Source organism: Chenopodium album, chromosome 14, assembly GCF_948465745.1.
Source record: "Chenopodium album chromosome 14, dcCheAlbu1.1, whole genome shotgun sequence".
NCBI classification, from domain to species: domain Eukaryota; kingdom Viridiplantae; phylum Streptophyta; class Magnoliopsida; order Caryophyllales; family Amaranthaceae; genus Chenopodium; species Chenopodium album.
Window position 1 is genome coordinate 15,401,295 of NC_137847.1, and position 72,089 is coordinate 15,473,383.

The window sequence follows — 72,089 nt, forward strand, 5'->3', positions numbered from 1 at the left end:
TTCTTTTTGTGTGATTTTTCTAGCAAGGATCAAGGTAAGTTTAGGTGGCTAGATACCTTTGAAAGTGATTGGTTTGAATAACATGTTTTACATGATTTGATTAGTGATTATATTAAATTGATTTGAATTATGATTTTGAAATAAATTATGTTTGAAGATATTGATTTTAATAAAAGTATTTTGAATGATTGATTTTTAAATCATGTTTTGAATGGTTTGAATTACTTATCGTGTTTAAATAAAGATTTTAAAAAGTTTGTTGAATTAAATAAAAGGTTTTTCAAAGAAGAGTCATTGATTTTGAAAAGTTATTAATATGAGATTTTATTCTCAAGTATTTATTTAAAAGGTTTTGATTTTGAAAGTATGTGGAATTATTAAAAAGGATTTTGAATTATATTGGAACTATTGGATATTAAAAGGATTTATTGAACCATTGAATTATTATTATTAATGCTTTATAAGCATGTTGGTAATCCCACTATGAGGATTTGGTTTATTGATAAGGCCTTGGACTTTGTATGATCGAGTCTTTCCTCAAGAATAGCCTTGTAATATAAGGAGACTAGTTTGGGGGTGTGCACATTTGGGTGAGGAATTGGATTAAAAGAAATTGGTTCTTAATAAAGGAATTGGTTTTATTAACTATTATTTTGAATATTGAATCATTGGAATCGGTTTTGGAATAATGAGTTTTGAAATTATTGGATTAATTATCGGAATTGATTTTTAAAGCATGTTTGCAAATAAATTGAGTTTACATTATCTTGCACTTATCGTACTTAGCATATTTTACTAATCCGTATTTCCTATTTTTTTTGGTTCGCCCTGTTTACCGTAACGGTAAGCAGTGTTGACTATTTTCAGGTGGAGTCATGAATGAGCATATGGGAGTCCAGGGATTTGCTTCACCTAGTTTAGGAATGTTGGTCTTGTCTTTATTTTGGGTACTCATATTAATGTTACTATTTTTATAAGTATTAATAAAAAGAAGAGTATTGAAGTTTTCCGCTGCAAAGTATTGGTTTTGTTTAGTAAGTTTGAGTAGCCTTGCGTAATCACGCGGCGGTAATACGCCCAAGTCTATCTCTACGGTATAACTATACGTATTATACTGGTATTTCCGTAAAGGGAGATTTGGGGGTGTTACAGATTTGGGGGTGTTACACTAAGAAACCGGGATTTTTAACTAAGACTGGTATTGAAATGTCTTGCTCTATTTGTAAATCCAAACAACATAATAAGAGGAGATGCCCACATAAGGATACTGCAAATATCACAACTGAACCACCCTAGAAAAAGGCTAGGGGGAGGCCTAGGAAAGAGGGCAACCCAGTCCAAACCACTTTGGCTGCAATTGAGAGTGCACCTACTGCACACCAGGATATCTCTGCAAAACCCACACTGCTAGGGGGAGGAGGAAGAACAATTAGGGTTGGAAAAGGTGCAAGAGGAGGGCAACATTCTGCAGGTGTTTCAGCTTCATCACAACCTACACCTGTAGCAACTAGACAAGAAAAGGGAAGAGGTGGTAGGGGAAGAGGAAGAGGAAGAGCCAACTCACAAGGGCCAAGGGGAGTTAGAGTTCTCTTTGGTGAAGATGGGTCTATACTTAACAATGTAAGTAGATAACCCAACTACATGCACTATTAATTCACAACTGTCATCATTTCTCTAATCAAATCTACATATTTTGAACAAGTGAGGGGCAGATCTACAAGGGAGTTAGCAGGGACAACAACCACTATGACCACCAGAAGTAGAGCATTGAGCCAACAAAGCTTGCATTACATCATTGGTGGTCAATCAAGTCAGTAGACAACCCTACACAACCCAACTCAGTAGAACTTTAGCACTTTGTGCATGTATAAAACAATTATCTTGTTAAGTTGTTTATGAATCTAGTATGATATTTTGGATTTGGCTACATAGTAGAACTCCAACAGATTACTTGTAATGTAGCTTGATATTTTGGATTTGGCTACATAGTAGAACTCCAGCAGATTACTTGTAATGTAGCTTGATATTTTGGATTTGGCTAGAAGTATTTTGTTCAAACAATTATTCTAAGTTATCAATGTTGCAATGCACTGAATTTAAATCAATTGACACATGTAATTAAGAAAGAAGAATTTTATTTCCATTGCATACAACATCACAGGTTACAAACTAAACCAACAAGTTCTAATTCCTAAACACTGCTATCACTACTTAATCCTAACATACTTGGATTACAACATCACACCACTACATTAATTTCCAAGTTCCAACCTTACTTCATCATGAAAACCACAATGCCAAAAAAAACCCATGAGAAAAACAAGGCCAATGTCAAATTAGATTCATTCCTTGAAGATCTCATGAGCTCAATTCTTAGTTGGCTAATTTCTGCTTTCATCTCTTGCACCTCATCAACAAAGTGTCCCTTCTTTCCTTGCAATCTCTTCACTTTGTCTTCTAGCATACTCTTTTGCATATTCAATTATGCAATTGTTGTTTCCCTTTAAAAAATCTGAAATCTCAAGTCGTTACCATTGTTGCAATTAACCCACTTCATAAAATTGCATTCAGTGTCCTGCACATTTGAAGTAAACCCTAATTTCAATTCAATTTCTATAACCTCCAATTTATATTAACCAATTAACTAAGCCAAGTAAGGTCAAATTACCCACGACATAAATTAAGAAAAAATTCATTGTACTTACAGGCCATTTTGGACAAACAAAGAATTTGGAACCAACATTAGGGCCCCTCTTCACTGCGCACAATTGCATCCAACCCACAACTGCACTTCGTGGTTGAATACATCCCTCCCCTTGAGCTTGAAGACAAAGCAGAAGACCCAACGCCATGACTCCTACCACCAGCCATCGCAAACTTGAAGGGTGTTAATTTTTAATTTTTTTTTTCCTTAAAAATCGAATAACAGGGGAGGAGAGTGAAGAAGAAAGAAGTGAGAAAGAAGTAACAGGATAAAATTTAGAAAGAGAAATCTAGTTCAAATTACAGCTAAGATGGATTTAAGTCCAAAAGAAAAAAAAAATTATCTAAAAAAACACATGGATGGCCACGTCAGTTTTTGACCGGTTTCAATAGGTTACTCACCTACTAGGACTACTCTTGAAAAACACCACCAATAGTTAGGATTATTAGATAATAAACCATAGTTGGGCTTATTAAAAGTAAATCAGTCATAGTTGGGATTAATAGTGTATATTTTTCCTTAATAAAATAAATAGAGAAATGTTTGGAAAAAAAAATGTGGTAAATCTTGTAATAGAGGAATTAATTGTCTTTATTACTTTTCAAATAATACATTAAACCTTACTTTTTTAAGGTTTTAAATATTCTTCACTAGATGAAGCCCGTGCGATGCACGATTTGTTTGAATTTTTTAACATAATTTTATATATATATATATATATATATATATATATATATATATATATATATATATATATATATATATATATATATATATATATATATATATATATATATATATATATACTTATGAGCTAAAATCTGTTATATATTTAGATAAAATTTCTAATATCAAAAGATAATATTTTATATTTAATTAATTTAAACTGGGAAATCTCATTCGTCAATTTTGCTTACGTGTCATTTGAATTATTTAATTCTAAAAGAAATTAATAATCTCATATTTACTTGGCTACGACTAAAATTTATTAACCTACATGGCGCGCTAAGAAAATTAAATCCTACGTGGCTCTATAAAAACTAGGGAAAAAACTCCCCTTTACATATATATATATATATATATATATATATATATATATATATATTAGATTATCAAATACTCCGTATTTATTGGGAATTTTTTTTCCCCTTAGAAAAACCAATCATTAATTATACTCCGTAGTGTACAACAAATTAAAACGTGATTTTAAGAGAAATTTTTTATAGAACTTAATAAATTTACCTATATACATTATAATTTTTCGGAAATAGAGCATTTTTTACGAACGATTTCCATAGAAATTGTTTGAATCAAAATTAATTCCTACTTTGGGTCGTTTTAAAAATAAATTCCCTAAATAGTGTTCATGTGGAATCAGGTAACTAATTTTTTCAAACATTTTTTAATAAGTAAAACCGCTAGTGGCAATAACGGTTTAAATAATAAAACCGCAATCAATATTAGCGGTTTTATCATTAAAACCGGAATCACTGTTGGCGGTTTTTTAGTATGAAATTTGATTTTTTTTTATTTTTGAGTAAATGAAATTTGATTTCTTAATTGGTCTACTTTTGAGAATTTTTGTCAAGGTGTATTGCATTTTCAGTTGGTTCGGTACAGTTGGCTACTAATGGCATTATGCCTTATTCATCCCAATTCCTTATCTTATTTTTTTTATTGGTTAATAGCTTGCTACATCATTATGCTTTCAGGTTTGGAAGATGTTATATAAGTGGGAGGTGGGACTGTCAAAAATTGAAAAAGTTGCTAGTAAAACCGCTAATACGGATTATGGTTATACAAATACAACCACTACCAACAATTGCGATTGTAAAATATAAAACCGCTACCATTAATTGTGGTTATATATGCAACCGTCATCAACAATTGCGGCTCTACACTAAACCAAAAAACAAAAAAAAAAAAATCAAGGTAAAACCAAATCTTACGTGGACACAATTCAGGAAATTTGTTTTTAAATGACCCAAAATAGGAATTAATTTTGATTTAAACAATTTCTAGGGAAATCATTCTATTTTTTATTGACAAATAATACTTTCTCTATATTTTTTTACTTGACTTGACATGTTTCTTTAACGATCAATAAATTTGATTCTCCATAAGGTAAAATCATAAAAGTTATATATTATAATAGTAGTTATTGAGACAAATTCAATAAGATCCCACATGAATATTTTTTCCTTACACAATACGTTCTAGTAGTTATTGAGACAAATTCAATAAGATCCCACATGAATATTTTTTCCTTACACAATACGGTCAAAGGAGGGATGGTGAATAGTATGAAAGTCAAAATAGATCAAGTAAAACAGAAAAGAAAAATTAGGTAATTTTTACTGTGCATCGAGTTAACTTTAATTGTCATTATTTTAGAATAACTTCACATCTGATGTTATTATATTTATTGTACACCCATCTTATTTAAAGATTGTTTGAATTATAAAATATATGGTATTTTCAAAGATTCCATTTAACTATATGTCTTCTTGCTTTTAATTTTTTTCAAGCTGACTAATGGTTTAAAATGATTGTGAAAGTTTCTAATTTTCCATATTTATTTTTGTCATTTTTTATAAATTAAGAGTATAAGATTGTTTGAATTTTCAAAGTTTCCTTTTTACAATATTTCAACTTACCTTTATTTTTTCTAGTTTACTAATGGTTAAAAGTGATTGTAAAACTTTCTGATTTTCCATCTTTATACGTTAGTATTTATGTCATCATTTTATGAATTATAAGATTGTTTGAATATTTAAAGTTTCCTTTTTACAACTTTTTTTTTTTTTTTGACAAACACAAAATTTCTTCTAACTTTTAAGATATATTTTTTTTTATTACCAATTTGAGTAATAATTTAAGATGTACGAAGTACATAATTATTTGAGCCAATTTTCCATTTTTCTACATTAGTATTTTTGTCATCACTTTTTTTTTAGTAATTTTTGTTTTCTATGTTATGATGGAATCTTGATTATGCTTGATTGAGGTTTCCATATAAAGGTTGTTTGAATTACGTAGTATAAGAATGATGGAATTTTCAACGTTTCCATTTTACTATATTGTTTCTTACTTTTATTTTTTCAAGTTGACTAATGATTTAAAATGATCGTAAAAGTGTCTAGGTTTCCATCCTAATACATTAATTGCCTTTTTAGTATTGAGAAGGTATATCGTAGGTAAGAATTAGGGGTTAATTTGGATTTCTTACCAAATCTTCCATATTAATTAGGAAAAATTGACGAGATTAATCTCAACTATGCCTCATTTGCCCAAAATAATCCCAACTTTGGATTATTATTTAATAATCCGAACTTTAATCTGAATTTGCTTCTAAATGACCCACCCGGTTCTCTAACTCGTTATCACAAATTACTTGACACATGTCAGCATGTAATTGATTCAAAAAATAAAAATAAAATAAAATAAATTTAAGAAAATTAAAGGAAATTATAAAAAAATCTAAATTTTAATTAATTAACTCAAAAAATCCACCAGCCATACCACCTTCCTCGCCGCCACCTCTGCCGACGACCGGCCACACCGGGGCCCATCCACCCTAACCTCCAACGCTAGCTAACCTACCCCTCCCTTTCCCCTTACTCCGAGCCCTCTTTCCTCGCCGCACAACTACCCAGGAACCAAACCCTAACCCCTTAAACCCCACCCTCTTCCTTCCCCACCAGGATTAGCTCCCTCCTTGGGGTTGCGAGGAGTACGCGTGCTAGGTTGCTAACTTACTATGATGTTAGTGTTAGAGCTGCGATGTTGTGCGATTAGAAGTAGCTTGAAATGGTGCGTTGGCAGGGGAGATCGGGCAGCGGCAATAATGGTCGTCGTGGGCGCAAGGTAAGTGGGGGAAAGAGAGGAGGTGGGCTCACTGACGGTGGAAAATGGTGAAGCTGGGTGCCGACGTGGCCGGTCGCCGGGGCGGGGGATGACGGGCTGCTGGTGGTGGAGGAGGAGGCTTTTTTTTTTTTTTTTTTTTTTTTACTTATTTTTAAATTAGTTAGTTTTTTTTTAATTTATTTTTAGAAAAAATTAGTTTTATTGTCAGTTAAATGTTAATTAGTAATTGATTTAAAAAAATGTTAAATTACTGGTAATTAATAATTGTTTCAAGAAAAAAAATATTCTAATTAATAATTTTTTCTAAAAAAATTAAAATAAGAACTTATTTTTGACCAATTAGGTGTTAACACATATAAATTATTTTTTTAAAAAAAAAAATTCACCTATTCAACAGGTTACAGGTCACTTGGGGCCATTAGAAGCAAATTCACATTAAAGTTCGGATTATTAAAAAATAATCCAAAGTTGAGATTATTTTGGGCGAATGAGGCAAAATTGGGATTATTTGGGACAATTTTTCCTATTAATTATCTATCAACTCTCAATCCCTGCAGATTTCTTACCAAATCTTCCATATTAATTACTCTGTATCTACCAACTCTCAATCCATGCACCACCCTCAAATCCCCCAATTTTTATTCACACATGGGGCAAATAATGTAGGCGCGAATAATTTTATATATTTTTTGGGTTTAGAAAGTGCCACATGCCCCTATAATGCAGATGGTATTTGATTCCAGGTCTTAATCAGTACCCCTTTTTTAGATTTTAATCATTTAAACTTTTGATGATCATCCACTAACATTGTTAATGTGTACATCAGTTGTTTAATGATGAAACATATGCGTTAGTAACCGCATAAAATGCTAGTGAATAGATTGTATCTAGATTTGCTTGTGTAATGTGTACCCCTGCATTATCTTGATGAATGTATATGTTGTTATGTTGTCTAGTCTACAACCATTTCTTTATGATATCTTATATGATTGATCAATCAACATTCTTCTCGTGATGTCCATACTGATGGATTCAATTACTTTTGTCACATGTTTTTATTTTTTATTTTTTTTTATCCAACTTGGAACTTCTTTTTGCCGGCTCTTTGTACGTATGTGAATGGAAATATGCCAATCTTTTGAATAAATGTACATTCTCCCTTTTCATTGCACCTAGGCCTTGTGTCACGGTCAGGGATTTTGAGCACCGAAACAAGCGGTGCGCTCTAGCATTTTAGCGGCTAAAGTGCAAGCCTTAATGCGGAAATGGGGCTTGTGAGCATGAAGAAAGACAAGCAGGCAGTTAAATTTCAAGATCACTCACGTCTTTTGGCGATGGAGTGCGAGTGGTTTGAGGCTTGTGACGATCGATAATTTAAGGCTGGCACAAGCGGGTCCGAAACACGAGTTCTTAGTGCATCAAGTTGGTGGGGAGTGGAGCTATTACGTAAGACACAATATCTATAAATGTCTAATAACAAACAAGCATACAAGCAAAACAACACCTGGTAGAAGGCTTTAAGATTTCATTCAATCATTCACCCTTTAAAGAGCTTTAGATAGCATATGAACATAATCACTAGTAAACACTAAGATGACAGTAACACAATAATAGGATCTAAGGCCTAGGAAACATAAAGTAAACTCCAAGAAAGCATTAAAAGGGCGTCTAATACATCAAAAGGAGTTGGATTCTAACATCCTCCACCACTTAAGCCGACTTACAAGAATTACAATAAAAACTAGAAAATCCTAATCTATCTTGAGTCTCTGATGCGTCGTTGATGCAGTAGTCTTGTTGAATTTTCATCGACTCCGGATCTGGATCTCCGTTTTTGCCGAGGAGCTTATCTTTGGGTTGGCCCTTCTCGAACAACTTGTTCAGAGCTTCATATCTGAATTTCCTCTCGTGAGCTGCATCTTTTGGTTTCTGGTGGAGAGCTACTTCCTCGATCATCTATTAAGGAGCTTCTTCCTTGATACTGTGGTGGTGAGCTTCCAACCGTGGCTGGTGCCTCTTAGGTATCTATTTTCTTTGTGATCCCTTTTTGTTGAGAGGTTCATTGTTTTTTTTACCACTGTACTCCCTTTCTGTTGAGAGATTCATTTTTTGTGTTTCCTCGGTGTCTGTGGGCTTGTTGTTGCTTGCTTCGAGCATTGTTTTTGATTTTTGTTGTGGCAGGGGTGTCTCTCTAATGTTGTCGACTCATTAGGCTTCATCTCCCGCTTCTTAGGATCATTGATGCGAGCTTGTTTCTTTGATGTTGTCTCATTCTCTAGCTCCATCGCATTGCCGACATATATCAGACTTCTGGTTCTTCCTCGGGTGCTATCATTCTCATAACACTCATTTGGTAGATGGAACCATCCTGCATGTGGGCTTATCATCGCCGCTGGTCTCTTTATTCTTCCCTTTCTTCTTTAAGGCCTCTTGTAAGGACATGGATGAAATGTCATTTGAAGCTTGTTAATCTCTTTGTTGTGCTTGCACTCCCACCATTTGTGTGAGCCTCAACAAAGTATGCAATTTGACGAGTTTGTGTTTGTCGAGGACGTGCTAGCCTTAGAGTTCCTTGGAGTTGTAGGAGGGGTTGAAGTAGATTTATGAGCATCACCTCCTCTACTTATTCTTTGGTATCTTTCAAAGTTATTGGACGATACTCGAGAGCCTACTCCCGTACCCTTTGGAGAGCTTGTAACCGGGTTATCGTAGCGTGTAGACGTCCACATAGAATCATTCTTGGACTGACGGAACTTCTTGACTGAGTAGTCCATCAATCTCTCAGCAACACATATGGCAACAATGAGAGTGTCAATTTTTCTGCCTTAATCTACGCCCATTCCTAGCTTTTACCCATTAACAAAGTTGAACACACGATCTTTCTCATTCATGTTTGTGATGTCCAACATTATCGCCGAGTATCCCTTCAAATAGTCGCGAAGAGAGCCCTTCTAGAAGCACTCTTATAACTTCATCTAAGCAACAAAGTTTGTGTTATCGAGGAAGAATTGTTCTTTGAATTCCTCCTTGAGCTCCGCCCATGTGTCTATCTTTGTTATTCCTTCTTTGATGTCCACATGCTTTGTGCGCCACTAAAGCTTAGCATCTTCGGAAAAGTATTAGATGGAAGTACCCACATTTTGATTGTCACTCAATTGACATATTCGGAAGTACTGCTCTGTGTCGAATAGGAAGTTATCAACTTCTTTGGCATCTCTAGCGTCACTGTAGTCGCGAGGTTTAGGCAGTTTGATCTTTACCGCACCAACACAACTAGCGTCTCTGCCCATAATGTGCATCAAGGTAGCACATTTCTCAAGTGCTTCATCGGCTTGTCCTTGAGCAAAGCTCAATTGCTCACGGAGCTCATCTCTATCATCCATCAATTTCACAATTTGCTCGGCTTGCTCGTGACAATGACTTCGAGCTGAGACCATTTGTCAGCCTTCTCTTCGAGCCAAGCAAGCCTTTCTTCAATGAATTTCATCTTGGTGTAGCCCTTCTTGGTGCCTACACGAGTGTCTTATGGCGAGGTTTGGACCTCGGCTCTGATACTAACTATCACGGTCCAGGATTTTGAGCACCAAAATGTGCAGCGCGCTCTAGCATTTTGGCGGCAAGAGCACAAGCCTTAATACAAAAATGGGGCTTGTGAGCACGAAGAAACACAAGCGGACAAGTAAATCCAAGAGCACTCACGTCTTTTGGCGACAGAGTGCGGTTGGTCAGGGCTTGTAACGACAGATACTTCAAGGAAGGCACAAGCGGATCCAAAATGCGTAGTTCATCAAGTTGATGGGGAGGGGAACTGAAATATTATGCAAGTAAGACACAATATCTATAAAGGTCTAATAACAATCAAGCATAAAAGCAAAGCAACACCTGGTAAAAGGCTTAACATTTCATTCAATCACTCACTCTCTAAAGAGCTTTAAATAGTACATGTATAGAATCTTGATAGTTTGTCATACACCCGTCAAAGATAAATTCCTAACAAAACCAACTAACAATGTAGTAGGGTAAGTAGGGTCGAATCCACAAGGAGTGGTATTCAATCTAACCTCTCAGAAATTGGAGAACTAAATTGTATCACGAGTTGGAAATGAAAAGAAGTCTAAATTGAAATAGGAATAAAACAATTAATAAAAAGACTTAGGGTTATGCTTCACCATGTTTATAGTTCTAAATCTATTAAATATCAATAAAAATTCAATCAATCAATAATCTAGAGCAACTGCTAAGCTTACAGTCGAGTCTTAACGCTCTCAATTCAACATATGTAGTTCGGTCGCTAACAATCAGAATTGCTAACTGTAGGTAAGCCTCTTAAAGTAAGAGCTTTCGATTCAAACTCTTATTAAAAATAATTAATCAAACAATTGATCAAGTTGCAAGATTAACAATAAAACACTATCAATTAGAGAAATCAATAATCAAAATATCAATCAAGATTCATAATATAAACATGGATTCCCAAACCCTAGAAATAAACTACTCTAGCATGAAATAAATAATAAAAATTAGATCTATGGAATAAAACATAATTAAAAGAGAGAAATAAATTACCTTAATGAATTAAAGTAACAAATTCAAGGACAAATCCATGGAGGAATCCATGGAGTTGTCCATGAAAAACCAAGGATAGAGAGAAAACTCAAACGAACGTAAAATAATAAAAAGTATAAAAGGCATAAGGGAAAATAATAATCCCTTAGAGTATTTATATTATCCTAAAACTAATCTAAAAATTAATAATTAAAATAAGATAAGAAAATAAAAATAACAAAGGTCGTCTAACGATTGGTCGATTGAAAGAGTCAGAGTTGATGTAGGTTGCCTTGGTGTTGCAGACGCACAATCCATCTCCCGATGGGTGGTTGCTGGTCGAGGGCTGTGAGGAAGATGAAGCTCGACCATCGCCCGATGGTTTTCCAGCGGCCAAATCAGTCTCGAAGGCTCGTGCGCGCGGCTTAGCCATCGCCCGATGGCTAGGCGCTGGGATGGCAGCTTCGTAGAGTCGACTTTGAAAGCTTATATCAGTGGAAAGCTCTTCAAGTCTAATTTCCAACTCAATTTGAATCACTTCAATTCGATATTTAGAACTCAAATTATGATCAAAATAGTGACCAAAGGTCTGTTTTGACACGTTGTAAACCATCATTTTCCTTCGTTCTAACTCAAATTCATTTCTGAAAGATGCATAGCGACCTTGTGGATGATATAATCATCTTTCATGCATATGAATCTCAACCTAAGCTTCCACAGACACATATCTTTCATTGAGTGACCTCGATTCATCGACTTTTCATCCTTTCATTGTCCGATTCTTCCAAATTAAATCTACTCTAAAAGCGTCCAAATAGTTATGAAAGTTACCTGAAACATTAAGATAACACAAACAAAGCGTAATAGAGAACAAAATGGACAACTTATGCATTTGTAACCTAAAAAGTGACAAAAGACCTAAAAATCAACTATAAAACTAGCATAAACGTGCCTATAAACTCTGTATAAATATGACTCATCAAATCTCTAGTGAATATTGAGATGACAGTATCACAATAATGGGATCTAAGACCTAGAAAACATAAAGTAAAACCTAAGGAAGCATTAAAAGGGCATCTAATACATCAAAAGGAATTGAATTCTAACACCTTGCCACAAGTGAATTGAACATGATGTTTGGTATGAATTTGTTGGAACTTGAAAGTCTATCTTTTCTCTCTCTAAGTACGCTATGTATGCTCTCTATGATTTTTTGCTTTAGAGAACCATTTTTCATCAATTTTGCACAAAGTCATACTCCCTCCGTTCCTGAATAATTGACACACTTGACTTTTTTTTTTCTCAACTTTGACAATCTTTTAATACTATTATATATAATAAAATGGAGAGTGAGGGATAGCTCAAGTGGTTAGAGCTTCCCTCCCGATTCCAGGAGATTCTGGGATTGATTCTCACCCCGCCTTTGTGGCTCTCTAAACACCAAATATATATATATATATATATATATATATATATATATATATATATATATAATAAAATGTTAATAAAAACTTGATATGCCAATAGTATACATCAAAAAAAAATTAATTTAACGATGACTTACATATTAACATCTATACTTATATATTAAAAAGCGTTCCTAATATGTTCCACGTGTCACCTTTTTCAAGTTCAACATGTCAGTAATATGCGCCACATGTCATTATAAACATGATGTCACTTTCACATGTATTAGGTTTGCATTCAAAAAATGTTTATAACAAGACTTGAATTCAAGACCAACAAGTCTTAAGTTAAGAGTCTCACCATCTTAGCCATTTATTAATTGTAATTTATTATCCAACAAAATTATAGTTAACTTAGATAAGTTAATTTGTGTCTTATTAAACTATTTGTTTCCATTATGTAATGATTGAGTTTGACAACTAAAAAATGTTTATAGCAAGACTTAAACTCGAAACCAAGTCATCTTACTATCTAAACAGTCGAATTTGATTAGCAAATTATACAAATACAAACTAGTAACCCGGGGCATCGCCCAGGCCACACACTAGTTTTATTTTATATAATATCACAAGAAGATGGTCAAAGTTTAGAAAAAAAAAAGGTTAAGTGTATCAACTATTTAGGAACGGAGGAAGTACATCGTGTACTACCCTTGTTAATCTTTGTTGTGTCCGTTATTAACAAGATAAATATCCAGTTCAACCTTTCAATCTTGTTTGTGGGTTACAAACCTGGATGTAATGGATTTGTTTGAGGCTTGATGCATCCCCTCTTCTCCATTCTTTGAACTGTGCCTTTTGTGATAGTCAACATAGCAGCCAAATCTCTTATACGCATGATCTTTCTCTATACAAAATTTTGCTATGTCATCTATTGAATCCTTTTTCTTCTCGAATTGTGGAAATTAATTGTGACATTGTACCTCTCCATTACTTCTTTATGCCTTTTTTTTTTTCCTCCTGTTTTTTGTTTTTTGTCTTTTGTCGTGAGTTCTGAATTTTACTTATACTTCTTATTGTGACATTGAAAAGTATCCTTGCAACATTAATGGATCCTCTTTCAAGCGTCCAGTCTTTGGCTTTGTTGAGAAGCCATTGTAGGACATTCAACCTCTCCTCGGATTTGGTCCATGAACTAATTATAATAAGAAGGCATATTGGCCAAAACACTGTGAAATATGGCTTGGTGCTCTCAGCACCCTGAACTTTGCGTAGCAGTCAAAATACCACAAACAAATGACTTGGATGCAAAGCGTACCTTTAGTGAGTTTTTCGACCACCATACACGCGCAGAACCGGTAAATTAAATTTTATTTTTCAATTTGCGTGCCGAAAAATGTCCCGTTAAGGTTTCGGGGTCATTTTAGCTCTTAAGGGTCCAAATTGAACTTGTAATAAGCAAAAAAAATAATGTAAATGACTCACTTCGGCTTAAACAACAATGACACGCAAATTGGGATATTTTACAACACGCAAAACCGAGTCATTTACGCTATTTTTTTTTTTTTTTTTTTTTTTTTTTTTTTTTTTTTGCATTTTTGCATTTTTTTTCACCATATACCCCTAAGTTTTTTGTTTATTCATCATATATCATGAAAATTTTCAAATTCATCATATCCCTAACTTGTTACAAAAATTCATCATATACCCCATGACAACAAGATTAGTGGAATTTAATTAAATATGCATTGAAACCACCTTAGATCTCTTCCCTCATTCTTGAAACCACTCCTCTCGTTTTGTCCATTCCCTGAAACCACTCTAAATCTCTGTAACCATATCCGTATGATTGATTTTAAGAATGAAAAAAAAAAAAGAAATTTGTGGTGGTTTTAGGGGTGGGAAAAAAGAAATGTGGGTGATTTCGGAGGCAGGGGAATGTAATTCGTGTGGTTTAAGGTCATAATTAACCCTAATGATTGATGAAGTTAACAATCATTATTGATCAAGGGTATATGATGTATTTTTGTGAAAAATCAGGGGTATATGATAAATTTTAAAAAGTTCATGGGTATATTTTGAATATACAAAAAACTGAAGAGTATATGGTGAAAACCCTTTTTTTTTTTTCCTTATTTTGAGATCAATTTTGACCCCTTAGGACAAAATGACCCCCGAAACCTTGATGAGATAATTTTTTGACACACGAATCAATAAAAACATTACTTTCATATAGTGTTTAAAAAAGGAAAAAATTAAATAGGAATAACATTTAGGACACCTAAAAAGAAAAACAGTAACTATATTATAGAGCAAATAGAATAATTTCAAAATAATAAAGATTATAAAATAGTGACATTTGAAATACTTCATATGTAAAATCGAAAAGACTAAAACAATATCTCACTAGAATATATTTTAAAATATTTTTTTTTAGGGAAATTTTAAAATATATGAAATTTTAGTGAAAATTTATGGTCGATATCTTCCATCTTTAAACACACATTTAAAAGTGTCAGAAAAGAGACATTGGGTATACGAAGATAGTTGTCCCAATTACAATATTGTTGTAAGCACATAAAAACCACAAATGATGTTATTAAAGAAAATGACTTAGAAAAACAACAATTTATGATAATACACCTGACTCCAAAAAACATGAAAATGTGGATGGAGTCTAACATCTGATTGGCTCCTTATCTATCCACCATATATCCATTAACATATCTTCCCTAGATTTCACTCATCCTACTTGGCACCTCTCAAGATGTCTATTTTGATCTCCTCAACCCCACAAATTAGTTCATAAAATCAGCACTCTTAAGAAAAACTCTTTCAGAAAAACCAATTACACAGCCTGAGTTTATTAGAGGAGAGCAGAGACTGCGTGAATCAGCAGCAAATTCAGGTCAGAAACAAGAAAAATGGCAGCAGCAACGTCTGCTACAGCTGTAGTAAATGGGTTTACCTCGCCCTTCGTGTCGGGCGGGAAGAAGAGTAGTCAGTCATTGCTTTTTGGAGCTGCGGTTGTTAACAGCAAAGTCACTACTACTACTAGCAGGAAGTTGGTTGTGGCTGCTGCAGCTGCTCCTAAGAAGTCTTGGATTCCTGCTGTTAAAGGTGGTGGCAACTTCATTGACCCCGAGTGGCTCGATGGCTCGTAAGTTTTTTCTCTCACCAATTAATTTACTTTTCCTTCTGTTCATAAAAGTTCTTCCTGGTTCGTGTACGACAAATCGACAATCACTGTCCAATAAAAAAGGAGAGACATTAAGAGAAGGAGAGACATTAAGAGGCAGATGGAGTATTAATTAGTCAAATAGTCTATTTAAGTTTAAAATTGTAAATAAAATTTAGTTTATCAATTATAGCCTAAAAGATTCGTCATTAAACTTTCAATTTTTAAATTCTGTCTGATCTAATAATTTGTAGCCATAAGTTGATAGCGAGGATTATTTTTGTTTATAATAGTATTCATTGTTGAGTTTATTACAGTTTGATCAATAATTTGTGTGTAGAATTAAACACTTTTAATAATTTTCTCTGGACTTTAAGTATGTTTATTAATCTTTCCACTAATACATTTTCATGCTAAATCCCAGACTCCCAGGAGACTACGGATTCGACCCACTAGGACTAGGGAAGGACCCAGCATTCCTAAAATGGTACAGAGAGGCAGAGCTAATCCACGGGCGATGGGCAATGCTAGCAGTTGTCGGGATCTTTGTCGGACAGGCATGGACCGGGATCCCATGGTTCGAGGCTGGTGCAGACCCAGGCGCCGTAGCTCCATTCTCATTCGGAACATTGCTAGGGACTCAACTCTTGCTCATGGGATGGGTAGAGAGCAAGAGATGGGTGGATTTCTTCGACCCCGACTCACAATCCGTGGAATGGGCAACCCCATGGTCAAAAACTGCTGAGAACTTCAGCAATGCAACCGGCGAACAAGGTTACCCTGGTGGCAAGTTTTTCGACCCGTTGAGCTTAGCAGGAACCATCAATAATGGTGTTTACATTCCAGACACAGAGAAGCTAGAAAGACTGAAGTTAGCAGAGATTAAGCATGCTAGAATTGCTATGTTAGCTATGCTTACTTTTTACTTTGAAGCTGGACAAGGGAAAACTCCCCTAGGAGCTTTGGGTTTGTAAACAAAGATTAATTCCCTTAATTGAGATATTGATCTGGTGTAATTAAATCAAAACAACTAAAATGGAAACTTGACATTTGGTTTCTACTAGTAATGAGACACTCTCAATATTCTCGACTTTCTTGTCTTAAACAAAATTTTCTCCTGACTTCTAAATTCATCAATAACATTTAAAATTTTGTCACTTCCCAAGGTTTTCCCTGCAATAATTTTTGCTATTCAATGTCAAAATTTGAGTTTGGTTACTTAGAAATTACATGCCACATTGATGCTAATATTCAAGTTAGATTGATTATTTAGTTATTTCAAAGAAGGTAACATTTGCTCAACATTTTGTTCCTTCCACAAAAAAAAAAAAAAAAAAAAATAAAATAAAAAATAAAATAAAATAAAATAAAATAAAAAATAAAATAAAAATAAAAAATAAAAATTCCACTCGAAACATATCTAAGTTGGAACATAGTATATACTATATAGTATACTCCAAGTACTTCATAATTATTTAAGCTCATTATCCCAAAAAAAAAATTTAAAAAAGGGGGTACTTGACTTTCTTCGATTTTATGTGTCTTTGTTATTTCCATTAAGACATTTTTGCAAGACAATGTAAATTTTCTTAAGAAACCACTTTTAACAAATTTTTGGTTTCCAAGACATTGAGAAAAGAGAATGGTTCCCCAAATACATATAACTCAAAAGGATAATCAACATTATTATATTTTTTAAAGAAAACAAAACACAAACCAACTTATAAATAAAAAATATAAAAAACCAAGCTCTCAGATCGTGTCAACAGTATAATATATTAATATGATACATAGTATTCAAGTAACAACAGAGGCTTCCCCCATGCAACAAAATTGGGAGAAATTTTGAATAAAATTAGCTATGATTTCTGTACTACAGCCAAAATTCTCTTGGTAATATACAAGCTAGTCTTGAAATAATCACTGACCAGAAGATTACACATTATCAGCTAGATGGTCATGATCAATTTTGTACAATTTCTGATTCTACAACAGCAAAACAAGGAGCAGCTTAGGCATTTTGCATTTTGTCAGCAATATCTATACTAACAGAGCATGGTAGACAGGTAGGGCAACTTATTGCAATAGAGTACACTTCATGAAGCAGCTTTGCAAACCAATCGATTACTAAAGTTACATCTAAAGACCATTCAATAGATAATACAATGTGCATGAGCCTATCAGCCTATCAAACTTCCTGTAAAATACAAGCCAACAGCAGTCTTAGCAAATGAGAATGAACTGCAGATCTTTTCAAAGAAACATATGAACAGCAGATACAGCAGTGAAGATAATAATAGTCATAGTCTACAAGGAAACGTTAACAACACCCAATGCCTAAGTCTTAATCCCAGAAGGATGGGATCGGCTACATAAATCAAGAAATTATTTCATACAGTCGTCTATAAAGATACCCTTCCTCCATTTATTTCTATCAGAATGATCTTTGAGTATTGGCGTCCCTTGACTTCCTTATTGAGCAAACAACACTATTTTAGCAAAAATGTGAAACTATAAAAAAAATACCTAATATTCCTGCATTGGCTGCAATATTTTCCATTCTTGAAAAGGGTGTCTATACCTAACCAGTAAGGTGATTGAATGCCATACTGACTAAAGCATTTCCATAGAATATTGAACAAAATCTAGGAGAGTATGGGATTTCCAATATCAACAGAGTAAATTAACATATATGAGTACTTGAACAACATAACCCAAGGAGAAAAATAGGTAAAGCAACATTTAGCAAACTTTCAGCACGCAAAAGGTTGGTAATTTTGTATACTTAATATTTTTTGCCAATTTAAGCTCCTTCATAGAAAACTTGCCAAACAGATACCTTACAAACAAAATATCCTTTGCTCCATTTCAAGAAGTTGGCACCGAGTTAGACTTAAGTCTCATCTGAACATCATCGAGGCAAACTTGGAGAGCCTTGAATTCTTCAGTGTCTGTAAATGAACTTGCCTGCAAAGCACATAAAGTAATTACTTTAGTTCTATCTTTTTTCCTTTATTTAGTTGGGCAAAGATTAATAAATTTGATAAATATACAAAAAATGAAGGTTTTGAAAAGAATGTGTACTACAGTCCAGAATCTTGCCTGCTTGATGGTGTTACGAAGATGCATCTCAGCTGCGTAGAGCTCTCTACGGCTTTCAGTTGAAGATGATATTACCAAGTATATCTTACAAAGCTCTAAGGATGCATGCGCATACTTTCTAAACTGGACAATGTCTTTCCAAACTTCTGATCCCTAGGAAGACAAATGAAAAAAGAATAAGAATGTAAGAAAAAGAGAGCATTTATGTCAGCAGCAAAGAAAAAATTCAACATACCAAACAGAAACATAAAATATGACACAAAAAAGGACAAAAACCTGTATGTGAGATCTTGTTAGATCTTATAACGATGTGTACTTTTGAAATATCAACTTTCTATAAATTTTACAAATTTGTAATGAGAGTTAAGAGAAGGCCCGTAGATAAGGGTGTGCAACCACCCCAATATAACATGACCCATGCTTATAACATAAAAGTAAAATATTCCCTATTCCTAGTAATTTCTCTCACCTCTGTGTTGAACTATGAAACTTTACCAATCTCTTCAATCAATTTAATTGGCATAGAAAATCCCAGTATTTCAATCTCTCATTGATTCTTTTAAGCCCTTACAGTTTCTACCTTTCAATAAACATTCAATTCTACCGTCTTCCTCCTAAAATTAAGCACTTTGTTGTGTTTACAGCCTAGTTAAGAACTGCATTTTTTGTAATTATTTTCTCCATTTTTTTTCACTTGCAACACACCACTTTAATACGCACTTTAAGGGAGATATTAGACTAGGTAAACGGACAAGTTACAACGGTATAAATTATATGTCCTATTCTACTCACATCCTCATATAGCGTGCCAAACAGGTGTGTTGCAAGTATATACACACAAACTCTCTCTCTCTCTCTCTCTCTCTCTCTCTCTCTCTCTCTCTCTCTCTCTCTCTCTCTCTCTCTCTCTCTCTCTCTCTCTCTCTCTCTCTCTCTCTCAGTTCTTTTTTGTTCTACTCACCTTCTATTATAGTCCATTTTCTGTTGTTCTACTTACCCAGTCACCATGCTAAATTTTATTATAGCCTTACCTCTTTAACCATCTTACCCCTACGGCCCAACAATAATTAGTTAATTACACGTTTCCACTCACTCTCCTAGCTTTATTTACATCTTTCCTACACAAACCCACCTTTTTACATTATCTCTCTAACTTTATCCTACGTTATCTTATACCCACTCTCAAATATTTTCTTATATTGCATATCTATAATAGCCGATTAAAACACAAACATACGGAGGAATACTCATCGATTATCCAAATTTCCAACATTTTTTTTTTATTTTTTTTATTTTTTTATTTTTTATTTTTAACAAGCTTTTAAATGCAATCAATCAACTTTTTACTTGGAATTTCACTACCAATCTCTATTACATTAACTTATCGAATTTTGGGTTATGTTGAGTAAAGTCTTGTTTGATTCACCTTATTTTTGCTTATTTGATCTAATGTGCTAACCTGATCTTTGTCTGATATGACCAAACTTTGGCCTTATGTATATGATAATGTATAAATAAAATATATATTAGGTGGGATCTTGTTAGCTTCGTAATAATTTTTAATTTATAAATATAAAATTTTCAAAAAAAAATTCGTTGTGAAATTATAAATATTTTGTAATAAAAAACACACATAAAACGAAAAGGTGTGTCAGAACTAAATGGCTTAAGTAACAATTTTCATGATATGGATTTTGTTATTCTATTGTTTTTTTTTTGGTTTTGTTATTGTAGTTTTGTCAAATCATGTTATTTTGTTGGCTTTTTTACCTTCATGCTAAATTAATAATTATGGGTTAAGAATATAGGTTAAAATATTCCTATCTTGAAATTCAAATTTGGTAATTTTGCATAGGGACCGTGAGAAGTTTAAGACAGCTTTAAATATTATTGTCAAAGTTTTGGATTGACAAGTGTGAAAAGTAAAGATCATTTGGGCATAGAGATAGTGACAAATTAACAATTAACAATGAATAAGTGATTAAAGTATGTAATCTTAGAAGTTTAGCAAAGTGATAAGTAATAATCAATTTATGAGTAGAATCATAGAAAATTCTATAAAATAAAAATATTATAATACTATTATACAACAAAATGGGTAATTTAAAAAAAAGACAGATTACATACTTGAGTTAGAGAGACCTAATGCTCGAAGATTTTGTAAATTGAGTATAAAAGAACGATAGACACTACGGTATCAAGAGTAACCTAGGATCTCACGTCAAAAATTGGGTAATTTAAAATTCACGTTATCTAGTGATTCTATTAAGAGAGTTGAGTTATATTTGATAAAACTGTGAGAGCAACTTAAAGAAAATAATGGGTTCTGGTGGGTCGGACCTCCACCTATCAATAAGGGTGTAAACAAGCCATGTTGAACACTTTCTAGTTCTAGTTCTTGTTCATTTTCATTTAACTTAGGTGGGCTTTCAACCAAGCTTTAAAATTTGTCCAAGGAAGGTTTAGTTAGGAACTTATATTAATTAAATTTAGTTTATAACAAGGTTTTACATAAATGATTTTTTCTTAAAACAAGATTTTTTCTTTTCAAAAATCTTAAATTAACCATATGATCACAAGCTCTAAAATTTTAATTCTCCGGCCTCAAATAATCGTCTTATGTATCATTTTGGTTAGTCCTTAATTGTCCTATTACTTAAATGTAAATTTCACTCATCTAACACATTCGATGTGGACCCCACCACTATCTCACTCACACTCTCTTTCTTTTATTCTCATGTGATGTGAGACCGTTCACTAACCCTTTCTCAAGCAATCAACTTATTTTTTTTCACTTTTTAAGTATCTAACAAAAAAACCTATACAGGCTTTATACTTGATACACTTGCCTAAATCTATGAGTACAATAATTTGAGGACGAAGGGAGCACTTGATAAACCTACTTACTCAATTAACAATTGTGAATACTTTAATGGCGTTTATTTTACAAGCTTTAAAAGCTTTAAACTCTCTTTATAAATGAGCTTGCTCATAAGCATAAACAAATGACATGTCGTCTTAAACATTTTGGGGCCCTGTGCTATTTATACAACTATGTAGTGTAAATTTCGTTAGTTATGTTATTTTTTTACACATAGCTAAACACAGTAAATCGTTAGCTATCACAGGCTTTAAACTTAATAGGCGTTCCTAAACCTATGAGTACAACAATTTGAGGACGAAGGGAGCACTTGATAAACCAACTTATTCAAATTAACAATTGTGAATAATTTAATAAGGTTTAGTTTACATGCTTAACTTTCCTTATAATGAGTTTGCTCATAAGCAAAAACAAATGACACGTCGTCTTAAATATTTTGGGGCCCTGTGCTATTTAAACAACTATGTAGTTTGTTAGCTGTTTTTTTTTTTTTTTTTACACAACAACTAAACACAGTAAATTGTTAGCTATTTTATTCAAGTCAAATAATATTGAAAAATTTTTGGAGATTTTTTGACAAAAATATAAACAGAAATACCAATACCAATAGCCAACCTGTCACATAATAGCCAATAGCCAGCCTGACAAATAAGCTTTGTTCATAACATATATAAATGAGTAGTTCATGAAAAAAAAAAAAAAAAAAAAAAAAACGAGTTGTTTATGTAGTTTACACATGTTAATGTTCAAACTCAATTATCAAAGTGGCTTTAAAATGTTCAAGCTCAACCCATTTATTAAAACAAATGAATATAAACAAGCTTGATTTAAGCTTGATTTTTAAAATAGATATTAAAAATATATAATAAAAAATAAAAAACAGCAAATAGATCAAACTGATATTTGCTACCCAAGTTAAGAAAAATGAATTTCTTAGCCAAAATGATTTACTTCATGTAGCAACACTATCATTTGTTTATAACATACCCAACAAATCTACTTCTTTGTCAAGATGAAAATGTGACAACCAAGAATACTCAATCCTACCCATTAAAACTCCATTCAATCAGATAAAATATGATCATCACCAATAGAAATCTCAAGCAAAACATTTCCAAAGCATTTTTGCAGCACATGAAGACAAAATTCACAAGAATATAATCAGAAATGCTCTCTAACAGAATGACTAGCTCCTAAGCATGCATCTCCAAATCACTGAAAGAGTGATGGTACAATTATGTGACAGCATCAACACTCTTTCATGCTTAGAAGGAGTTAAATTAGAGTCTTTTGAACACCAAAATAGGTTAAAATTTTCTAAATTTAATTCGTACCACACCCCTTATTGACACAAACACCCTCTTTATGGCTTTAAATAAAGTACAGGATAAAGACGAATATTGTCAAGATGCAATACCTGGTAAGCTCTAACTTGCTTTAACAAGGCCTCTGAACACATTGTAAGATCGCCCCTCATCTTATGCCACCAAGCATACAATCCCCATATATCTCCATTTCCTACGGTATGAACGACCTGTATATGAAATAAATTTTAACACTTCCAATAAAATATTTGACTCAACTCTACACCCAAGCTCAATCATTCCGATTAAAACAAAAGTTTCATGAAAGAACAGTAACCCCTTTAGTCAGAAGAGGAAAAAAAAAGAGTAAGGAAGTAATCAACAAAGGCTACTTCATTGCACAGCATCCTTCAAAGTACACAAAACCAATTTTAAGTTGGATTAGTGGAGTAAAGATGAAAAACCAAAGGAAACCTAGGAAATTGAAACATTAATTTTTTTATAAAAAAAAAGGAAAATTTGTCAAATACAGCCAGTTAAAGTTTGTATTTTGTAAATAGCAGCCATTTAAAAATCAAATTGCAGCCCAAAAGTTCTTATAAATTGAAAATTGCAACCCAATTCAACTTTTTCATCGGTTTACCTATCAAAAAATATTCGGTTAAGGTTTTAGGGGCTATTTAAGCCCATAAGGGTCCGAATTGAGCTTGGAATTAGCGAAAAAATAACATGAGTGGCTCGTTTTGCGTAACAAAAATGTATCGATTTGTGGGCAACTATTTTTTGCTGTAAAAACGAGGCACTTGCATTAATTTTTTGCCACTGAGCTCAATATGGCTACTAAAACCTTAACCGAACATTTTTCGACACGCAAACCGAAGAAAAAATTGAATTAGATTGTAATTTACAATTTATAACAACTTTTGGGCTGCAATTTACAATTTTTTTTTTTTAAATGGCTGTAATTTGAAAAATACTAACTTTAAATGGCTGCAATTTGCAAACTTTCCAAAAAAAAAAAAAAGAAAATAGGGCAAAAGTACTCAGGACCTACTCAAACTCTAACCTATTGGTGCACCCTCCAGCGCAATTCTCACACTCTCTGCTGTGCACAAACAACTTTTTCCACTTTACTCTTTTCCATAGGACCAGCATTTCCATTAAATTTAGTCTTGTTCACATCATATAGTTGTCCTAAGAAAGCAATTGTATACATTGCAATAGCATTTTCTCCTTTGTAAAGATGTACATATGTAACCTTTCCATATGAACATTTCACCACCAAACTACGCTGCCGCTCCACCAAATTTAGCTTTGTTTACAATTATTAAATTATTTATTTTCCCTTTTCTGGGGAGTCATTATGAAACTTAGCCTTATTATGGGGTTTGTTAGTGAGCTGAGGAATGAAAGTAACAGCAGCAATGTTCTCATACCTGCTGGAGAACTTTCCCTAGCAATTCCATCAAGTGCGCTGTGTCACGTGATTCTGCCACCTTAGATCCCGAAACTGTTTGGTCAGTAAAATCTTTATCATCTTCAACACTAGAAGAACATGGAGAAGAAAACCTTTCTTCCATTTCTTGCACTATTCTCTCTAGCAAATCCCCATCATATCTTTTATTTCCTGTGAGATCTAACATCATTTGTGCTGCTTTTAACGCCTGTCAAATATCATTTTTTGTCAATTGTAAAGTATATAGTAGAGCATTATGTTTGATGAAACATTCAAATTAAAAAAATAACTGCAATATAATGGTGGTTGTTGGCAAGACCAGATGAAATTGCATACTACGGTAGTTACTATAAACGTGTCTTGACTTCTCTTTTGATTAAAAGGAGTTAAGGACTCAAGGAGTTCTTACAAAAAAAAAAAAAAAAAAAAAAAAAAAAAAAAAAAAAAAGTGATTAGGAGTCTTCCAACTTAGAATTTTTTTTTTATATAAATCACAGATACAAATTAGGCCAAGTTAAAATTGATTCTAATAACGGCTGGTAATGGTTAAGTTATATTATGAGCACTTTGAAAACATCAGTTACAATTTGCAAGTACGAGACACTTTGATAGGTGAACATCTCATACAGCGTCTTTACTTCAAAAAAAAAGTTTCCAATGAGTTCTAAGTTATTACTCAATTCCATATGATTTTAACACTGTACTCCAAAAGAATGAGAGAACTCCCACTAAACAACAAACCTCAAAAAAATTGCCAACATCAGCTGCAATTTGACCATAGTTCTCCCACATTTGCCAATTATTTCTTCTGCAAATCAGCAAAGCAATAAAATATTAAAATAAATATATGCATACACAAGCACCTAAAACATATCAGGGAGATGTAGAGTTAAAGTAGACAAACTTGAACTTCAGTGCTTCTTTAAATGCAATGAAAGCCTCCTGACTTTTCTTCCTTATCATATGTCTGTAAGAATTGAAGGTAATAAGCCCATCAAAACAATGTCAGCCTGTAAAACTAATAATGCACCAACAAAGTACAGTTCATAAAATCATAAGCAATCTAAGATGAGCCATGCAATAGAGCGAGTGCCCAAGTTCAAAGAGAGTTTGCGTAAAACACTGAAAATAATTTACAAATGAACTCTGATTACGAGATTAACTAAAAATTAGGCTGACAAATATACGGATCAACTGAATTCGAAGTGCAACAATCGACATTTGAGAATGTTTTTATTCCACAATATAACACTAGAAATTGACAAGATAAAAGAGCACATACAAACAAGCAATATTGTTCCAAGCCTCTCCGTTTTCAGGATCAAGTTGAACAGCACGAATAAAACCATCAAGTGCCTTGTTGACATCCTTCGCCTGCATATTTTTGCAGCAGGACTCAATCAGATTCAGATAACTTCATAGAGCATTATTCAACCTTAACTTATGGGCTTCCTACTAGGGCAACCACTACCACACATTCAACAAGCCAAAGAAAGTTCATTTTTAAGCTATATACCTAACACAAATTCGTTACCTTCAGTGCAGCAGCTCCAAGAGCAAACCAACCATCTGGATACAGTGAATTCAATGCCATGGCAGATTCCCTACATGAAATAATGCTACTTTTAGTAGAGAGATGGGAGATATCTAGGCTGGCTGTAAGATAGAGCATAGTGATGCATTTTTTTTTTTTACTCAAGTATTTTATCGCTAGGTAACATACCATAGAACTTTAGACTTTTCATATTCTCCCTGGCTGTAAGCACGGCGAGCAAGTGATCTCTGTTGATATAGCAACAAAATAAATAAAAATCACTCAGTAATATCTAGCTGAACTGCTGAAGAGAATAATCACCAACATCAATGGTGAATTCAGTGTATATTGCAAGAAATTTACTATAGCCTATCCCTGATCCAGTGCACCCTAAGAAAAGGAAAGGAAAAGGGAAAAAAAAAATCCCATGCAAGTTAATGGAATCATGCCACAGAACGTACCTTAGCTCTTGCACACCTATCATTAGAAACCTCCAGAGCTTTCAAATAACAGGAATCATCATTTGTAACACCACCCAATGAGCACCTTGCAAGAAAAAGGCAGTAAAAACAATTGGGAGCTATAACACATGGCAATTCATGATATAGCATTCGTATCTAACTAATATTTTACACGAATGACAAAAGGTCAGAAAATATTTAAAAAATGATCGTTAAAGATATAGAACAGTAAAAATAGGACAGTAAGCAAATAATTATCCCAAACACTAAGCTAAATAATGACCACAATATCCTCAGTGTTTAAGAAATCAAATATTTTACTTTCCTAAAGAAAACTTTTTTGCCATGCGCTAACCTATTTATCACAGTTTTGCTTGATTTGTTATAGCCAATCCCAATCATGATCCATTACTAAGTCATTCCACAGATACAACATGATTACTACCATTACAAACTATTAAAAAATAAAATCCACACAACTATTGTAACACCCTGAGCACCACACATAGCCACCAAATACACATCCTAGACTGATATCTAGCCCCACAAACTAACAAAGGTTTTTTCGGTGCATTTTGTTATCACTCGTAGGCACCTTGGGAAACTTCCTAGGAGGTAACCTAACCCAAGAGTACTCTAAGCCAAGCACGCAACTGTGTAGAACCTTAGCATATCTGTATATGACCTCCCTGAAAGAAAGGTGCACCTTCTTGGTATGAGACAATTAGCAGTACATAAATTCATACTTAATGAGAAAGAGGGGTATCACAACTAAAACAATAAAACTAGATAAATCTAAAACAAGATAGTTGCTACTGCAAGTCAGACTCTCTTGAACAATGTTCTGATGCAAACATTTCCATGCACAAGTATGTGTACTCAATTGAATGTTATACGTATTACAGATTATAAGCGGAACAAAATGTTTTCCTAAAAGTTATTAATGATTTGAAACTTAATATTTCATCAATAAATCACCCATATACCAAACTGGGATTGCTAAACAAATTCAAAGTTCTATTGCAAAACTCTGGGAAGAATTTCTCTTCAAAATCTTCTTTGACCCTTCAGAGATACACCCAAACACTAAGATGGATCCCAGAAATAAAGTTTCAAAATGCGAATTCATCCGCAACAGACACGAGGTAGAGAATATACGAGAGTGAATCACCTAGGGTTGTTTTGCCATGTAAAAAGAAGACCAAGTGAGGCTCCAGTAAGGAGACTTGAAGAGTGTCAAAGTGATGGGATCACGAGGCGTAGAGAAAGACCTAAGAAAACTTGGAAGAGGGTGATTGAGAGTGACATGACTACTTTAGGGATTGAGGAGAATATGGTGTTGGATGAGACAGAGTGGAGGAGAAAATTCATGTGGAGGACATGTCATGATTATATATATATATATATATGCTAGGTGCAGAGGAAGACCTAAGAAAACTTGGAAGAGGGTGATTGAGAGTGACATGACTACTTTAGGGATTGAGGAGAATATGGTGTTGGATGAGACAGAGTGGAAGAGAAAATTCATGTGGAGGACATGTCATGATTATATATATATATATATATATATATATAGGGAAGGGATCCGGTAAGAACCCCACCTTATATAAGAACCCTTTCTTATGTAAGAACCCTAATTATGTTCTAAACTTTTTCCTATGTTCTAAATTTTTTTCAACTTATGTTCTAAAGTTTTTCCTATATTCGAAAAATTTTCTTACTTATGTTCCAAAATTTTTCCAATGTTCTAAATTGTTTTTTAGATTATGTTTTAAATTTGTTCCTATGTTCTAAATTATTTTTTTCAGCTTATGTTCTAAATTTTTTTTATGTTCTAAATTATTTTTTCAGCTTATGTTCTAAAGTTTTTCCTATATTCTTAATTTTTTCTACTTATGTTCCAAATTATTTTTAATGTTCTAAATTGTTTTTAGATTATGTTCTAAATTTGTTCCTATGTTCTAAATTATTTTTTCAGCTTATGTTCTAAATATTTTCTATGTTCTAAATTATTTTTTTCAGATTATGTTATCAATTTTTACCTATGCTATGATTATTTTTTTCAACTTATGTTCCAAATTATTTTTTCTTATGTTTTAACTTTTTTGGTTGTTTATGTTCTAAATTTTTGCTATCTTTCAAATTATTTTTCTTATGTTCTAAAATTTTCTGCTTATGTTCTAAACTTTTTCTACTTATGTTCTAAATTTTTTTTCTATGTTCTTATGTTCTAAATACGAAATTCTCAAAATTACAGAAATGCCATTACTAAAGGATCATTTTAGATGGTTAGATCAAAACTAATAAAGGGCTGAGATTGGTTCTTATATAAGATTGGGTTCTTATATAGAGGAGGGTTCTTACATGAGCCTTCCTCTATATATATATATATATATATATATAGGGGAGGGATCCGGTAAGAACTTCTCCTTATATAAGAACTCTTTCTTATGTAAGGTTCTAAACTTTTTCCTATGTTCTAAATTTTTTTTCTGGTTATATTCTAAAGTTTTTCCTATATTCTAAATTCTTTCTACTTATGTTCCAAATTATTTCCTATGTTCTAAATTTTTTTTTTCGCTTATGTTCTAAATTTGTTCCTATGTTCTAAATTTTTGTTTGCTTATATTCTAAATATTTGCTATCTTCTAAATTTTTTTTCTTATGTTCTAAATTTTTTCTGCTTATGTTCTAAATTTTTATTTGCTTATGTTCTAAATAATTTCTCTTATGTTCTAAATTTTTTCTGCTTATATTTAAAAAAATTCCTGCTTATGTTCTAAATTTTTTCTGCTTATGTTCTAAAATTTTTCCTATGTTCTAAATTTTTTTCTATATTCTAAATATTTATACCTCAAAATTACAGATTTGTCATTACTAAAGGATCATTTTAGATGGTTGAGATTAGTTCTTATATATATATATATATATATATATATATATATATATATATATATATATATATATACGCACACACACACACACACACACTTTTACTCGTATATTCCAAATTAAAATCTAGTATTCTAAATTATTACTCACATGTTTAAAAATCTTAAATTAGTTATTCTAAATTTTTTAAATGTTTTAAATTTTAAATTGTATGTTCCAAGATCTTTAATCGTATGTTTTAGATTTTAAATCATATGTTCTAAATTATTACTTAATACGTTTAAAACTTTCAGTCACATGTTCTTACTTTTGTTTATATGTTCTAAACTTTGAATCAGGAGTTCTTAATTTTTACTCACATGTTCTAAATCTTAAATCTGGTGATCTAAATATTATATTTATTTTCTAAATTTTAATCAAGTTTTTTAAATTTATAGTTACATCTTCTAAATCTAAAATCAAATGTTTAGATTTTTTACTCATTTAGGTGTTAAATTTTTTACTTATATGTTCTAAATATTAAATCATGTGTTTTATTAATCATATGTTTTAAATTTTATTCGTATGTTCTTAAAATTAGATCAATTCTCATATAAGTATGGGTTCTCACATCACACTTTTTCAGAGTATTTAAGAAAAGTGAGGTTCACATAATTTAATATACTTTCAAATGGGGTGAGAAGTTATTAGCAGTAATTTAGTGGGCCATAAGCTTTAAATAAGGGAAATAGTACATTTTTCACTATAATGTGTTGCAAGTATTGTGACATTTCCATTTTAGGGAAGTGTTGGAAGTATTAAGAAACGAAGGAAGTATTAGTATTTACTTTAGTTATTTACTCAAATCGTGTTTTGCATACTTTACTTATTTCCATTGCTAAAGTTTTCTCAAACCTTTATGTTTTAACTCACATGTTTTTCCTCTCTTTTTTATCCTCTTACCACTCTAATAAAACTCTCATAAATTTTATTTGTATACTCATTCTGTTTTCACTTTACACACTTTATTCTAACTTTTATTCAATTAATTATTTTTCTATGATCCTTTTTCCTCTTCAGACAGTTTCTTAGGATGATTCATGTTAGCCAACCCCAAATCATTTGGGGACTAAAGCTTTGTAGTTTTTGTTGTTGTGGAGAGGCCATACATAACGAAATTAAGAACTGAAACTCTAGCTCCCCCCAAGATTGCACCACTTTTCTTATAAAGTAGTCTTATATTACTTAAGACACTTCAATATACGAAATCCACTGTTTGTTATTATTTTTCATTAACTTTGGGAACACTTTGCTAGTTTGCATCCTACTTTTGATTTATTTAAAAAAACAAAAAACTCTCACTCACACCTCTATATAAGAAAACGACACACTAGCCAACTACAATAAACTTTAAGATAAACAATACCAATTAACTGATTGCGTTAATTTATTCACCTAGTTTCATGCGCTAGTTAAAGTGGTCCAACTAAATCGAGAAGGGAGTACATAAGAAGAGCAAAAAAAATAAAAACCCTTCATAGTATCATAAATGTAAAAAAAAAAAAAAAAAAAAAAAGGGAGTATTAGATGCAAAATACAATTTGATAAAAACAAAAAACTCAAAGCAAACTGAAGATAGCACCTATATAATAGAGGCTTAGCTTAAATAGCATTATCAATTAGCTACACTAAAAAATTTTAGATTTGGAAATGCAAGATATTATACCATAACCTTGGATCAGATGGTGTTTCCAGCAGCCGTGCCTTGATTAGTTCAGCTGCTGCTGCTTTCTTCTCCAATAGGCTGCAATTAACATTTGCATTACTTTCCTTAATTGATTCTATAAAATATGGAGTAAGCAAATAATGACAGAAGAAAGAAGATGTGAGAAAATGCATTTATTTATCTTCACTATACCGGTAGCAGTATATTAAATTATCCCAAAGTTCTAAATCTTCAAAAATTCCAAGGGCCTCCGCTATCAAGCCGCGACCAATAAGAAGCTCACCATACTCCCTAAAAAAACATAATTTTAAATTGAAATTGTAAATTCAAACAGTGGAAAATTACGCAAATTAACAAACACGAATAAAAGAAAATTTACATAAGAAACGTACTTTCTGAGTACAGGTACAGGCGGTATAAAGACTGCAAAACAGGAATGAACCCTTTCCAACACTTGTGGTGACTGCTCATAAAGATCTTGAACCTGTAATCATGGGAGCACAAAAAGGAAAAGAAATGGCAGCTGTAACCAGAGCTTTGAGCTTCTTTGAGTATAAAAGAAAAGCGCAGGTGAAGAAGGTGATTGGTGTGGGGAAGATGATCTTCTAAGATTACACAAGAGTCAAAAAAAACTTCTAGCTATTATTACCCTGGACTCAGCTAGTTGTGTCAGATGACCAATTGTACAATTATTTACTTGACCAATTTCTAGACCAAAGAAATGTAGAGAGTAAATTGTCTAAATCAGATTCCAAAACACCTCTTCCCTAACCTCATGTAAAGAATATTGTCTAAATAACACAAGGTCCAAGAAGATCACAAAACACAAAATTATAATTTTAGTTGAAAAAGGCATAAGTGAGCACAAACAGAGTGACCTCAATATAAAATTAAATCACCATTCCTCCACCACTCCGTTGAAATGGAAAAAGGGTTTTGAGCTTTTGATTTTCAACCTAAATTACCAAGATTGAATCCCTCATAGTTCATAATCACTTGTAAAGGCTCCTAGCAAGGGGGTAAAACTAATACCTATCCTAAAACTTCTGATAAATCTTCCAAATATATCCAAAGGCTCACGCTTAGCCTCCAAGAGACATCCTCAAAAGTGTACTTGATGAAGCCCTCCTCTCTTAAACACCAGAATCCTTAATCCTACAAGTAAATTTGATATTTTTAGGTAATACCTAGTCCAACCCCTTAGTCTTTCCATCCTCAAGTAGACTATATTGCAAAATGGTCTACAACCCTAAACAGGCCAAACTTTGCAACTGTACCACATGGCTAACAGGATTTTAAAATATCGATTAGACGATTACTCCTTCAACAACTTAAAGGCTGCCCAAATTTGTTCTTTAAACAAGGAGTAAACTAAATTTGAAAGTTTTACCAATGTCTACTCGTCACTATAAGCTATGCACAGTCACAGTACCTAATAGAGGCTTCTAGACCCTACAAATGAGCAGTCATAGCTAAAGAGGATTGACAATATTCAGCTCTTTCCTCCTATAATCTTATACTTTGAAGACTAGGTGTCACTTCTTTCAATCAGTTAGACTCTATTTGAAAAGTATATGAGCTCATTCCTAAGTCTTTTTCATATCCTTTAATGCCCACATCTAACTGGTGTGAATTATTATTCTTCTCCACTTGTGGATTAAAGCACTCATAACCCGTTAAAGGCAGTGAAAAAGGTATCAAAGTCACCACCGCTCCCTGTCCCTACATTTAAATATCACATAATTTGAGTCTATTAACACAGTGGAGCATATTTTACTGCAAATCCTTACCATACTAGCACCAGCTCTTTTAATGTGCCTCAGCAGCTCGAAGTATTTAAACTGAATTTAAATTGTAGTTATCATCAACCACCACAGGTCTTTTACAAAATAGAACACTTTAAAGACATACTTCCTCTGTTTTTTTTTTTTTTAAGATTGCACCATTTTTCTTTTTTGGAAGTTGCATATTAATTGCACCATATCCCTATATGGTATGCTTTTTGTACTTTTTGGTTATGTTCACACACAAAATTCCATACCTACCCTTATTCACATGTGATAACAACCATTATTACCCCACCTTTTCTATCTCTCATTTGTTTATTTCACATGGGGACTTTTGACATACTCCATCTTTTACATTTTTTTTTAAATTACATTTTTTTTTAAATCCCACGACCAACCCAAATGGTGCAATTAAAAAAAACGGAGGAAGTATAAAGGTAAAAATGGGTTGAGGTCTGAATTTGCATACCACAGAATTCAAGGAGCAAAATTTCTACTCTCTACGTGCCTATGATACCATTATGATGCTCATTTTTCTATGAAAGAAATAACAATAATTGATTTGATCATACCAAAAAGAGTTCAATAGGATGTGTTCAAACTATTGTTAGACAAAGAGAGTAACAAATAAAGGAGAACAGCAGATGCCAAGAAAAAAAAAAAAACAAATGAAGGAGAACCAAGCCCGGTGTAATGCTATCATGTTGAGACTAACAAATGTGCCAAAATATTCATTAATGACATAACAATGTTCCAGATGTTGATGAGGCAAGTTTATCAATAAAACCACACAGAAAAACAATTACAAGTCATTTGTTTAGAAATAGCTGCAATATTTCTATTATAATGCTCGTCAATACATACTATAAGTATAACCATTAATATCTCTATTATCAATAAGTCAAATTAAAAAAAATATTCATGTTTTGAAAGTATGTATTGAAATGCATCTAACAAGATTCCAAAGAACAATGTTTTTTAAGTAAAAATCACCAATGATAGTGTAAAAAAAAAAAAAAAAAAAAAAAAAATTGCAACTATTTACAGATGGAGAAAGTTATTTACAGAAGAAGAAAAGCATTCAGTAGCAGCAATATGTGCAAATTACCAATTTGTTCATCATCAGCAATGCACGCTCCTTAGTACGGGTACGAGTGGACTCCCACTTTATACGCAAGATGTTGCATGAACATTTGATCTGAAACAAGAATAAGCAGATAACACCAATAAATTTGCATGTACAAAACTTCGATCTAAAGTTTACAATAGAAGCAGAGGAAGTTATGTACCCTCAAAAGGCTAGTAATTGAAAATTTTGTTTTCAGCATTAGAATACCAAAAATATTTGTGTATGATCCATTTTCTTGGAATATCAGGTAATTCAAGGATCATGTACTGAACAGATTATAGAAATCGCACCTGCAGAGCAATATATAATGACAAATCTGAAATTTTCGTCTTCAATCTTCATATTTTAGTCCATGCAAGGATCTTACTCCCTCCATTCCAAAACAAGTGTATGATTAACTAAGTTTTATACTCCAAATGAGATGTAGCTTGTAAAATTAATATAACATTAGTTGTTGGTTTAATAAGCAATCCAATACTACATATAAGTTTTAAATACTCATGCAATAATTAACCTCTCCTTAATTACTAAGTATCACCTCCCCCTTTGGATTTAAAATGAAAAAAAGGAACTTAAGATAGTAATATGATTTCTTATGAAATATTGAGTTTATCAGTCGAGCAGTTATCAATACATCAATTTAACATAATTAAATACAGCATTTATAACTTATTGATGAGGCTAAGATTAGTATTCTTATCATGAAAACCGTCTACTACATAGGGGAGAGGGACTATGCCCATTAACTTCCTTGCTTTTTTAAGCAAAGAGTAAAGAGTTATTCAATACTTTTGAAACTGCTAAAAATGCAATCACTTATTATGGTGGCAGTAAAAAGTGTTCATTTCCAACTGAATAAAAAGATCCTTGACCTTCTCCCCCCCCCCCCCCCCCCCCCTACACACACACACACACACACTTTTTTTGCCCATAGGTTTATAGTCTATTTATGGATCATGGACAAGATAGAAATGTCTTATGATAATATATACATTTTTTGTTTACCGTAATCATTGCGTTTGGGACCAACAATCTAATGGGAACATCCTCTTTAGTATAAAGATGAGCATGTGTATATGTATCCAAACCCCTAACTTAGTTTTAAAGGGCGCAAGGCGCACCAAGCGCAAAAAGTCCTTGGAGCCTAGGCGCAAGGCGAAGGCGAGCGCCTTTTGTATGTGAGACACACTTATTCATATAGAAAAGAAATAATAATTTCAATTAAATAAGTGTAAAAAATGAAATTATAAGAGAAGGTGAAAGGGCCATGTGATCAATAACAAGAGTTCTTCAATTATAGGACATGGGATTTCCCTCTCCACTAGAATTGAAGAAAACCTGCCCATAACAAAGTCTCATGGTATACTTTAAAAAAAATAAACTCACACAATAGCTAATAAGGTGCAAGAAGCAGCCTAGAAAAAAGCGCAAAGGCGCGCGCCTTTTGTAGGTCTTTGAGCCTCAAAGAGCTAAGGCCCCAACTCTCAAGCCTCACTATGCCTTGCGCCTAGGCACGCTTTAGGCGTGCTTTTTAAAACTAAGACCCCTACCCTGCCAAGGCAAGAGTTTATTAAAAAAAGTTGGGGATATGTTAATTCTAAATCTAAGTTTATATCCTGTTGTGTGAATAATTAAAAATACTAGAAACAGTGATTTTTGTATTCAAAAGTGGCTGCACCTTTGTTCCATGAAATAATGGGGTGCTTTCACTGAGTGTCACTTTAACACTTGCTTTGAGTTTCTAGTGGATTATTACTGGCTCACATACATCATGAGTAGCACTTTTTCTGATTAAGTAACTAGCGGGAGGACTTCAGGGTTACTTGTCCTCTTCAATTTTACTCATGACTTCCACAGTTTCACTCTCTAGTTTAGACATAATCGAGTGGTGGAAACATCAAATGTGAAAGCCTAAACATTAAAACCTTATGTTCCTTTATAACAAAAAAAGTTATGTATAACTTACAGTGAAGTACGATGACTGCTGAGAATCAATAGCCTCTATGTATGGAGCCATATCCCAGCCTAAAGCAAAAATTTTGATTTAGTAAAAGAAAACAGGATACTATGGCCACAATGAACATCAACTTTTGTATTAACATAAAGATTGACAATAACAAAGCTGAATAAGAAGAGGACTTACACTCTAACAAACATGAAGCATTAATAATGGACTATATTTTAGGCAAAAGTTACAGTCAAACTAAGAGAGGTAAGTAATTTTATTGGTCCTCCAACAGCAGGTTATTTTCCCAAACAAAAATTGGAAAAGTTCCATGTTACCTTTCATTTAAATTGCTATTTTTTTTTTTCATAATGATAAGGGAGGGGATAATAATACAGCAATTAGCAGCAAATCAGTCTCTTTTCAGTACATTAAGTAAATGGTTTAGCTTAATTGCCTAGTGCCAAACTCATGTGTTCTGCCAACATAGAAAAACAGAATTCTAGTTTACGAAAATCAATACCAAATATGTTAACAACAGATGTACAAGCACAGCATTAAAGGATATGGAGTCCAGTAAGTTTTGGATAAAAGAAAATAGCGTGTCAACCAAGCTATGTATTATCAAGAAATTAACCCAGGAAGACTCTGTAATCCATCACTCTTTCAGTCCATTCCAATGACCTTATTATACCCATGTCAACATGTATCGGACGCTAAAACAAATATCGATATTTGGGAGTGATCCTTGGGGTGCAGTGAAAAAAATCAAAAAGCATACCCATGTACAATAAGAATTGTGGCAGTCCTTTCTAGTTGTAAAACCAAAAACTGCAAACTATCCCATTGCCATAGATGCCTCCTTTCTAATGTTTCTTAATGCCTCTAAGAATGAAAATTATGACTACAGAAGCTCCAAACACTGGATGAGCAAAAACACAGAAAATCTAAAAACCCAAACACACTATCATTAGTAACCATTGCCACTTGACATTGAAAACTATGATTTCACATCTCACAACTTCATAAACACGAATTACAAGAGCCACAAAATTATTTGGCCCCTACATTTGCAATTTATCATTTGTTATGAGCCATTCCAAACACAAAGTTCATGCAAAAGCCTTACTCAAGTGTTATCACTTACCATGAATGTGGTACGGAGCCCATTCTGCAAATTGACATCAAGTGTTCTGAAATGTGACCTAGTTTGGTGGACCCTGCTACCTGGTTCAATAAGAGTAATTTGCTTATCATCTATTATTCAGTTTGTTCCCAAGTGAACCCAATTCACTACAGGTTTACACATTCTCAATCTCTTATCCCTTACCGTACCTCATATTATGTAACACTCCATTACTCCCTCTGTATCCATAAATTGGCTCCAGTTTTCTTCTTGGTCAATCTCAATTGATTTGCTCCACTGCCACCATATCCTATTGGTATGCATGTTATCTCTAATTTTCCCAAAAGTTGAGCACCAAACTAATACACTTACCCCGCACACTTAACTCTTTAATATGTATATACCAGGGATACGAACTAGAGCAGAAGCCAACCATATTCCAAGATCTACTTTTTGCCATCATAACATACAAGGCTATCCATTACTTGCAATGGAAGCATACAATAATTCAATAACTTATTATGCTTTTTCCACTTTCTACATAAACAATGTTTATAGTAGTTGATAAACAGACAGCAAAACACAGTAATAGAAGCCCTCCAGAATCTACAGGCACAATGAAAAACAAAGATAATACAATTTCCATCTATGGCAACTTTGAGCAGGCGACCTTTTAAATAATGGATCATGAGATAGGTCATATTAAGAGAGATTATACAAAGGCCATCAAAGATATCATATTGCATGTTTTTAATGTTGAAATGGAAGAGAGAGAAATGATCAAGGATTGCTCCTTTAAATCACATAGCTACCAAGTAACCACTAACAATCTAACATATTGAAGGGTTTATATTGTGAATGACAAAGCACAAATAATTTCATATATTTTCGCTATTGAGTCCCAATTGATATCATTACACATCAATGTACACATATTATCTAACATAAGCAGCCTTTATTACATAGCTAAATATAAGGCCACCAACACATTTTATCATTACATTAAAAAAATGGAAACTTACTTTGGAGCTCATCCACCCGAGCTCTTTTTTCTATAAGAAGGCAATGGGCAAGAATGACTGCCTGTTGAATTGCAGTCAACGTTACATCAGTGGCACGATTATGCTCAGTCAGATTCAGGTTATCCAATCCATTGCCAACACTGTTGATAAATTTAGGAGCCATCAAAACATCAGATGCCTCAGTATGCTGTTGATGTGAATTTGGCTCATTAGAAGCATCACTTTCATGAGTAACATTTGATGATGGAGTGCTACTGGCACTACCTAAAGAGCTTTTGCGCGTAACCAGAACCCTCTGGGCAACTGGGTCCACCTACATTCAGCCATGACAACCAAATCTAAGGTAAGACACAGTTTATCTTTAATAATCAGAAAACTGGGACTAGTCAGATATTTACTTGATGGACTGTTCGGACACCAAGAGCTCCAGTTACAGAGAGTTCAAGCCCTGTAGACAATGCTGCCGCTTCAAAATATTGCCTAGACACACAATCATGGAGTAAGACAAATATAAAAGGGATATCTAACTAATATTTCAGTGTAATTACAATGAAGGGGAAGACAAGAAATTTCAGTGTGTTACTTTAATCCATGGTTGATGCAAAAGGGAGATCCAACAAAAGGTTCATAAAAGAGGGATATCCAACTATAATTTATGTTTGTGGGGGGAGATAGCAGATCCTTAAGAAAGGAATCTCGGTAATCCTCTTCACGAAGATTATATCCAAATTTAGCACATAAACAAGGGTAAGTATAGAGAATAGGATTCCTAATTTCTTATTAACATTTATGGTAGCTCAACTGAGGTTCATCATTAAGCTTTAATTTTATGTTTTGATTTAGTTTGATACCCAGTGGTTCATTTTAGCTAACTTTGAAGAGGCATGTGCTGCCTTCCTGGCTGTGTTTACAGGAGGCTCCCACTACACCAGCACTTCGGTTAGGGACCTTTCTTGTTGGGATTTTTTCATCTTCAATTCGTAATATAAAGTTGCCAATCAAGACAAAAAAAAAATGAAAAAATAAGAAATAAATTGACAATCAAATAAGTCAACCAACACAATCACAAAGAAAATACTCTATTTATATAATGACTAGATTGGCTAACACATTATATGGAAAGTCTATTAGCCTAGTAGCACATAGTAATGTGCACTCCGTATCAAATAAAAGCAACATATGGGAGTCAGGAGGACATACTTTGCATGATCAACACGCCCAAAAGTATGTTCAATCAATCCTGCCTCTAACTGCAGCATTGAGACAATAGTTAAAGCTTCATCTTCTTCTGCTGCATCACCCCAATAGGTTATTACTTTCTCCACGTTGCCAAAATGATTTACACTTTCACCCATGAATACTTGCAGTAAATCAAGTAATGAAGAGCAACGTTCATCCATAATGCGCTGCTGTACAAGAATAAGTCTAGCTAACCACCAAGTGCTAGTTTCAAATCCAGTTTCACACACGATATTTTCACCAAATGATAGATCTCTGGTCTTCATAAGCAAGATCTTCGCAAACAGTATATACTGCAAAATTATAATTACATCAATTGAAAGGTTAACATGTGGTACATGCTATTGGAATCCAAGCAATAACATGAGTTAGAATAAATTTTCTTAGGGGCAAAGAGTTGATTTGTTAACAAGGACACAAAACCATAGAAAGCAAAATGTAAAATATTTATGCTCGGTTAATAGATCCTATAGTCAAAGTGAGGCAATAAATAACTACTAATCCCTTCATTCCTAAATAATAAGACATATATTAGCAGCGAGTTTAAAATACCACAAATATCCTTCACTATTTACTTCTCCACCACAGTATAGTCTTTCCTGCGCATTCTTGTTACTTAAGGGCATACGAGAAAGTTCAAAGTTTAACTTTATAAAGTTGCCTATTTTTTGGACAAAACAAAATAAATGTAGTCTATAACTTGGGTAGGAGGTAGTAGATCGGTAATAATCGTTTAGAAACATGAGTCTGGGCTCTGGACATTCATAGTCTACTTCCAACCATTACACCCCATAAGATTTTTGTATGCGATATGCCTACTACTAATCTACTATCTCCCAAAACATTAAAAGCACACAAGTGCTTAGCAAGAACCAAAGAACACTAGCCTGGTAACCTCACTTTATCCTAATGCTACATCAAAAGTTAGTCTGAAATAATAAAATAAAATACTGAGGGAGTAAATAAAAAAGATGGTTTTATGATTAAATTGAAAAAACCCTAAAGATATTGATTCTTTAGCATCTTAGTAATGAAATAGAGTATGATAAGGAAAATGACTACTAAATAAAAGCTACTAATTTTGTAGTTGTGCACTTAATTTTGAAAGACTTTGGATACTAATGTCTTTATGGTTAACATTATTTTGTTGAGATATCATTCAATTACGGAGTAGTTTAAAAGTCATGATCTCATGTAATACTCTCAATTTTACATTAATTCTTTCGAACTATATAATATAAACTGGAAAGAGAAACTAACCCAATAAAATTACGCTGGAAGAAAGCGAGTAAAGCAGCAACAGCAATAGAAACAACCAGAATAATCTTAAAAGAGGCATTAGCTTCAACAGCATCATCCACCAAATAAGATTCAACCGCTCTTTCCAATTCAGAGTAGAACTGACTCGGGTCGAGTGACTCGAACGAGTCGGCGAATTGAAATATCGTCCAAGCTCCGGGAGAAGAGAGAGAATCAAAAAAGCGTCCAGATTCTATGAGGCTGATAATGTCGTCGAGAAGAGGGTGATATGGCGGCGGAGTGCGGCGGGTGATGTGCGGCGGTGGTGGTGGAAGAGAGCAGCGGAGAAGACGCAGCTCGTAGTTACGGAAGTATTGTGCTTCTAATTCCGCCATTGAAGAGAGAGAGAGAGAGAGAGAAAAGATGGTGCTTAAACGGCTGTGTTGTTTGAAATGAGAGGGGTGTTTCCGGGGTTTTGGTTTGTTTGAAGACCAGGGTTTAAGGGAGTGACTGTTTGAATACTCGTAATAAGTTACTCCTTCCGTTTTTAAACAATTACTCCATTTCTCCATTTACGGAGGTTTAGAATAAATTGGACAAAGTAATCAAATACGGAGGTAGTGGGGTAGGTAAAAGAATAAAAAAAATTGTAAAAAACAAAAGTAGTGGAAAGAATTGAAGGAGAGAGAACATGAAATTAATAAAATATGATTAATGGTGGGTCCATTGGGTGAAAGAAATTAATTAAATATTATAAAGTTTTCTAAATAAGGAAATTGAGCAAATATTTAAAAATAGCCAAAAAAAAAAAGTGGAGCAAGTATTTAAAAACGGAGGGAGTATAAGTTACAAGTTACAACTTGTTGAGAATGTTGACAACAAAAACATGAATTGGTTGATGTCTTTGAAGGGGGTATTTGGTATATGGGAATGAGTTGGAGGGAATGGGGATAAGGTCTTGTTTAGAGTTATGCTTATAATGGTTGTATGTGGTAGCCGACATACAATACCATTGTATGTATGCCACGTCAAAAGGGGGTATTTGGTATATGGGAATGGGAATAAGGTCTTGTTTAGAGTTATACTTATAATGGTTGTATGTGGTAGCCGACATACAATATCATTGTATGTATGCCACGTCAAAAGGGGGAAATTTGAGCGGGAAAAAATTGGGGTAGTTGGCACCTTTCAGGGAATTAGGCGGGATAATTAGTGGGCCAAGACTTAGGGCCATTCTCCCATCAATTATGGCTCTAGTTCAAATAAACCCCTCATTTTTAATTAAAAAAAAAAGATATTTTATGTATAATTATCATACAGATAGGCTTTATTAAAAATTTTGTTTAGAACTACCTATGAAACAGCAAACGTTTGTCTAGCACTATCCATAAACGATTTCCGTCCAATTGAGTCGTTTGTAAGGCCCTCTCCTACGATTATCCACCCAATTAACTCGGAAAGACTTATTGTTGTAAAAAGAAGGTTGTAATTTTCCATTATCTCTCCTTTCCCACAAAACTATCCTGGAAATCCAGTCCAAAAAAAACCTAAATTTTCAAATTTCTCACTGTGAACAAACACGGATTGCAAGTCTTATTCAATCAAATCATCGTGCACACAAATTTGAAGCAACATTTTAAAAGCCAAGTGAATTTGAAGCCTTACATGCACGAAGTCGAACCCTTATTCGAGCAAATTTGAAGTCTTAATTGTGTAAATGTCAGGTAAAACGAAAGGGAATTAGGGCTTTGTTTTATATTAGTTAAGGAAAACGTATGAATTAGGTGGTATATGGGATTTAGGTAGTTTTCTATGGTTTTTGAATTGCTCTCACTCAATTTCTCTCTTATCTATTTCAGTTTCTCTCTCATCTCTCTAATGGAGGGAAAAAAAACCAACGCTTTAGGTTTTCAAAGAGTGTACCATCACGTAGAGGCGTTAGACGAAGCGCTCTATGGCGAGTTTATGGAAAAGAAGAATTTAAATATTGTTGAACTAGAGGAGAAGAAGAATCAGACAATCAAGAAGTACATTGTTTTTTTGACAAAAAAAACTATAAAAAGACCGAGACAAATGAATTGCGTTTGCGTCGATGTAATCTCAGACACGAGTTTGTAAAGTCTACAAAGGCTTATAATGAAGCAATGATTCTGTTAGAGAAATGACAAGATGAAATTAAATCTAGTCACTTGATTTTTAGACTTCTAATTATAGAATTCTGTTGTGATATCCACTTTATCGGCCTTCAAAGAATTTCATTACCTCAAGTTATTTGAGGAGAAATCTTCTTAAATTTCAGGCATACAATTTGGTGTTGTAGGGTGGGTCAGAGGTCTGTCGATGAGTAGAATTACGGTAAGACAATTTAAAGATAAGAGAGATACTAGAAGTGGAGGTTTTTAAATCTGAAATTAGAATGAGGAAGGGAAGGTGTAGGTTTTATGTAATTTGTTAATTTAAAAATAATTTTATGTAATTTATTATTCGTAATTGGTTTTATGTAATTAATTATTTGACTTTGTACTTCGTAATTAATTTTATGTAATTATTATTCGTAACACTCTGTTTTTAAATTTTCTCATTAGTAAATTGTAAAAAAAAAAAAAAAAAAAAAAAAAAAAAACTTAATATCTTTAGTAATTGTGGAAATGATTTTCCGATTAACATCTCGATTAGATCCAAGCAGTCCGATACGGCTCTCAACTTCTTAACACCATTCTTAATTGCAAATTTAATGGCGTGTAAAGCAGCTTTTATTTCCCAATTCAATAGGCGAATATGACACATACGTAACGTGAAAAATCTCAACTACACCATTTCCATCCACTACAACTATAACTCTACATTGAAAATGGTATTTGCTTTTCCTATAGGCATCGTCAATGTAGATCACGACCCAATTACTTTCAGGAAGATTACAGGTTTTAATTTGGATAGGTAGAGACAATTTTTTTATTTGAGGTTTTAATTTGTGAAAAAAAACGAAAGATATTGTTCAGGCAATTAGAAACCACAATCCTATTAGAAATTAAATTGCTCCAAAAACTTACGCTTAAACCTAATGATAAAAATCAAACCCTTAACTCAACTAGGTCTTTCATTTCTACACATTAACAATTTCAGTTATGGAATTATCTTACATCTTTGTATAAACACACCATAAAATTTTGCTTAAGACTCACATAATAGTTAGAGTAGTCTTCATTCACAACTTGACGACAATAAAAAAAAATGATGATTTTTTTTTTTTTTTGTTAGAAGTAAACATTGACAAAAAAAAAAAAGAAATACAATTAATATAATACCCGTATTTTTATACATATTTTTTATTTAAATAGTATTTCTTAAAGTATTTAAATAAGTTGAAATCAATTATTTATGAGGTTTTATTAATTTAAAGAGTTTTATTAAAATTTCAATTTATTTATTTAATAATTTTGAAATACTTTATTTTATAATTTAAAATATTGGGGCATATGATTTTATAAAAGGTAATTTTGAAAGTCAACGGTATTTAAAGAAAAGTCAAATTGTAGTTGGAATAGGAAATGGATCATTAAGGGTAGGAAATGAATTATAGAAAGGAGGGTTTTGAGAGAGGGTATAAATACCCATCATATGAGCAAAAATCAAACTTTGCCCAAGGTAGTGAATATCCAAAGGTAACTATCTCTCTCTCTCCTCTTATTTTCTCTTCCTCTCTCTTATTTTCCCCTTCCCCCCCCCCCTTTTTTTTAAAAAACACCACACACACCACCACCACCACCGGTGGTAGGCTTCCACCACCACCACCGGTAGCCGGCCGTCGCCACCCGCCAGCACCGCGCGGCAGCAGCAGCCACGGGGGAGGTGGCGCCAACCACCCTCCCCCTTCTTCTCCTTTTTCGTGCATTAAAAAAAATTTATTGTTTTTGCTTTAATACTTCATCTAATTAATTATTTTGGGTTTGTGATGATTTTATGATGTTTGATTATAAGTATAATGTAATTAAATTTTCATATTTGGCTTTGAATTAAAAAGCCCTAAAATTGAAAACCCTAGGTTTCTAGATTATTGTATATTGAAGGGAATTGATTATGAGTGGTTTAAATTATTGAAATCGGTGTTTTAAAACATATTTACAGCAAGTTTTGATGATTTAATAAAGCTGAAAATTTTGTTAGTAAGCCAGGGATTCTTGACAACCCATTAATTGGGATTAAAGTAAGGGGTTTTAAATTAAATTTCAGCTTGTTTTAAATAATTTATGAGTGAATTAAGAGTGGATATATTGCTGGAAATTTGTGCGGAGTAGATATTAATACCTCTTTGTAATTTTGGATTGTAGGAGATTTCCAAGTGAGTGATTTTGTGTAGTCGTGGCAATTTTGAGATCGTATTCAAGATACGTTCGCGTACTTGGTATTTATTTGATGATGTAGGAACATGCTAGGCTTTGAATAATTAATTCCAAATAGTATCATGATAGGTTTTGTTTGGAATTTGTTATTTGGTTGGTGTTGGTGATTGAATTATGAAGCATGGATTATTTGTGATGGATTCGTGATTGGAAATAATTATATTGGCATGTTGAATACGAACCACACTTTTATTATTGGCGTGATTGGAAGCATGTTTATTAAACCAAATGTTTAATTTGGTTTGGAATATAAAAAGGGAATTTTATTATGGTTCATATAATATTTATTGATGCTTTAAGCATGGAAATTGAGCTATTAAGTGTCTTAGTACACAGGAATAAATTAAATGCAGTGCCCACGTGCACTTAAGGTGTTTCTAACACTGAGTGATAGGATTTGCGACGCATTATGCGTTTAAGGTGTCTTTGACACCGAGGTAGATTAAAAAGGATTCAACATTAAAAGTTATGTGGTCACTAATTATTCAAGAATTAATTTGGTATGACTGATTGCTTGTATAATTATAATGTTTGGTTATGTTATGGTTTGAGAGTCATTACCAAGTTGAATAATATGTAAAACAACGTAAAATAAAAGAGATTACGCACCAAAACTCTTGGAATATGTATACCTTGAGTATGAAAATATGGGGGGAGTTGTGGGGTTTTATATTTAACCATAACGTCTACTGGGAGTACAGGTGTAATACTCCGTATTTTTATGTATTTTTATAAAGTATTTAAGTATTTATAAAATATATTTTAAAGGGTTAAAGTATTTTAATTATAAAGTTTTATAAAAGTAAAATATATTTTTGGCCAAACGTTTACCAATTATTTGGGCTCACTTAAAATATCGTATGTAAACTATGTTGGAAATAAAGAAAGGAAATTCAAAGGGTCAGATATGGGCGCCCTATCGGGCGAGCATCGCCCGACCGGGAGCGAGAAGAGTCGTAAAATTTTGGAGTTTCGCCGCCCGATCGGGCGCGAGAAGACGTCTAGGAAAAAGGGAGCTCCGCCCGATCGGACGCGTGTTTGGCCGTTGGAATCCAACGGTTCCCTTGGATTCCTCTTCTTGTTTGATTTCTTGTAACCCCCTATTTAAGAGGTTGATTATGGTGTTTTAATCACCATAATATTTCTGATTTTATTTTCCTTTTCATAGAAGATTTCCATGATCTTTTATCTTCTTCAATCATTCATTTCTATAAATTGGAGGATGTTTTTCTGATTTATATATACAAGAAATATACACAAAACACAATAGCTTAAACACATCTCTCTTTGGGCATAAGATACTTGACTCCAACCTTCCACCCAAAAGTGCCTTTGTGTGGAACTGGTGTGTTAACCTTAGGGAACGTGCCGGCGAATACAATTGAGCACCGTGGTTGCCCCGCAATTTCGTTTTCAAGTCACTGATTTGCATCACGACACACCGGTTTTGCTCTTTTGTTTGTAAGATCATCTTTTCGATCTTGCTTAATATTTCAATATTTTTTGTACTAGACTTTTTCCTTATTTACAACAATTTGAAAACGAAATTATGTCTTTTACTAATAGTATTGTGAAGTCTCTTCCCGACCTCTCTAAGTTGGAACCTCTTGATGGTAACAACTATAAGAGGTGGTCACAAAAGTTACTAATCTTTTTTGAACAAGTGGAGATAGATTATGTCTTGAATGAAGATGTAATTGAAATTTTGGAGAAGACGGAGGAAGCGGCCAAAGTTGCAACGAATCCTATTCCGGTGGCCATCACGGAAGCCTTGAGGAAAAAGGAAAAGGACAACAAGCTTGTTCATGGTCATCTCCTCAACCATATGAACAACACTTTGTTTGATGATGTCGGGAAAAAGAAGTATGTGGTGGGCAAGTGGCTCAACTTCAAGATGGATGATGAGAAGCCCATCATGTCTCAAGTCCATGAGTATGAGAACATGGTGACTGAAATTCTTGGTGAAGGCATGAAGATGTGTGAGACCCTTCAAGCCAATGTCCTCCTGGAGAAATTCCCTCCCTCTTGGAATGACTACCGAAATTCATTGAAGCACAAGAAGAAAGATATGACTCTCCAAGAACTCATTAGTCATATGAGAACCGAAGAGGCTAATCGCCTTAAGGATAAGTTTGAAATTTTATCTCTTAATTCTTCTAAAGCTAATCTTGTTTAATCTTCCTCTTTGAATGGGTCTAAAAACAAGAAAAATCCTAAGAATAAGGAAACAACAAGTCCAAAAACAATTTCACTCCAAACAACAAAATCCAAAAGCCAAAAGGTGCTTGCTATGTGTGTGGGATCATTGGACACAAGGCATACCAATGCAACCGAAGGCATGGAGCAAAGAAAGATGGCAACACTTCCCAAGCCAATGTTGTTGAAAATGAAGAAATCATTGCGGCGGTGGTGGTGGAAGCCAATTTGGTCGAGAATAAAGTGGAGTGGATTTTGGACACCGGAGCATCTAGGCACTTTTGTGCTAACAAGGCCTTGATGACCAAGTTTGAAGATGTTACCGACGGTGATCATGTCTCAACATGGGCAATAGTAGCACCGCCGGAATCCTTGGCAAAGGAAAGGTCCATCTCCAACTTACCTCCGGAAAAACTTTGTTTTTAAATAATGTGTCATATGTCAGGAGAAATCTTGTTTCGGGAGTCCTTCTCAACAAAGCCAGCCTAAAACTTGTCTTTGAGGCCGACAAGATTGTAATGACTAAGAATGGAGACTTTGTTGGGAAAGGTTACCTCAATAATGGCTGGTTTGTTTTGAATGTTATGAATGAGAATGGAAGTACTTCTTTTGCTTATATTGTTGAGTCTTTGGATGTTTGACACAATCGTTTGGGACACTTGAATTCTTCTTATTTGAAAAAAATTAAAGGACATGATTTGATTAATTTTTTAATGGATGACAAACTTGACAAATGCCATATTTGTGTTGAGGCCAAACATACTAAGAAACCTTTTAAGCAAGTGATCTCAAGAAGTACCAAATTACTTGAATTGATTCATTCGGATTTAGCGGACTTTAAAAAATGCACTAGAAGGGGTGGTAAAAATTATTATATTACTTTTGTTGATGATTTTTCTCGTTATACTAAAGTTTATTTGCTCAAATCAAAGGATGAAGCCGAAAGTGCATTTTTAAAATATAAAGCCGAAGTTGAAAATCAATTGGACCTTAAAATCAAAAGAGTTAGAACCGATAGAGGTGGTGAATATGGAAAAGATTCTTTAAAAGATTTTTGTGAGACCAATGGCATCATACATGAAACTAGTCCACCTTACACACCCCGATCAAATGGTATTGCCGAAAAGAAAAACAAATCTTTGAAAGAGACTATGAATGCCATGCTTCTTAGTTCCGGTTTATCCGATAACTTGTGGGAGAAGCGGCCCTTTCCGCTTGTTATGTACTTAATAGAGTGCCCCATAAGAAGTTGGATAAAACCCCCTATGAACTTTGGAAGGGTTATAGTCCAAGTTTTAGTATTTTAAAAGTGTAGGGGTGTTTGGCTAAGGTGGCTTTTCCAGATTTTAAAAAATCCACTATCGGGTCTAAAACTTTTGATTGTGTATTTATTGGATATGCTCATAATAGTGCAGCCTATAGGTTCATGTTATTAAGTGATAGAACACTTTGTGAAGCTAGGGATGCGGTGTTTTTTGAGCATATTTTTCCAATGAACCAATCCTTGTCTTCTAATGTTGATGTGCATGCTAGTGAGTCAAGTATGAATGTCACTCTTTTTGATTCTATGCCTAGTTCTAGTCTCCTCTTTTCTTCTACCAAAGTGGTAAATGTTGAACCTAGGAGAAGTAAGAGACCTAGAGTAGACACTACTACAAATCCCGTGATTTCTGGACGCTTTACTCTCAACGCTGGCCTCTTAGCGTCAACATGAAATTGTAAACTCCGTGTTTAGTCGACGCATTTTCTAGTCTAGAAATTTATGGACAGTGAAAAGCGTCGAGGATTCTACATGCGTTGCACGTGACCATAATTTTCAGCCCACGTCTTCAATTTTATTCAAAACTAAATCGCCCTTTTACACAAAATAACCCCTGTAAACTCTCTGATTCATTCACAATGAACCCTAATTCGCCGTCAACCCTTCTCCAATCTTCACATTTCATCTCTAAAGACTACGAGATTCAGTGAATTCGGCTAGAAAACTGTGAAAATCGCATCTCTTCGTCAATATCGCCAACTCAATTCATATTGTAGTAACATCCTTGCTGTTGTTATCGATTAATTTTGCTGGTTTTTTGCTTATATCTCACTGAAATTTCTTTTATTTATCTTGATATTTCGTTTCTTTTTATTCAATTGAATCTAAATTTATTGTAATGTTGTGTTTTTCTACCGATTGTTTTTACTTCTATGGGGATTTATCGGTTGAAATTGTGTTACAATGGGACAGATAAGTTTTCAATATGAAGCTTCTATGATGCTCCAATATCGTCTAATGATAAGAGGTATTGATTTTTTTCCCCTCTCAAGTTTACATTTTTAGGATTTTTTAAAGTCATTATCTTAAGTTCAAATTTTCCCAGATCTTGTTGAGGAAGTTGTTCCAGGTAATTCTTTGTGTTATAAATAATATGATTTCTGCATTTGTACTTCAATTGGTACAATTAAAAAAATTCCCAATTTTTGTTTTGTACTAATAGCTTCAGTCTCCTCCGATCCACCTCTTACACATCGCACAACTTCCGACGTTGCTTGCTACTGTATCTTGGAGTTATTAATTCAGATATATTGAGTCAAATTTATCATTTTAGTTATCTCATAATTGTTCTGATAGTAAGATCCTTTGTTTTCGTATTCTTTGTAACTTAACTAGTAACAGAGATATTCCCTCTTCTTTCTCGATCTGTTGGGTGTTTAGTTATTATCTCTGAAATTGTGTAGATTAGGCTTGAATTTCCTGGGATTTAACTAATCAGGTGGCTGTTAGTTGAATCTTGTGAAGCTGAGGTGAAGAAAGCTTGGGGTGGGTAAGGTGAGATTGATATAGTGGGAAATTTGAGTTCTTTGGGAAGCAAGTTAATGGACTTGGGGCTCCAAATTGAACAAGCAGAAACAACGACTCTCGAAAAAAATAAGGTGGAATTTAAATGTTGTACCATTTTACATGATTATTTAGAGTCTTAGAGATATATTGGTGCATTATTTGTCCGGTTTGTCTTAGCAATTAACTTGCATGAAAACTACTGTTTATGGTTGAAATGCACTATAATTGTTCAGACTTTAATTTAATTAAGCTTTATTTAAACTAGAAACTGCAGAAACACCATGTAGATGATTGCCCTCTTTCTAGTTTTAATTTTCGCGAAAATGCAAAGCTCCACTATGAAACAAATGGCCTACATGTATCATGGGAATTAGCAGTGAACTTGTAGATTTTATTTTACTGTATAGTGCATGCATTCTTCAAGTGAGGTTTAATTGCAGCAAATTAGAATGATTGATACTGATGACATTTTTTGGTGCAATATTTTTAGTTGGGTTTAGCTCGTAATATTGTTCATTAAGGTAATGATTGAAAGTTATTTTTTTATTTTTTTATACTGTGTATTCACTTTATGTTACGATCCTTGAAGCTCGATTTGTTGTATGGGCGTCGCTTTCACCCTAGGAAGCTACTGCTGTGTAGAAATTAGGGGTGGGATTAATAGTGCATTGTTATTTTATACAACAAATGATGACATGAGTTAAATGTGAAATGTAAAATGTAAAATGTTACTCCGTAGTATATCGAGCTGAGGAGTTGTAGATTATCATGATCCCTTGCTTGATCTTTGTTTGAAATGCTTGATTTCTCATATATTAGAAATGACTAGGTATCTTTGTAAACTATCTCCCTAGTTTAAAATTTGATGTCACTTGTAATTTAGATTATAAATGGTTAAATATTTCAACGGTATTATTAGGTAGTGAACTAAGTTTCTTACTCAGGCTGACTTAATGAACAATGCACCCAATATTTCATCCCTCTTTTGGAAAAGGCTTTAAGTATCAATTTGTAATTTGTTGTGTATTGAGTTTAGATTTAATTGAGCTATGGATGATAGTAGTTGTTGGCCAAAGTCATATTAGACCCTCTATGATTATATTTTAATTCATCATCATATTATAAAAGTTCATTGTAGAAGATTTATATGTTCGATTAAATTGTGCTTATTAATTGAATTAATATTAGTTTTGATTCAATCAACCGAATATAGAGTGTTGGGCTGGTTAAGTTATTATTCAATGTGGCTTTATTTCATATGGTTGGTGATTTAATGTGGATTGATATAATGAAGGGTTGTTAAATTTCTATGATCGATGGAAATTTGAATTATGTGTTAAACCGTTATCACTTCAGTTGGCTATGCTAATTTTTTTTACTAATGCCCGTTTGATAGCTAGGCTTAATCATTCTAATGAGATAGAGCAGGTATACTTTGATTCATTTCCAGAAGAGGTGATTAGTTTGGTGGAATTTGATTGTATTAGACTGATATTTAAATTTCAATATGCTCACTAATTAACCCCTCTTATATTCTTTATACATAGTGTTTTTTCTCTAAATTAATTAAATAAGTGTAATAGTTTTGCTTTTGCTACGTAGCTTAATAAACTTAATAGGTGATTAGGGAGTAGTAATATCTAAAATTGATATGAAACTTTGCTTTCTATTTTTTTTTCTTTGATGTGATTTATTATTGGTGATTTCTCAACTTAGCTGGGATGAATTTAATTTTCTGAATAAGAAGAGTTCTTAATGATGATATTTTTTTTAGTTGCAGATGAATTATCTCAGATTTAGTGTTAGATTCTAAAATACTCAGCTTCATTATTTGGCTGTATTGATTTGCATTTATTGTTCAAATATTGCTTTCGTTATAACTATGCTGCTTGTTTGGAGTGCTTGCTTGTTCCAATTGTTTCTGCTCCCTATGTTCCCATTATTGTGAACTGTTATTAATTTTGGGTAGTTTTTTGCTTTTGTTTTTGTTTAGACATGCCATAAGTATTACAGCTTGAGGACGACACTGTTACTGTTATATTAACTCCAAGATTTTCCTAACTGAGAGGCTGGCTTCTTACATAGAATTGTAGGCTGAAAACTCTACTTTGCTGAAGAGCTATGGTAAATTGCATTTCTTGTACATAAGATTGATCTTTGTGGTGTTTAATTTGGAGCTTTACATTTTTGTGAAACAGATTCTAGTTCAACTAGAATTTTTCATCGATATTTCTCAACATCACTTGTTTCTTCTAAACACAAATAGCATCAAAATTAGAAATATAAGTTGTAGAAACAATAATGTCCTTGTTGCTACATGATGCTAGTTAAATTTCTATCATCAGTTTAATTGCTAGTTTCTTATGCTTGAATACCCTTATTCTGAAACAAGAGGGTGGCTTCTAGTTATTGCCTTATAGTAATGCATATTTATATTACTATTTTAATTTCTATCTACACTTTAAATGATTAAATTACTCAAAACTGATGTGATGCTCCCAACACCATCACTTTTGGTGCTTCTTCAATTCAAGGTTGATTTCTAACATAAATATTTGCCTAGATATTCAAGAGGGGGATCCTTCCTGATAAGGTAACTTGTAATTTGTTAATTAGACCTTTGGTTTTTAATTTTTTTTTTTTTAATGTGCAACTGGTCAACAATAAAGGCTTCTTCTTTTATAGGCATGATAGTAGTGAAGTTATCAAACAAGTTTTAAGTACTAGGCTTAGCCTTGATGTTATTCATCTGAGTTTGCTGAAAATATGATATTTTTCATATAGTAATTTGTAGTAATATTGTGCTGTAACTATTTTTAAGTTGTACATGTTATCATGTTGGCTATCTAGCTCTTTTTTCCTTGTATTTTATCTTCTAGAGTTGCGTTCTGCATACTAATGAGTTTAAGACTCAATTTGAGCTGGTTAGTGTGAAATATAAATGGTTATGTGGGGATATCTGAGTGGAATATCCCATGTATTGTCTTGGTAATGCATCTCCACTATTCAACTAGATTTTCTCATCGATATTTCTCAACATCCTTGTTCCTTCTTAACACTTATAGCACCAAAATTAGAATAATAAATTGCAGAAAGATTGATGTTGTTGTTGCAGGATGCTGATCACACTGTTGTTGCTCCATAATATTGTTGCTGATGTTGTTGGTCCATGATGATGTTGTTGTCTGTCTTCCCAGGCCACACTAAATCACTTAGTTCCTACCGAAGGATCTACAAACATCAAAGGGTGTGTTGTGAATTCAAGGCCAACAATGATTCGAAACAATATGAACTTTGCTTTACGCCCCTTGCAAGCAGATTAAGGAGCAGCTAATTGGAGATTAATTGGAGTTTTTTTTTTGTGAAGAAATGAGCAGATTTGTTCCACTAGTACTAGTCATGAATGAAGTATAGGTTGGAATTATATTTCTTGTACTACCTAATAGAAAACTCATTACAATGAGATATTGTACATGTACTATAACATATTTATATGCAATAAAAAATTGGCTTAATTTTGCTGTGTATATATTGGTAATACTAGTATACTAGTAAATTTTTAGTGTGAAATAATTTTTTAGGTAATTATATTCTAGATATTTTTGCAAAGAATCTGGACAAAAAAAAGTCACAAACAATGAGAATATAGACAGAAATAAGCGTCGCCAAAATATAAAACGTCTAATATATGAGACTATGGACACAATAAAGCGTCGCCAAATTTGAGGTTTTAGACACAAAAAAGCGTCGATAAACTTGAGAAAGTGCGCCAAAACTGCAAATTTCGACGCTTCGTATAAAAATTTGGACGTCTTATAGTGTCGAGATTTGCGACACTTTTTAATGACGTCTAATTTTCTCGACTCACATAGTTTCGACTCCTTTTTGAAGCGTCGAGAAATATATTTTCAACGCTTTTTAGTGTCGAAAAATAGCATGAAAAGCGTCTAAAAAAGATAGATTTTCTAGTAGTGAGAGTCTTCCTTTGGGCCGGATTTCTTGACTTCTTATGTTGTAGAAGACTTTAATGTGGATTCTTTGAGTAAGCATGTTGTGTCTTTGTTTCTCTTAGAAGAAAACCCTAAGACTTATGATGAGGCAATGAGGTCCATAGATGCTAGTTTTTGGAAAGAGGCCATTAAGAGTGAACTAGATTCTATCATGTCCAATCACACTTGGGACCTTTGTGACTTGCCTAAGGGTTCTAAACCTATAAGTTGTAAGTGGATTTTCAAGAAGAAACTTAGATCGGATGGAACCATAGAAAATTTCAAAGCTAGACTTGTTATTAGAGGTTTCACCCAAAAAGAAGGTATAGATTTCTTTGACACTTATTCTCCCGTGACTAAGATTGCCACCATTATAGCCTTGGTATCCCTTACGGCAATTCATGATTTAGTGGTTCACCAAATGGATGTTAAAACGGCCTTTCTTAATGGAGACCTTGATGAAGAAATTTATATGTCTCAAGCGGAGGGTTTTGTGGTGAAGGGACAAGAACACAAGGTGTGTAACCTTAGAAAGTCTCTTTATGGTCTTAAGCAAGCTCCTAAGCAATGGTTTGAAAAGTTTGATAGCACCCTTAGGAGTTGTGGCTATGTGGCTAATTCTTCGGATTCTTGTTTGTATTCTAAGACTTTTGAATCATCATGTGTTATAATCTATTTATATGTTGATGATATGCTCATTGTTGGTACTAATCTTGGTGCTGTGAATGATGCTAAGGCTTTTCTTTCCACTAAGTTTGAAATGAAGAATATGGGAAAGCCGATGTAATTCTTGGAATTCGTTTAAGAAAGACTAAGAGTGGGTTAACCATGAGCCAATGTCACTATGTGGAAAAAATTCCTAAGAAGTTTGATTCTTTTGATGTGGCGCCTATCACTACACCATATGATCCCAACTTAAAGCTTGAAAAGAACAAGGGTCTAAGTGTATCTCAAGAACTCTATGCAAAGGTAATTGGTAATTTGATGTTTCTAATGAATTGCACTCGACCCGATATTGCCTATGCGGTAAGTAGATTTAGTAGGTACACTCATAATCCAAGTCAAAGTCATTGGATTGCTCTTCGTCGGTTACTAAGGTATCTTAAAGGTACTATTGATGTATGTTTGCACTTTAATCGTTTTCCAAATGTTTTGGAAGGATATTGTGATGCTAATTGGGTAACCGATAATGATAAAATTTCTTCTACTAGTGGTTATGTCTTTATTTTAGGTGGAGGTGCTATTTCGTGGAAGTATTCAAAGCAACCATGTCTAGCTCGCTCCACCATAGAATCTGAACTTATTGCTCTTGAGTTGACAGAACATGAAGCGGGGTGGCTTAGGAATCTCCTAGCCGACATACCATTGTGGGGGAAGAGTTCATCTCCGGTGTCCATACATTGTGAATCTCAAGCGGCAATTGGAGTGGCCAATAATAGCAACTACAATGGCAAAAAGAGACATATTCGTATGAGACACAAGGTGTTAAGACAATTTCTCAAAAATAGAGTGATTGCTTTGGACTATGTGAGGTCCGAAAAGAACTTGGTGAATCCTTTGACGAAAGGATTAGCAAGAAAGCAAGTTGATGAATCATTGAGGGGAATTGGACTTAAGCTATATGATACATTACATTTGTCCTAATTCCTATGGTGATGTTGTTGGTAATGTTTGGTTGTGTTTGTGAGGTTGAGTTGTTTAACTCTTAATGGGTCCTTGTGCTATTGAGACGCACACTAAAGGACTCACCTATGTAGTTGTGAAGACTAGCCATCTTCTATGAAAACTTTGGCCGGTTTTCTAGAGCCTCCACTAGACCTAAGGTGAATGTGCTTGGCTATAAATAAGTATATCTCTTCGCGGAGTTCAAGTATATTTTGGAATGACGTATGTGATGTGGGGGTCTTGGATTAAATCTTAGAGCTTCAAGGTCCGTCCACTCTTTGATCAAGGGTGTAAGGGTTTCAAGGTTTTTCCACCCTTATACTTGTAATTCATTGCCTCATCTCACTAAACACTAGATTTCAAATTACTTATATAATATCTAAGTGTTGTGTATTGATCTCCTCTTATGCCCAATATGTTGCTTATCCTCATCTTTTATTGGCTTTTCTTCCCTTCCTTTAGTGGGGAATTGTTGGAAATAAAGAAAGGAAATTCAAAGGGTCAGATATGGGCGCCCGATCGGGCGGGCATCGCCCGACCGGGTGCGAGAAGAGTCGTAAAATTCTGAAGTTTTGCCGCCCGATCGGGCGAGCTCCGCCCAACCGGGCGCGAGAAGACGTCTGGGAAAAAGGGAGTGTCCATCTGATCGGACAAGCTCCGCCCGATCAGGCACGTGTTTGTCCGTTGGACTCCAATGGTTCCCTTGGATTCCTCTTCTTGTTTGATTTCTTGTAACCCCCCATTTAAGAGGTTGATTATGGTGTTTTAATCACCATAATATATCTGATTTTATTTTCCTTTTCACAGAAGATTCCTCCATGATCTTTTATCTTCTTCAATCATTCATTTCTATAAATTGGAGGATGTTTTTCTGATTTATATATATACAAGAAATATACACTAAACACAATAGCTTAAACACATCTCTCTTTGGGCATAAAATACTTGGCTCCAACCTTCCACCCAAAAGTGTCTTTGTGTGGAAGTGGTGTGTTGACCTTAGGGAACGTGCCGGCGAATACAATTGAGCACCGTGGTTGCCCCGCAATTTCGTTTTCAAGTCACTGATTTGCATCACGACACACCGGTTTTGTTCTTTTGTTTGTAAGATCATCTTTTCGATCTTGCTTAATATTTCAATACTTTTTGTACTAGACTTCTTCCTTATTTACAACAAACTAGTCATACATACTTTTATTGGAATAACCCATTTCATTTAAATAGGCCCAACTTTTTATTTGAACCCTTGTGGGTCAAATATTCCACAATTCAAGCCCATCTATTTACTAAGCCCAAACCTACCCTGTACTCTCTACTCTATAAATATCTCTTAAAACCCCAAAAATTTTCCACACAAGGAGGCCAAAATCAGTTTTTCCATGTTAGTTTTCCTTTTTCTTTCTTTTCTTTCTTTCCTTTTTCTCATTCTTTTTCCTTGTTTTCCTTGGTTCATGCGTGAACAACATCACGCAAGCAAGCAAGTTGCTTGCCTTGTTTCTTGACCTTGCCACCTCGCTGCCACGTCACCTGCTGCCCCTTGACGCCGGCCACCACACGCTGCCGGCCTACCGTCGGCCACCCTCCACAGTGGTTCTCACTCTCTCTCTCTCCTCCTTGTTTTAATTATTATTCTTATAATTATGTATTTTGGGTATTGATTTTAATTGTCTAAACATGATTAGTATGTTTTATAATTATGTTTTGATGATTAAAGATTGTAAATTTAAGATTATAAAGTGTTTTATTTTCAGATTTTATAAAGTTTTAAAAGTTAGGGTTTTAATTATAAAATAATTGATTTTTAAGGTTCTAACTTGCAATTAATTTGGGGGTTTTATATACCCATTGATTGGAAGTGTTAATAAAGCTTAAAAATTGAATCTTTATGGAGTTTTGATGAGTTTTTAATTAATTTATATTGCTGAAATTTTATTATAAGTGCTACTTTGGTATTTTAATTAAAAGGGGTTGATTACCCATAAGTAGAGAATGTTTTATTTGGTTTTAATATAATTTTCAGATTTATTTGAGGGGTTTACACCTTAAAAAAGTGTGCTGAAATTTTAATATAAGCACTATAATTATGTTTTTACTTTGGGGTTTTAATTGTCCACTTAAAGAAAGAGTTTTAAAGGTTTTAAACCAAAATTTCAGCTTGTTAGAGAGGTTTTAAAGTGTTTAAAAGTTGCTGGAAATTTGTGTAATCAAGAGATTAATTGAGTTTATATACTTAGTATTGTAGGAGATTTTAAGTTGAGTAATTTCTAGCATTTAAGCTAGTTGGAAAGACAAATTGAGGTACGTACGCGTACTCGAAAGTTTATTAAGCGTGTAGAAACATGCTAGGATTTATTTAAATGATTCCAAGTTAGTGTCATGCGAGGAATTGGTTGGAATGGTTGAATTGAAATGAGATTGGTGATATGAATTGGATTGATTGAATTGAGAATGGTTTTGGTGAATTATTTGTGAAGCATGATTGGTTGAAATAAATTATTTATTGGATTGGTGATTGAAAATAGTTAATTTGGCATATTGTATATGAACCACACTTTTATTATTGACATGATAATGAGCATGTTTAATCAAACTAAATGTTTAATTTGGTTTGGAATACTGAAAAGGAATTTTATTATACTTCATATAATTTTTATTGATGCTATAAGCATTAGAAAGGAGCTATTTAAGTGTCTTTGTACACGAGTAATAAATTATATTTTGGTGCCTTAGTGCACTTAAGGTGTTTCTAACACTGAGGGATAGGAATTGTGGCGCATTATGCGTTTAAGGTGTCTTTGACACCGAGGTAGATTAAAAAGGGTTCAACATTAAATGTTATGTGGTCTGTAATCCCCCGTTTTTTAAATATTTTATAAATGAAATTTTATTTTATTTATAATATTTATTTGTATTTTTCCGGAATTTATTCTATAAGTTTCAAATTATTTTGGGTTGAGAAATTTTTATAATCCTTCCTTCTATAATTTGTGCCCATACAAACAAAGCCTAGTCCATTTCATTTATTTAATTGACCCATTATTTTCATGAAGCTCAATATTCCTACTTACCCTGCAACTCTCTCTCCTATAAATTACCCCATTAATCCCAAAAATTTTCCTCACACAAAAGGTTAGTCTTTATTTCTTTCCCCTTTATTTTCTTTATTTTATTTTTCCTTTATTTTTTTTCCTTTATTTTTTCTTTATTTTTCTTTCTTTTTTTTCCTCCTTCACGTGAGAAAGACCTCACTGCCGCCCACCTACTGCTTGCTGCCGCCTCCTGTTTTGGCCGGATTCCGGTGCCGACACCCCCTAGACCACCGGCGATCAGACCCAGTCGGCCAAGTGGTCGTTCCCCTTTTCTTCCTCCCTTGTTTGACTTACCTTGTATAATTTTAATGTAATTAAATTTGGGTTTTGGTTTTATTTGTTTGAAATTGATTTATTTAGTATCAAAATTATGTTTTTCATGTTTTAAACTATAATATCAGATTATAATTGTTGTTTTTATTTTCAGATTTTATGAATTATAAAACCTAGGGTTTTAATTTATTTAAATTGAGATTCTAGGGTTCTTATGATCAATTAATTTGGGGCTTTGGTTCATATTGCATTTATATTGATTAATTGAGCATAAAAACATGTTTTTAAGAAAGGTTTAATGAGTTTTAAATTAAGTTATATTGCTGTAAATTTGGTTGTTTGGGTATTGATTGAAATCTTATTGTTTGGTTTAGGAGAGGGCTTTATAGAAGGTGATTTCTAGTTGGTTAAGTGGCCAACCAATTCGTTTATTAAAGGTATGTACATGTTACGAAACCTTGCCTTTAGAAGCATATTTAGGGATGTATCGAGAACTTAGTATCATGTATAGAGAAGACTGGGCTTAATTGCTTGGTTATAAATTGTGATTTCCGTATGTTGTGTATTAATCTACTTTGTATGTATTATTTATGCATTAATTTATAAGATGATCTTAGAGGCAAAGGTACGTGAATATGTGGAATGAATTATTTTATTACTCGTTCATGATTATTGAGATAGAATGAGTAAAGGAAGAATTTAAGTCTTATAAGACGAGGTTAAGATTGTGGGGTGCTTTATGCACTCAAGGTGTTTATACACCGAGATAGTTAAAGGAATCAATAATAAATATTGTTTGTCACTAATAAATCAAGAATTGAATTGGAAACTTGGTTTACTTAATTGAATTGATATTGGATTGATTGTATTGTTTTGTATACGAGTCATCACCAAGTATAAACTTGTAAATCACGTAAAGTGCAAGATAGATGAGCAATAAAACTCTAGATTTGTGCACATCTAGAGTAATGACAATCAGGGGTTGGGGTACACGGGGTATTAGTCGTGCACTTTTCTAGAGGCCGTCTGATCTACGAGTCTCTTGTTTCAAATACTTTTCAAAAACTAGGAGTTAGATGAGATCTCATGCTATCTACGGTCACGGAGTCGCGCCCGTGGTCGTTGGATGTTTTTTTGATGTTTCCGAAAGGAGGCATGGAGTTTTTCTTTTATTGATGTTCCAAATGGAGCATGGGATGGACAACCTTGTCTATTGCTTAATCCGATGAATAAAATGAAATGATTTATCTATTATTAATTAGTGAGGTCTTAGTAATGCAAACAATTGAGTCATGTGTTCGAGTATATAATTAAGTTGTATTTGATGATTGATTATTAGTAGCATGTTAGGAATTTCTTATTATTTTTCTTCGTAGCATGTATGTACTCAGCATTGCTGATTGCGTGCTTTTGTGTGTCTTTCTTTGGTCATGACCTTCACCGTTCAATGACCTTGTGACGATCCAATTTTTACACTTGTAATATTAGGGAGCAGATTAACAACATGTTTTTACATATTCAGAATTTGCATCAAGGTGGTGGGATTTTGAGTAGAGTGTTGGTTACCTTTTACAACTTACTTTACTTCTTACTTTTGAATTTAATTAAATTCGGTTTCATTTATTTACTACTTTTATTAATTTGGGTTTTGAATAAGGGTCTTAATGGTTCCAAGTTGTAAGACTTAATTTGGTTTTGTTTGTTGGTTTGAAACTTTAATTTTATTGAACTACTTTTCCGCTACTAAATTCTGAAATAGACTTAACGTTTGAACACGTGGCGGTAGCACGTCAGTAATTCTCTTGGATTTTGTTAGGATATTTACAAGTTTAAAGAGAGAATTATTGGGGTGTTACATGGTCACTAATTATTCAAGAATTAAATTGGTAGGTTTAATTGTTTGAATAATTATAATGGTTGATTGTGTTATGGTTTGAGAGTCATCACCAAGACTAAAAATATGTAAAACAACGTAAAGTGAAAAGACATTACGCACCAAAACTCTTGGAACGTATATACCTTGAATATGAACACATAGGGGGGGGGGGTTATGGGGTTTTATATTTAACCATAACTTCTACTGGGAGTACAGAACGATGTATTTTCCTTTTATTATTATGCGCAGGAATTCCGCTACTTACGAGTGGTTATTTTATATTGGCACGGTTAGCTCCCGTGTTAATACCCCTTTATTGGGGCAGGTTAGGGGGAAACCCGTTCGATGCATAATCAATGCTAAATGAATCAATTAGTTACTTAATTGAGAAGTCATGTTGTATGTTGTATGCTTGTAAACAGGTGCAATAAGGTAAATTGTGTGTTGATAGGTGATAGCATGTTAGCGTGTTTTAATTACGCTTATGTACTCAGCATTGCTGATTGTGTGTTTGTGTGTTTGTTTGGCCTTGTCTTTACCTTGGCCTTATGATGACCCATTTTTAATGGAGAGTAGTGGAAATAAGTTGAGAGAAGGTTTTCAGGTGATGAAACATATTCATGATGGGCATGAGTGAATAGCGAATCATGCTATTTTCCATAAGTTTATGATGTGTTTATTGCTTTAATTATTTTATTATACTATGCATGTGAGACTAACGCAAAAGTTTTGAGTTGGTTCAGTTTTGTTAAGGGCCTAAAATGATTCTAAGTTGTAGGTTGACTTTGTTTTACTTTGGTTTGACTTTACCTTTGTTTTGGTTGACTTTTAAAGTTGAACTTGTTTTGAATGTTTTAAAAGATAGTCTTCCGCTGTGTGTCTTTAATAATTGCCTTAGCCGTTTTCACGGTGACGGTAATGTTTTAGATTTTCCTATTTTGAGTTTTAAAAAGAGTAAAATAAGTATTTTAAAGGAAAGAAATTTCTAGGGTGTTACAATAGGACGTTGTACTTTCCTTTTATTATTATTATGCGCAGGACATCCGTCACTTCATGTGACATTTGCCTACCCGGTTAGCTCCCAATTAGTTTACCTCAATTAATTTGGGGCAGAGATTTGGTTGGAAATCCGTTCGATGCGTAATACATTTAAATGGACATTGTTATTTGTCTAGTTATTTGTTGAGTGTCTTGAATGCTTGTTACAGGTGCAATCAGGTAAGTTATGTGATTGATAGGATGAAAGCATGTTAGTGTGTTTCATTACGCTTATGTACTCAGCTTTGCTGATTGTGTGTTTGTATGTTTGTTTGGTCTTATCTTTACCTTGGTCCTACGACGACCCATTTCTAATGGCGAGTAGTGGGGACAAGTAAAAAGAAGCTCTTTTCAGATGATGAAGCATATTCATGATGGGAATGAGTGAAGAGCGAATCATGTTTAGTTCTCATAAGAATATGATGTGTTTATTTGCTTAATTATTATTATTATTATTATTATTATTATTTATATTTATGATTGCAAACGCAAAGGTTTTGGTATTTACTCGGTTTTAATAAGGGCCTGCAATGGTTTTAAGTTATATGTTGACTTTGTTTGACTATGTTTGATTTCATTTGACTTTGATTTTACTTTACTTACGTTGGGTTTTGACTTGGAAGTTGACTAGTTTTAAATGGTTTTAAATATAGTCTTCCGCTGTGTGTCTTTGATATTTGCCTTAGCCGTTTTTACAGTGGCGGTAATGTCTTAGATTTTCCAAATTCGTATTTTAAAAAGAGTAAAACAGGTATTTTAAAGGGAAGAAATTTCTAGGGTGTTACAAGTAATAATCTAAACTCGTAACATACTGATATATAAACTCATGATATTAGTAAGCCCTTTCGTTTAATATATAGTTTAACAAATTGATTTATATCACCTCAAACTAGCATAAATATCTAATGAAACACAGTACAAGTAATAATCTAAATAAGACTATTAATAGAGTTAAGATTGGTCATAAACTCATAATATTATTCCAATTTGAGATTGTAATGTGTTTTAAAATGGTTCATCAAATACGTATATACACCCACATACTAAATTAATCACGTCATAATAATAGCTAATTTTTTTTACATAAATAAATATTTGATGACCTACATAAATCCATAAAAAAATAAATAAAATAAAATAAAAAAAAATAAAAAAATTGTCAGCTTAATTACACATGAAATTCCAAATAAATGTTGGGATTATCACTATATCAATTTGGATTAATACAGAGTGTAAGCTTAGATGATCAAAATTCCTGATAAAAATCTTATACTAATAGCATGAACAACAAGCTAAGAAAGGGGTTTAAGTTTTTATTTATTTTTATTGGTATTGTTTCATTTTACTCAAAAAATTAAAATAAATACTAACAACAAAACCCAGAAAATAGATTTTAACTTACAAAAATCAAACTCAAACCCTTGCACGCAAAAATCAACCCATGTCATACATAAACCAAGTAAATCTCTAAAAATAGCTGCAAATGAAATTATAACTCAAAGAAGGCAGTCAAGAGGGAGGTTGTCAAAAACAGGGGTATTAGAAATAAGGCGACGAGGAGTAGTTAGGAGATTAACTCACCGTAAACCATGGTTGGTAATAAAGACCAACCACCACCGCCACCTCCAAAAATTGACCCTACCTCCCAGTGGCGCGTATTAAGGAATTCCGAACTGTGAGTTCGGAATCTTAAAAAAAAATGATGATCATACGTTAATTAAATATTCAATACATAAGTAAATTAAAAAAAAAAAAAAATTACAAAAGTATTTTTCGAGTTTTCATACTTTGAAAGCGTGCTAATATATTACTACTTCTATAAATCTATAATTTTATTGCAAAAAATCAATATTACACATAAAACAAAAATTCCAAGTCCCTAATAAACACATATTTGACAATGTAAACTTTTTCTTATTATCAATTAAAAGACCAAGTAAAAATTTAAAAGGAAAAATTAAAAATAATAATCCCACCTTTCCTCAATCTGCTCAAAATGAGCTAACCTTTGAGAAATTTGGGAACAACTCCACCTTTCACCCTTATTTTCTCAAAACAAGCCTTTAATCGATTTTTTAAGTTAGTAACCGGTTTTAGAAGGTGACTTGCAACGTGTCACCTTCAAATTGGTTCAATTTTTTTAAAAAAAAAACTTCTCTCTCCAGCCTTCTCCTTCCTCCAGCCAGCCACTGCCACTACCCCCCTCCCCCCTCCGTCTGCCGCCCTGGCGGCCACCCTCTCACCGCTCCAATGCTACCCCGCCTGAATGGCTACTAAAACACCTTCCCAAAACCCCAGCAGCCAGCCCAAAAATTCCACCTCCATCTCAAATAAATCAACTCAGAAATTGAGACTCTTGCCATGGCCAAGTGTCTCATGCTTCAAAAATGATGAAATCAGGTAGCTGTTAGAGAGTTTCCTTGGATTTTGTATTTAAATTTATGGAAGAAAAAAGAAAGTAATGGTGCAACTGTTGATAACAATGATTATGGAATTGAAGAAGGTGAGAAGGTTTTTGGGTGGTTGGATTGGGTATTTTGGTGTCGCTGGGGTTTCGGGGTAGTTAGGTTGGGTTTCCAGGTGGCTGTGTGGGGGTTTCCGTGGACGGAGGGCGAGGTTTCCGAGGTGGAGGGTGGTAGGGAATAGCGCCGGGGGGGGGGGGGGGGAGGCTGCCATTGAAGGTGGTGGTTAGGGAAGAGAGAGATTAAAAGGGAAAACAAAAAAATAAAAAACCGGCTAAACAAGTCATAGGTAAAAAGGTTTGTTTTGAGAAAATAAGGGTAAAAGGTGGGCTTGTTCCTAGAATTCTCAAATGTTGACTTGTTTTGAGCAGATTGAGTAAAGGTGGGATTATTCTTTTCAATTTTCCAATTAAAAATTCTAAGTTTCTACAATTCAATTTGTCAACAATTCAAGTATTCAACAATCCATCAAAACCAATTAAACAAATTAGTAATCAAACTAATTATCACTAATTTTAAAAAAATTATACAAACAAATAAAGATTTAAGAATTAAGAGGAATAGAGCTGTAGAGGAATAAAAGGACTCATAAACTCACGAAGAACGGAAGAACTCGAAAAAAAAAAGAAATTAAGGGCGGCTGGAATCAAACCCAAGACTTAAAAGGAGCCTCACTATCCTAACAATTACTCTCTTACCAATGCGCCAGACTTACAAATTTGATTATTTGCCTCACAAAAATTTCTTTTAACCCTTTTTTTTAATAATAAAAATTAGAAAAAATTAAAACTTATAATTTTTTTTTTCAAAAAAATTTGTGGGTTCAGTGAACCCCCCTTAGCTAGATCCCCCCCTACTACCTCCCTATTCTACCTTGGACCTCAAGATCGTCTGGATGACTTCATAACCCCTACCCGTCTCAAAGGAGACAATTATGCCGAATGGGCAGATGATATACAACTTGCGTTAGAGGCTCGTCGGAAATTTGGATTCCTCGATGGTTCGATTTTTGTTCCGGTTCCTTCTTGTACTCAATTGGATTGGAACACAATTCAATTACTTGAATTCTAAGCTCACTTGTAGATGTAAATGTCTAATAACTTTATATTACACAAATCGATTATATTTTGTTTTTATTGGTATTATAAACGGTCATCCTTTGGGCTAATTTGGATTCGGTGATCAGTTCTAGATGGTTAGGTTTCCAGTCCCTTCTCAATTGTTGTTGCGGGGGATCGAACACAGATCTTTCCTACCAAGTGTAGTCCCAATTACCACTACACCAACATCCAATTACAATTATATAAATAATTATTTTTATCTTAAAATCCAAAAATAGACAAAATAAAACTATTTTCCCTTTCAAAAAAAAAAAACTAGTTTTTTTAATACTTACCTCCATTTTTTTTAGTTGATACGTATTTCTTTTTAGGAAGTTTTTTTTTTTAATTGACACGTTTTTTTTTGGGTAAGTTTTATACCTTGCTTTTTAAGTGCACCCCACTTGCTTTATCATTCTTTTTCACTCTCTCTCCTCTCCTTAATATGTGAACCTCAATTGAACGTGTCAACTAAATAGAAACGGAGGAAGTATTAGTTTTACTTGAATATTTATTTTAAAAAAAAAAAAATCCGATAACGAACAGATTTATTAATTTTTGGTAATGTCCAAACAATACAATGGCAACAAAACTATGTCATAGACATACAGAACTAGTACGGAGTAGTATCATACTGGTAGTAATAAACATGTTTGAATACATAATTACAATCTTACTCAGTGACCAAAACAACTTAGCCACAACTCATCGCATAGACATACAGAACATCGATCATAAAACATTATAACTCATCACAGAACTAGTTCAAGCATGAACACAGTTATAGCCTCAGCTCGTAACTATAATAAGGACACGTACTGAGTGACTCCCATTGAATTTAAGGGCACTTGGGCTTGTTCTTGTTGTTCTTCATGTCTCTGTAGCAAGGACACTCATGCTTGTTACCGTACGTGCCGGAAGGAACACACTTGCATTTCATACAACATATATTGCAATACTTCAAACACCGATCTTTTACTCCTGCTTTCGAGCACCTTGTGTTGCACTTGCTTGCACACATAGCTTCAATCCATCATTTTTACGAGGAATAAGGGTTACAAGGATATTAGCTTTCTTGCACAACTATGGATAATATACTATTCAAGAGTAGAAATGCTAGATAACACTTTGTCTTCAAGTTCTTTATACTTGTAGAAATTTGTTAAAAGGGACTTCAAACTAATTCTTTTTGTTTTGTTTATATAGATCAATCAAGGGAAATGTAGCGTAGTGATTAAAATGATTCCACAAAAAACAATATATACCACTTGCATTAATTACATGAGTGCCAAGCTAATTTCATGGGTAGTTTATTAATTTGACACTTTCAAAAATGATCAAAATAAATAAATAAACCTTCCTATATGTTTAGGATTTGCCAAAACAACGTGCTAGATGAAATGAGGTGTTTGTTATAATTAAAAACTAGGTTAGGTCCAGTGTCGTGTACGGTATATTCTAATATTCATTATTAATTTTGCACTATATTAAATTGAAAAGAATTAAAAGTTATTTGTAACATTTATCTCATGTGTTTTTTATCCTTAATTTTTGTAGGAACTAGATTAAGTTCCGTGCCACGCACAGTTTTTACAAAATTTTATAACGAATTATAATGTTTATTCAAAATCTACCAAAAAATAATCTTCGTATTTTTAAATGAAATTGAAAAGGGTTTGAATCTTAATTTATATCTAGAATTACGTTCTGAATCAAAAAAGTAAAAATATAAAATAATATTTTATAAAATAAAAGATATGGAAATATGTGAATTTTTTTTAGGAAGTGAATATTACAATTATATGATTTAGTATTAAGGAAGTCAATCACAATTATATAAAAAATGATTTTTTTATATTTTTTTTTTTTTTTTTGAGGAAGTGAATTAAAAAAAAAACAGTTTTGGGGGGAAAATACAGCACCAAGAAGTGACACGTGTTATTCTTGATGTCTGTTTTAGTATTATGTTATTGATTACAATCCTTTTGTTCTATCGTAAATATATAGTAGAAGAAGTTTTCTCAAAAAAATATATAGTTCTATCCTTTTGTACTAAGTAATAGAAAAAGATGATAAAAATATGATTTTTTTGTGCCTAATTCAATAGTTCTTGTCAAGTAAATGAAGATTATAATTTTAATAAAATGTTCTCAAAGATTGCATTTTTTTTAAGTAATTATATGTTGCCAAAGCACATACCGTAGTCGCATATTCAATTTTAGAATGCAAAAGATCATAACTTATTTTATACGCGCGTTAACTATGACAATTATTATTATTATGTAATAATTTGCTAAATGAAAGCTTAAAAAAAAAACACACCAGAAATTGACACGTGTCATTGTCGGTGTGTCTTTTAGTATATAGTTATTGATTGATTGATGATTGATACTTAAAAAAAAAAAAAAAAAAAAAAAAAACCTAGCCCATTTTAGCCTTTTGTGCTAAGTGAAAATCAAACTCACAAAATTAAATGATACTATAACGTTTAATGTGAGAGCTCTATCAAGACCATGTGATTCTACACCTTTTAATTTGTTATACACACAGCCTTATTACGTAACATACAATTGATTTCATATTATCTTTCAATTTTATTAAAATTAGCTCTCTTGTAAAGTCATCCATTAAATCTAACTCAAAAAGGAATAGTGTGACATAATGAGTGAAGCTAAATGATTCATACTATTTAGTAACAAGACAACCAACTTATAAAAGATTATTAGTTAACGAATAAGATATAGTGGAAGTTCATACAATTAATGTAAAACTAATAATCAGGATTCGAGGCAGGTTAAACTTCAAAAACGGGGTACACTCTCCAATCTTTACAAAGACATAGCATTTTTAGAGTTCGAATGTTTAAAAATGACACGTCTAACATTCTAGAAGACATTGCTCTATCTACGGATTTTGATTTGAGTCTCTAATAATAAAATAACACGATCATAAACCAATCTATAACGAACATAAACACCAATGAAGCAAGAATATGTAAGTAGAGAACAAAGACAAAGCATACCTGATTGAGCACGGATAGGTACCACTAAAGTGGAAGCCATAATGAGAGAGATAAGAAGCAAGGTCACATACAAAAGCCTCATTTTTCACAAAATCTTAATTTCAAAGTTCTATTATTAAGTGGGAAACTAAGTAACAAAAAAAAGGTGGTGGACTCTAGTTTAATTAGCTTGTTTGGCTAATAGTGTGGCTAAAAGGCTATAAGCTCAAGTATATAAGTGACCTTATTATATAGCGAGGGGGTGATAATAGAGTGCGAGACAATGCATGAAAAAAGTAGGGAAGAGTTTGTTATATGATACAAAGTATGTAGGGAAGAGTTTGTCCAAGGTTCATAAGCGTGAGGTGCTTTCTAGTACAATCATCAACCATAATTTATGAACTATAATGCGTAGATTGGTATGCATTTTTTTTCTCGGTTTTATACACAGATTCAGTGAACCCATACATTGGTACGCTACACTAAGATATAATTATGCTCTTTATAATCTACTCTAATTTAAAATACTTGAAATCAATTAAGACTTGACTCACTTTTTTTTTTTTCAGATAAAGACTTGACTCTCTGAATTAAACTCGTACTTTATATTTTATATAGATTTGGGGTTTGAATTGAATTGTACTAGGTGAAGGTATTTAAAGGTCGGATACATGATACCATTACTACCCCTACTTCCAAGTGTATGGCCTGTATATACGTTGTCATACAATAAATATAAACTCTACTAAGTTGCTCATAGAATCCAACTAAACAAACACATTAGCACTCCTAAATGATTCAAATTGAACAAATACTATTGGTATGACTTGGTGTTAATTTCTAGTGTGGCGGGAGTCATTTAAGTTAATTTTTAAACAATGTCCAAGTAAAAAGCAAAGTACATACTACACTGTATATTTTATAGCTGACAAAGAGCAGTCAAAATTTGTTGTCGTTGGTAAATACTAGTTTATACTATGGGTCTGTTCTGATTTACTGAACTGAGCTGAACTTATTGGAGTTGAACTGAACTGAACTGAATATTCTATGAAAGAAGGAAATTAAGAACTGAACTGAACTAAACTGAACTTATTGAAGCTAAACTAAACTGAAAATAAGCTGAAAAAAACAGGCACTTCAATATTTTAATAAGGCAATATGAATCTTATTTGAAAAATCGAGCCAATACAATCTAGGAAAACAAATACGTAGTATTCGTAGTTTTTTCATTCAATATTTTGGATCAAATACTTGAACTTTTTGAGGGATCATATTGAATTGCATTTTAAAATATTTGGACTAAAGATTATATACTACCTTCGATTTTTTTTAGTTGCAACTTTGGAATATTTTATCTCTCAAATAATACCCCAAAGTTGCAACTAAAAAAATCGGAGGTACTATTTGATTTATCCGTATTTAAAAATTTTACACCGAATTGTAAACGATCCGAAAATACTAAATATCTCAAATTAAATATCCGATTTGCCCAGCAAGACCTATCACCAATTCACCATTACCACAATTCATTGCCGACAACTAAACAAGCCATTTGTTTTATGACCCTTTGTAGAGCTAAAGTAAGTCAATCCAACAATAGAGCATGCTAGCAAATAACATCTATTCCAGTGACTTCTACTTGAAAATATGAGTTGGCCACTACACAAAAGTTGCATACAAATATGATAATCTCAACGAATTCTCGTGAAAAAGAAGCTAAAATTAAAGGGGAATATGAACGCGGAAAACTGTTGAGAATTCACGTAGAAGTTTCTGGACTGTATGAAAGATGTCTTTTACAGGAGCTACATTGAATTTGCATCTGTTCTTTAAGGATTACAAGTGACTAACGAAAAGTCTCACATGTTGACATGACTGAGAAATTACAAAATGTAATGAGTTTATATGAAACTTTGTAAAGAAAGACCAATGTTAATGGCTATAAAGCCTATAATAATACACCAAGTTAAGCGTAGCCAAACGGTAAAAATCACATTCAAAGACTTTTAACTTTGATTGAGGATTCAGCACCCACTAGGGACACTTTGACAATAACGATTCCTTATCCATCACCCCCACTCTCTACGTGTCTAATCCACTAACCCAAGCTACGTTAGCGAACAAGGAGTTTGGCTAGGCAGGGCAATTCTCCTACTGTATAAAAATTGCTATCATAATATGTCTTCATACGGTATTATTGGCCCTTTGCTTAGTTGCTTTAATGGTGACTTAAAATTTAATTAGGATCACTCAAATTTGGTGTCTAACATTTCTTTCATTTTTTTTTTTTGGACAAATGCTTATAGAAAATTAAACAACACAATATTTTAGAAGCTATAACTTTTGCTAGAGTGTGCGTCCATTAGAGATTAGACCTTCTATCTTTCCACTTTGTGAATACTGCACCACTTAAACTTAGTACTCAGTAAGCTATTTGTTGTAGACTCTAGATTTGTGTGATGTCCATAGAATAACGTAGCTAAAGTAGAAGTACCAGATTTGTCGAGTCCGTTAAAATGGCTACTGATTGAATCAGTTTCTCAACATCCCATTTCAACCCATTGATACATGTATTTATCTCGCCTGTAAAGCCAAAACTGCAAACCCGTAGTAACCACCACCGAAAGTGTTATTATCTGAAAAAGATTTGAGGCTGAATTTCCGGACACCATCTTATGCCTGCCCTTTTTGCAACTGTATTCCAAGAGCCGGCAACAAGGACAATCACTGAATCACTAGTGTACTTCTGTAAGCTCATTTTGTGGGTTAGTTCTATGAAACCCCGATGGATGATCCTATTCTCCTTTCTGGAGGGTGTAAACAATGTAAATTATCCTAATCACTACTATCCCATTCTCCCTCTGGAGAATGTGAATAATAATGTCGATTATCCTGATCACCATTTGAGAAAATACTTTGTTGGCTGAGCCCTGCTGAGACTACACCATGGACAGTCCCAGCTGTAGTTACATTTCCTCTAAACACACCATTATTACGTGCTAACCATAGCCCCAAGGAGTCGCAACAAAGAAGATAGATCTATCGCTATTCCTTCCATCCAATTGTGAAACATTTTAGCCCATCCACTAAAGATTGATCAGCATTAAATTTTGAATGGATATCAGCATACCACTCCTTTATATATCTCGAGCAATTGGACAAAGCCTAAAGTTGTTTATAAGGTCTTCATTCGAGCTTTTGCATAGATCATAAATAGTATTGAGCATTGATCACAAGTAATATTGAGTGAAACTCCCCATGAGGTCAGATTTGCCTTAGTGGCAATACTAGAATATTCGTGGCTCATAGGTGGAGAGTGAAGAGGCGAAATTGGGTGGTCGTGGAGTTTCTTTATTTTGTTATCTTACAAAAGCAGTTTCAGACGGTTAAAATATGACCTGAATTTCTGAAAGCAATCAGTATATAGTTAAGGCAGGTGCTTAGATCACTTTATTATGTACAGAGATATACCTGGTGATGCTTTAATTAATTTAAAGTCAGCTATTTAACATTACAATTTATAAACAGAGATAACATTACAAGAAGTGCCACTGGAGGAACATACATGATACATCAGCCTCCCATACCAAAGGATGGAAGATAAGTCTCATCATCCGAGAGATCAGAGCTGCTGTCACTTGATGCCAGCAA

General features: G+C 33.4%; 3 protein-coding genes across 5 annotated transcripts in view; 1 reads left to right on the forward strand and 2 right to left on the reverse strand.

Annotated features, from left to right (window-relative positions):
• Positions 1-15,395: 15,395 nt before the first annotated feature.
• Positions 15,396-39,523, reverse strand: LOC145580097 (Protein prenylyltransferase superfamily protein). 2 transcript variants are annotated; one of them, XM_081637442.1, is made up of 19 exons: positions 39,245-39,523; positions 38,443-38,524; positions 38,045-38,357; positions 35,918-35,976; positions 33,931-34,020; positions 31,428-31,519; positions 31,228-31,326; positions 31,036-31,113; positions 26,439-26,523; positions 26,167-26,225; positions 25,978-26,047; positions 25,726-25,817; positions 25,348-25,410; positions 25,185-25,251; positions 24,424-24,651; positions 23,101-23,217; positions 18,803-18,955; positions 18,540-18,667; positions 15,396-15,768 (listed from the first exon to the last, which is right to left on the reverse strand). In XM_081637442.1, the coding sequence occupies exons 1-18, from the start codon at positions 39,442-39,444 to the stop codon at positions 18,569-18,571; spliced, it is 2,046 nt and encodes a 681-aa protein (XP_081493568.1). In that variant the 5' UTR covers positions 39,445-39,523; the 3' UTR covers positions 15,396-15,768; positions 18,540-18,568. The 2 variants fall into 2 exon arrangements, with proteins under 2 accessions (XP_081493568.1, XP_081493567.1); XM_081637441.1 differs by lacking the exon at positions 15,396-15,768 and adding an exon at positions 17,458-17,897.
• Positions 15,447-16,790, forward strand: LOC145580099 (chlorophyll a-b binding protein CP24, chloroplastic). The gene is made up of 2 exons (XM_081637443.1): positions 15,447-15,682; positions 16,125-16,790. Exons 1-2 carry the CDS (start codon positions 15,447-15,449, stop codon positions 16,672-16,674), a joined length of 786 nt encoding a protein of 261 aa, XP_081493569.1. The 3' UTR covers positions 16,675-16,790.
• A 32,256-nt stretch (positions 39,524-71,779) lies between the features above and the next one.
• LOC145578997 (protein DWD HYPERSENSITIVE TO UV-B 1-like) overlaps positions 71,780-72,089 on the reverse strand; it is a 12,455-nt gene continuing 12,145 nt past the window's right edge. The window contains exon 11 of one of the 2 annotated variants that reach the window (XM_081636290.1): positions 71,780-72,089. This exon is cut by the window's right edge and continues 6 nt beyond it. In XM_081636290.1, coding sequence (XP_081492416.1) covers positions 72,012-72,089 — 78 coding nt within the window. In that variant the 3' untranslated portion in view covers positions 71,780-72,011. The other variant, XM_081636289.1, reaches the window with a different exon arrangement.

What these genes read in the sequence shown, in the direction of transcription:
- LOC145580097 (XM_081637442.1), bottom strand. Translation starts at nt 39,444, where the DNA reads ATGGATGAACGTTGCTCTTCATTACTTGATTTACTGCAAGTATTCATG. An exon ending in TCGGGTGGATGAGCTCCAAA is followed by an intron (nt 35,977 to 38,044) that starts GTAAGTTTCCAT and finishes TTTTTGCTTTAG; the next exon opens with GCTGGGATATGGCTCCATAC. An exon ending in TGGAACAATATTGCTTGTTT is followed by an intron (nt 25,411 to 25,725) that starts GTATGTGCTCTT and finishes CAATTCTTACAG; the next exon opens with ACATATGATAAGGAAGAAAA.
- LOC145580099 (XM_081637443.1), top strand. Translation starts at nt 15,447, where the DNA reads ATGGCAGCAGCAACGTCTGCTACAGCTGTAGTAAATGGGTTTACCTCG. An exon ending in CCCGAGTGGCTCGATGGCTC is followed by an intron (nt 15,683 to 16,124) that starts GTAAGTTTTTTC and finishes GCTAAATCCCAG; the next exon opens with ACTCCCAGGAGACTACGGAT.